Source organism: Pinus tabuliformis, chromosome 5_2 (assembly GCF_031772625.1).
Source record: "Pinus tabuliformis cultivar Carrire ecotype Pingquan chromosome 5_2, CPIR1, whole genome shotgun sequence".
Classification (NCBI taxonomy): Eukaryota; Viridiplantae; Streptophyta; class Pinopsida; order Pinales; family Pinaceae; genus Pinus; species Pinus tabuliformis.
In genome coordinates, this window is record NC_142306.1 from 385045767 (window position 1) to 385117855 (window position 72089).

At 36.2% G+C, this 72089-nt stretch overlaps 2 long non-coding RNA genes across 2 annotated transcripts; both read right to left on the minus strand.

Moving 5' to 3' along the window:
• Positions 1-24182: 24182 nt before the first annotated feature.
• On the minus strand, positions 24183-26593 carry LOC149159095 (uncharacterized). The gene is made up of 4 exons (XR_016261097.1): positions 25901-26593; positions 25725-25800; positions 25595-25637; positions 24183-25499 (listed from the first exon to the last, which is right to left on the minus strand). It is a non-coding gene; the product is annotated as an uncharacterized LOC149159095 (long non-coding RNA).
• Positions 26594-33940: 7347 nt separating this feature from the next.
• On the minus strand, positions 33941-35506 carry LOC149159096 (uncharacterized). The gene is made up of 4 exons (XR_016261098.1): positions 34786-35506; positions 34616-34692; positions 34488-34530; positions 33941-34385 (listed from the first exon to the last, which is right to left on the minus strand). It is a non-coding gene; the product is annotated as an uncharacterized LOC149159096 (long non-coding RNA).
• Between the last annotated feature and the right edge of the window lie 36583 nt (positions 35507-72089).

A 72089-nucleotide genomic window follows, 5' to 3' on the forward strand; every position in this document is an offset into this window, starting at 1 on the left:
CTAGTGTTATTGAAACCAACTGGTCTTAACCAAATCAAATTGGAGAGGTACTAAACAAAGGTACTAGACTAGTCCCACTAATATATTTATAATTTGGAATGGAATCCAAAAGGCTAATTCCACATATGAATTGTCATTCTAAAACAAAAATATAAACAAGATAGGAAACATTATGTGCACACTATATATTAGTTATGTTTGCATATTTGATGTCTAATGGTCGGGAGTTACATTGATGTATATTGAGACATTTTAAAATTTTCAATTTTCATGTCATATAAGGTTATTGTGTGAGAATTGTTTTGTAGATTGGATATTTTGTAATCCAACCAAGGGGATTGAACTAATACCATCTAAGTAAAAAACAACCTCAAATGGTAGGTTTAATCAAATTGTTAACTTTCTTCCATGTTTATTTTATTTTGTTTTCTTTAGATAATTTTCATCTAGTTTCTTCAAGTAGTAGTCACTAGATCTAGTGATAATTAGGCAAAAAAACACCTAGGTTTGATAATTAATACCTTTAGTGTCATTTCCTTGCAAAATTTTTAGTTTTAGTTTTCAACCATATAAAATTGTTATATCAATATCTAGGAAAACACCTTAGTCAATGAAAATATACAATGATAAGATCTTCTAATGAATAATAAATATCCTTGAAAATAGATTATGTTAAGCCCTCCTCAACAATCATATCTCATGAACTACTATAATCATGAAATAATTATGACAAGCCATGGTTAATGATGGTCTACCATGTTTTACAGAATCAAACATCGTCAACCATGGTTAATCGTGGTCAAACATGTTTGAATGTCACGTTGTGACAATAATTGTCTCGATATAAAAATCAACCATGGTCCAACATTACATTGTGACAAAGATTGTGTCGATATGAAAATTAACCATCGCCAACCATGGTCCAACATGCCATTATTATAAGGATTGTCTCAATATGAAAATCAACCATGGTCAATCATGTTTACTTTTGTGTTTATAATATTTATCTTAGGGTCATTGTCTTTATAATATTAGTCCCTTGGTTTTAATCTTATTCCCTTGGGTTCATAATCCCTTAGGGTTTTAGTATTAAGACCTTAGGTTTGTTATTCTCTTGGGTTTATAATATCAATCCATTAGGTTTATAATATTAATCATAGTAAACCATGGTCAATCATAGCCAAGCATGTTCAACCATGGTAAAACCATATGGATATGGAAATCAACCATGGTCAACCATGGTCCAATGTTTTGTTCTCACAAAGATTGTCTTGATATGAAAGTCAATCATGGTCAACCATGGTCCAATGTTTTGTTCTCACAAAGATTGTCTTGATATGAAAGTCAATCATGGTCAACAAAGGTTAACCATGGTCCAATGTTGCATTATGACAAGGATTGTCTCTATATGGAAATCAACCATGGTCAACCATGGTCAACCATGTTTATTTTAGGGTTTATAATATTCATGTTAGGGTTTATATACCTTGGGTTTATAATTTTTATACCTTAGGTTTATTATTCCCTTGGGTTTGTAATGTAACGAACCTAAATCATACCCAATGATTTTTTGTTTATTCCCATTCACATATGTGGTTTATTGCTATTTTTCAAGTCTTGGTAGTATACACTAGAGTTTTCCTTGGTTAATGGAAATGTGTAATAACAATGTTGACATGTTATATGTGGTGCGCAAGTTTAGAACCCTCGATTTGGTTGTAGGGTGTCTCTTATATATATATATATATATATATATATATATATATATATATATATATATATATATATATACACGCAACATGGGTAAAGTCATGGATCTTTGTTCTAACCCATACCCTTTGTGTTCACCCTTCCACCTGTTTGCCCTTCCCTTACATAATGGCACATGGTTATTAATTTTTATTATGGCATGTTTTCTTCCTCCCATCCTCTCTAAACGTTGGCCTGGACAGTACGCTAGTACCTTCTCTCTCGATAGGTGTGAAAATTTTTAATACGCCACAACTAGAATCATGCATCCGTTCGGTGGGTACGCATCTCGAGAGTTAGAGTTTCTATATGGGATTAAGTTTGGAGATCCCTTCCTGGCTAATCGACGGTTTAGAACTGTCTAGCTTAATCCTAGCTGCATTTTGGTTTCCCTCCTCTGTGATGTTTACCATTAGGTATTTCTGGGGAGCGGAATAGAGGAAGGTGTAAGGTTATCTCTTCGCTTCCGTAGGGTTACAACTACTTCCTCTGAGCAGAGTTTAGCATTTTAACCGATTTCTCCCCACCATTCGGCCCTTTGATGAAAGGTTTCTAGCTCTGGTGGTATTAGTTTCGGCTTGACTCTAATTGCATGTGAACTCTGGTACCTGTCTCCCCTCCTTTCAACAACCCTCTTTCTTCGATTTTATTTTGATGAACTATGGTACTTACTTCCCAATAACAAATTTGGGTGGTTTCGATGTAGAGAAAACTCCAGAGTTCCGTGGATGCCACTTTTCATGGGCACCAGAGTTGTCCCTGGGTCTTAGATAAGTTTCCTCACTGGATTCTATGTGGCTTTATGCAGTTCTAAATTGGGTTTTTGTTTTCTTGACATATTCCCCATCTCATGTTATTGGTCTTCTTTGCAGGAAATAGAATGTTGCTCTAGGTTGTGATGGATCAACAGCTAAACCTTTAGTTCTGTCTCCCTTGCGCTAGGGTTTCACCAAGTTACATGCATTTTACTTTGTTGAATGGTTATTTTTCAATGATGGCTCAGGTAAGCTCACTAGCGACTGGGTTTTGTTGCACCTTTACAGCGGAACTAGACATGCTTTATTTATCATTGTCATCTTCTTACAGGTTGGTGGCTTCTTGGGATCTCCCGTTATTTTCCTTGGGGTTTGTCGCTTTCATCTCCTCTCCACTCGCTCTCAATTCATTGAGTATGTATAACGATTTGTTTCAGATTCCCGAAAATGTTGAGATATACTTTCAACTTGATTGAGCATTCTGGGTCACCGACCTGTGGCATTTTGGCTTCTATTGACCCTTGTTGGGCGTAGATTTATATAATTGTTTTGTTGCTTTATTTGTTTCTTATGTTAATGCTTTAAATAGCATGTAGTTTTAATCTAACACTAATTTGTTGATCGGTAACTAGGTTTATATGTATGTTTATTTGGAGGTTACCCTTGCCGAGTTGGCCATGTTCTCTGTTTTTAAGTTTGTCAAGAACAAAATGGTGAAATCCTACTCATGTACTATGGATTTAGCTTTTTAATCTTCCTTAAATGGTAGTGAGTTTTGTTAAGTTAAAATGTAGTTTCGTATGGTTACTTATTTTCTCCAAGGTTGACATGCTTTCATCAATTTTATATATGTACTTTCTTATGGAGAATAATGACAGGAAGATTTACATTTACATTCTCATTTTCAGGCATGTGTTATTCAATACATATCTCAAATTTCTTTTCTATTTGATTTTCCAGTTAAGTCTTGTGTATGATAGAGTTTCCTCCTTTCTGTTGCAGTGGTTTGGGGCTTAGAAATCACTTTTACCCTTTCTTTTAACTTTTCATATCATATTAGTATTAATCTCTCCTACTAGTTTACCTTGTATGCATAGTGGGTGCGCTAGGTTTCCCCTCTCCTTCATCCCCTTCTGGTCAATACTTCCTCATGGCCATTACAGCGTTAGCTTGCCCAGTTCTGGTTATTGAAATATACCACCCTAATCCGTTCTGGTTCCCCACAAGCATGGTTCCCTAATATTTGATGGGGATTCCTATGAGACTGGTTGTACATATCCACTATCTTTTATTACTATGTTTTTGAGTGATTATATTCTATCATTACAACATAGAAGCTTTTCATAACTGGTGTCGATACATGCATCCAAAATGGTTAACATGGTTTCCTATTTAGGCGTAACCTTGCATGCACTTAGAATCATTGCTACTTCCAAGAAGTCGATACGACCACTCCATAGTTCTTGTAGAATGATAATCTTGCTTACTCATTTGTTTGTATTGTTAATCTATGTTCTGTCTCACCTAGAAATAAATGATTTTTCATACTCAATCCTATGATTCACCATAGTGTTGGCTGAAATTTATTTATTAACAAGTTCGCGTATATATATATATATATTTGATTGCCCTTGTGACAATTGATTTTCTATTTGTTCATCGGATCCTTACAATTGTGCATGCATCCTACTTGTGCTGATTTGATAGGGGTTTTTTCTTGTTTAACCCATCCGTGCTACTATGGATATACTATATTTATTTCCATGCATTTATTCTAATTGTACTGCTCGGCGTGGTGTTATTTATTTGATTTATCAATGCTACTAGGCACGCTCACTCTGTTGCATCGTAACAAAGTCTTCTTATTTTTTAAAAAGAAACATAAAGTATGAGATAATCGTCAGCTACATGCTTGCAACAAACTACTTAATATTACATGCATCAATTTTTTTTCAATTCTTTTGACTACTTTCCCTCCTGCAATAGTATGCTAGAATCGCTACATATGCTATACATGTTGTAAAGAATTTATAACTCAGTGAGATACATCACATTTTCTTAATTTATAATAACAATCATCTAATAAAAGCAACATATTTACTTCACCCAAACTTCAGTACTATTCCTTAACACAGTTGTTAATACAAGTTACGCACTTAAGGATGAGAACATAATTGAATTTACACTTATTCTAATCTATACCATAATTCCATTATACTTCATTAATATAAAACCATCGAATTTCTTAATAGGGTTCAAAATTTCTGGCCAGTACTCTTAGACAGGGAAAAAAATTGTTGATTGCACTAGATCTCCCAGCCTTGAATCACCTCTGATTCCCCCCATGATATGATAACTTTCCAGGCCTCAGTAACCACTACTAAGCCTTGATAATGTTTATTTAACATAATCGTGTTCACAAATTTTTCCTTGGCAACGTTGTGCCTTCAGGGGTTCTATTTCCCCTTAGCCTAGGTTTTTTCATTGTTTTTCCTAAGAGAAAAAGCTTGCCTTTCTCCTTGCAATGCTTTTATTCCCGGTCTTTATCTCCCACAAAGATATCATATATATCCATCTATATATTTTATTTTATTTTAGGTTAGGAAAAATCAAGATGAATCTGATTCCTCTCAGATTTTGGCAAGTTTCATCCTCTACTCTAGTGTCAGCTAATGTAATTCCCAAAATAAAATCAACAACCTTATTAATAAAAATTAAACATCCAACTATAATAACTTTGTTTCATCCTAGTATAGTCACAAGAATGGTAACCATTACACGACTATACAATGCGGGTGTTACATATAATATCAATCCCTTGGGTTTATCGATGTAAGCATTCATATTCTAGGGTTTAATATTATTCAACAATGGTGAACCATGGTCAACCATGGTCCAATTTCGCATTGTGACAAGGATTGTATCAATATGAAAACAAACCATGCTCAACCATGTTTATTTTAATATTTTTAATATTTATCTTAGGGTTTTTATACCTTGGGTTTATAATATTACTCCCTTGGGTTTAATATTATTCCTTAGGTTCATAATCCCTTGGGTTTCTTGTTCGTTTGGGTTTATAATATCAATCACTCAGGCTTACTATTACCCGGTCAACCATGGTTTATTATGATGTTAAACATGGTCAACCGTGGTCCAACATAGAATTGTGATAAGGATTGTCTCAATATGAAAATCAACGATGGTCAATCATTTTTATTTTAGTGTTTATAATATTTATCTTATGGTTTATATGCGTTGGGTTTATAATATTAGTTCCTTGCATTTAATATTATTCCCTTGCGTTCATAATCCCTTGGGGTTTTAGTATTAATCCCTTGGGTTTATAATATCAATCCATTGGGTATATAATATTAATCATTGTTAACCATGGGCAATCATAACCAACCATGGCCAAACAAGGTTGGATATGGAAATCATGCATGGTCAACCATGGCGTAACATTGCGTCCAACAAAGATTGTCGCAATATGAAAAAAACCATGGTCAACCATGGTTGACCATGGTCCAATGTTGCATTGTGACAAGGATTGTCTCTATATGGAAATCAACCATAGTCAACCATGGTTAACCATGTTTATTTTAGGGTTTATAATATTGATGTTAGGGATTATATACCTTGGGTTTATAATTGTTATCCCTTAGGTTTATTATTCCCTTGGGTTTATAATATAAATCCCTTGGGTTTATTGATCTAAGGGTTCAATTCATCGGGTTTAATATTATTCAACAATGGTTAACCATAATTAGTCATGGTCAACCATGGTCCAATGTCGCATTGTGACAAGGATTGTCCCAATATGAAAATCAACCATGCTCAACCATGTTTATTTTAGTATTTTTAATATTTATGTTAGGGTTTTTATACCTTGGATTTATAATATTAGTCCCTTGGGTTTAATATTATTCCCCCGGGTTCATAATCCCTTGGGGTTTCAGTATTAATCCCTTGGTTTTATTATTTCTTTCGGTTTATAATATCAATCTATTGGGTTTATTATTTCCTTAGGTTTATAATACCAATCATGGTTAACCATTGTCAACTATGGCCAATCATGGGGTTTTAGTATTAATTCCTTGGGTTTTTTTTTCCTTCAGTTCATAATATCAATCCCTTGGGTTTTTTTTTTCCTTCAGTTCATAATATCAATCCCTTGGGTTTATTTTAACTTGGGTTTATAATATCAATCATGGTCAGCCATGGACGACCATAACCAACCATGGTCAAGCATGGTGGGATGTCACATTGTGACAAAAAATGTCTCGATATAAAAATCATGGACAATCATTGTCAACTATGGTCAATCATGGTTGATCATTGCTAACCATGTTTTATAGAATGAAACATGGTCAATCTTTGTCAACCATGGTCAATGTTAGGTTTTTAGTATAAATCCCAATGGTTTGTTATTCCTTTGGGTCAAACATGGTGAATCATAGTCAACCATGCTCAACCATGCTCAAATGTCACTTCGTGAAAAAAGATTGTCTCAATATGAAAGTCAACCATGGCCAACCAAAGTCAACCATGGTCCAACATCACATTGTGACAAAGAATTAATTACTATTATTAATTATTGTTATGTAAAGATGAATTATTGTTATTATGATAACTATTATATTATTATAATAATAATATAATAATAATTATATTATTATACTATTATAATAATATAATATTCTTGTTATAATATTATTATCATTTATTATTATTATTAATTAATATTACTAATATTATTATCATTTAATATTATTATTATTATATTAATAATTTAATCATAAATATATAAATATATAAGAATATGGTTGTTATTATTTATATAGTTATTAATAATCATAAATTGTTGGTGTTTAAAAAAATACACATAAGAATTATTAATGTGGTTGATACAGTGCTATTGTATATCAACCACATTGGAAGATGTGGTTGTATATATGCCTCATATACCCCTATGGGCGTATATCAACCACATCCATAAATGTGGTTGTGCTAGTTGTAAACACTCATATCAAAATTTGAACACAAAATGTGGTTCCCCCACCATATCATTGTCCTATTTAAGGGAATATAGAAAATTTTCTCCCTCTCATGAGATTTTTGCTTGATATGGGGGCGTTTATTAAAATTTGAGATTTTTGCTTGATATGGGGGCATTTACTAAAATTTGAATGTAGTGTAAGCTACAAAGACTAAGTGGAGGTCTATAGGGGAATGAAGTAGATTTTTAATGTAGTACAAGCTACAAAGACTGAACTGAGACCTATAAATATAATATCTCCATTCACAGGCATTACTGCAAAGAACCCATCTGGCTTAAGAAAAATCACTTGCTTAGAGATGGACCTCAAGAGAAACCATGTATCTTTCTCATTGATATTTTTCACAACAATTTTCTCCTTTTTGCAAATATGAATGGTCGTGATATCGAAACCTTCTGAGTATTCCCCTTAAATAATTAGATCTTCATAAAAAGGGATTTAAACAATAGCACTAAAACAAAGTTAGTATTTTCATTCTTTTTTTTTCCTTAACAAATGCCTCACTTGATGAGGATGAATATGAAGTAGCAAACAAAGACTTTCAATCATGACTGTGGCAATAATGACCATTCGACTACACCGCAATCCATGTGCAATGAAATGATATACAGGCGTGTAAGATAAACAACACACGTAGTAACTACAAGATGACTATTAATATACATACAAAGCATCTTGAGCACTGTCAATAGATTATTTTACGATTCGAATATTCAACAGTATACACAAATTGTTGAAAAACACATTATATATTCTATTATAACATGATTTGAACAAACAATTAAGATACACCTATTGACTTATTAACAACAAAATGAAATTATATCAAGAATACCATTTTGAACAAACAATTAAGATACACCTATTGACTTATTAACAACAAAACGAAATTATATCAAGAATACCATTTTAAGATTGAGAAGGTACACATAAAAGGTGTCATCTCCCCAAGTCACGACCTCGTTTTTATTGGAAGAAAAGTATGAATATCCCATAGTAGTGTCGGATTTGATCCCAGTTCTTTAGTTTTAGGTTTCCCCACTACAATCAATCATATATGTAGTTCATCTAAATTTCCACAAAATTAACAACCTTCACAACTTAAAGACATTCCGTCACATAAAAACCTAAATTTTGTAAAGGGAAAAGAATGACTACCTGATATCTTAGTCAACTTAGGATATCTGGAATAGATGGCTAAGGTAGAACTACCTAAACAATTTTTTATCCCCTCATTCAAGCAAACACTTAATCTCCCTCCCTCCCTCAAAACTTGAAAATTAAAAGCTACCCATTGAATCTAATTCCATAAGCACGGTCCAATTTTCCTAAATCTAAATCATCTATACAAAAAAATTATACACACCAAAAACTAGTTGTTAAATCCACTGAATAACCCTAGATTTTGAATTCCCCATCCAAAAAAGAAGATTGACAAATCTAGGAAGAAAAATGTGCTTTAAAAATCTACAACTTTTACGACACTTTCTATCCCATTGGCTTGACATGAAATGCATGACTTGAGCAGTAAGTGAAGTATAGTTTTGAAAAACATATTTAAAAATTCCACAGGCAAGATAAGAAAAGAAAAACAACAGGGAGCTAGCATTCATACCACAGATGTTAATGCCCCCAAATTGAAATTTTTAACATGATCCACATTACATAACGTGGAAAAGTATAATGGGATGCCACAAATCTTGAATTTTTATAAAATTCCAGCTTTTGAGGAGAATAATATCATGAAACTACAGTGAGGCCCAACTACATCCCATTCTGTCAACAATTTAGAGGCCCTTTCGACTCCAAAGTACCCTAGCCAATCTGTCAACAATTTAGAGGCCCTTTCGACTCCAAATTACCCTAGCCAGGTTCAATGCCTACCCTTCTCTATCCCCAGCCAAAGAAAATGGTGGCTTGTATTCTCCACTAAGGATTTCTAGATGTACGAGCAGTCCATGCATTGTCAGCCCAAACTTGACCATAGATTTCTCATACACATTGCTTAAGACTTTAGGTTCAACATGCATAAAAAGGTGCAGAAGGTACAAGTTTGTAAAATGAAGGTCGAAAACTATTCGACATTCCTAAATCTTCTCAGCGATTCGTTCAACTCTAAAGTAATAGGCGATTACTTCAGGCCTCAAGTTCGAAAGTCCTAGCGTGATGGCGCTGTAGATGCCATTCCAAAGAAAACTCAAAATTCCAAATTAGACTAAGAAAATAGCCAAAACGAATTTCAAATTATTGTGTATGATTAAAACTAATACCGTAACGCTAATCATATGTGTGCGTGCAGAGCAGTGACATAATAATCACATAGTAAAATATAACTAGGTCTTTTATTAAGGTCATCCATTCAAATTATTATAGTGTAATTTTAATTTTATTAATAAAATTATTAATTTCTTTCCAAAAAATCATAATATATAAGAGATATAATCAAATTTAAATAAGGAGGATTAATATAATATGATGTTTCTAAATTTTATGTTTAAATTTAGTTAATAAATTTTTAATTAAAAATAGCAATTTTCTCATATACAAAGATGTAAAATATATAAAATATAAGTAGTGACTATAAATTTAACTATATATATTAAAATAATGATGACTTATAATTGTAGCCATAATTTTGAGAGCTTTATATATAAATTGAATAAGTAAACATATTAAAACGAAATACTTATGGTAAAATTTATATATAGAGAGAGAGACACACACACGCTCATAATACTCATGGTAAATTTTATATAGAGAGAGAGAGAGTCTAATTAATAAATGAAATGCCTCAAATTAATGTTGTTTAATATAGAATTTCTAGTGTCTCGAGGGATTTGTAGGGTTTTTGTTAATTTTAGTTAACAATGGTATGTTATATGCTTAACACAATTACTTCAATGTCCTTTAGCAACCCAATGACCATTTCCAATTTAGTTTCCCAATACCAATCACATTAACCATAAATCACATTGACACTAAGTGTAGATAGAACATGAATAATAAGATGCAAAAGACAAGTCAAGACAAGAGGACACCACATTTAGAGGATTCCATGGAAAAGCCCCAATATGGGCAAAACCCTTTGATAAATTCTTGTTATTATTATATTAAATGTTCAACACAGAGAGAGAGTACAAAAAGTCAAAATTGACTTTTCAAATCAAAGTCAAAACAACCATGTCAAATCTACTGTCAAGTGCAGTCAAATTCAGCCCTAACCAGAAAATCAAAGATGGCTAATGCTACAACAAAACATCCCTTTTGAATCTATGTCAAAGGATTCAAACTCAGTGTGAACAAGTGGTTAAAGTCAACCCAAAATAGTCCCAAAGATAGAGGTCAAACTTGGTCAAATTTTTCCCTCGAAATCCGCAATCAAGTTGCAATTTATCTCTACAGTCAAAATGCTCACATCACCTCTATTTCTATGCAAAATGGTACATCCTTCCCAAACATAAAAAAGCCCAAAATATCGAACTAAAATTATGCCTGGAAATTCAACATCAATGTAAGTCATTGTTAGCCAAACTGCAGGAAAATTCTGAAATTGTTTTCCCTGTAATTCTGCCCTAAAATTCGTCCTCCTTGCCACACATGTGAGAGAAAAGATTTGCCAATTGTTGTACAAACCAATGAGAGAAGGATGGAGAAGAATGTGTAAGTTAGTGAGGTGCCAAATGAAGTTGGAGGTCACTTATATTTATACAAGCCATTGAGGGTAAAGTGACATGTCCATTGGGCTTCATGAGCCTACATGATGATGTGGTCGACCTTGACAATTTGCAGATGTGTGGGCTTGACCTCAAAAACATATTTGGCCTTGTCCAAATTTGATGATCTTTAGGTCAATTTTGGTACTCTCAAAAAGAAGAATTTAATGCAATCATCATCTCCATCAAAAGAGTTATCCAAAGTGGAATTTGGCCCTAGTTTCCAATTTTAACACTCCCTCTCAACTAGGGAGAATTCCACCTGCCAATCATTCCATCATTATCAATCATATTGTCATACTATCATCATATACCATATATATATATATATATATATATATATATATATATATATACATTCTCAACTCTACTGAAAATTGATATAGATGATGAAGAAGAATCGACTAAGACTCAGTCACAAGACCTTACTACAATCCACTTACAAAAGTCAGTCCAGGGGTAGAACCCCAATCAGACGTGATCCCAAATCCAGTTTTGGAACACCATGCATCCTAGACATAGGGAGTACGACAGTATATTATGTGTCCATATGTAGTTATATTATCCCTATCCTCTTTTCCTAACTCATTATCCAAATGAGAGGTACTTCCCATGAGTCTGAGACTACATTGGTAGGATGTATGCTTGGGAATCCATAGGATAAGGTGAACCACTCACCCTACACACGTGTCATCAATCATAGGGGAAGGTGAACCACTCACCCTACACACATGTCAAAAATCATTGGTTATCATAGGGAAATGTGAACCACTAACCTTATACACAATGCACCTATAGAGGAAGTTGAACCACTCACCCTATGGTCGCTCACAACTCCAAGAATTACCCCAAAACCATAGGAGCTCCTAAAGCTGAATGTCCAATTCACGCAGGACCTTCATGGGAGGGTCCTTCCACGACCCCAAGTATCTCTTGGAAGGCTAAGAATTTGACCTTCTCCAAGGGTTTATTGAGGATTTCAGCGACCTATTCATCGGTCCTGATATTCTGGAGCCTTATTTCTCCCTTTTGTAGCATATCTTAGATAAACTGGTACCTGATATCAATGTGATTAGAGCCGTAGTGGAACATGGGATTCTATGAAAGGTGAATCCCACTTTGGTTGTTGAAATAGATCACGGTGTTATACATCACATGGTAAAATAGCTCACTAAGGAGATTCCTCAACCAAATAGCTTCATAATAGGCCATACTAGATGCAATGTATTCAGCCTCAGCGGTACTTAAAGGAACATATTTCTGCTTTTTACTCATCAACGGAATCAAAGCACACCCGAATGAGAAGGAACATCCTAAAATGCACTTTCGATCCATCACACTTCCATCCCATTCAACATCAGTATATCCATGAAGCCTCGAATTCCTCACAGTCTATCTCAGATCATAGTTGATTGCGCCACAAAGATATATTAAGATATTCTTAGTAGCAATCCAATGTATGTTATGAGGCTCAACCACAAATTGAGTTAACGTATTCACAACAAAGCATATGTATGGATAGGAGTTTACCAAGAACATGAGGGCCCCCACAAGTTGTAGATACTTGGAGGGGTTTATCAATTCTGGCCCAACAACACTTCCACATAGCTTCTTGAAGTTGAGCTCCATCAGAGTATAAATAGACTTGCAATCTACCATCCCACATCTCTTTAGCAGCTTCATAATGTTTTTTCCTTGAGAAAGGAAAATACCACCTTGATTTTTCAATACCTCTAGGCATAGGAAATAGTGCATTGGTCCTAGATCATTTATCTCGAGCTCGACAGTCAACTCCCTCTTCCATTGATATATGAGAGGGTCTACACTAGTCAGAAAGAGGTCATCAACATAAAGGACCAAAATGAGAAGCATGACATTTTCAACCTTGAAGTATAGGTTGGGATTAACATAGCTCCTCGTGAATCTAAACTTCATAAGATAGTTATCAATCTTCTCATACCAAGCCCTGGGGGCTTTCTTCAAGCCACAGAGGGCTTTCTTCAACGTGCATATATTTGTCCTTCGATCTTGTACTTCGAACCCATAAGGTTGTTCCAAGTAGACTTCCTCGTTAAGCGAGCTATGCAAGAAAGTATTCTTAATGTCAAATTGATGTAAGCTCCATCCTTTAGTGGCATCTATAGAAATAATAGATCAGATAGTGCTATATCAGGAAACTGGTGAAAATATCTCGTCATAGTCCACTCCTTCCTTTTGAGAGAAGCCTTGAGAAAAACATATGGCCTTATATTTTTTAGCACTCCCATGAGCTCTATGTTTAATTTTGTAAATCCATTTTGAAGTGACCACAAACTTTTCCTTGGGTCTACACACCACATCCCTCACATCATTCTTCATAATCAATTCGCATTCGTCATTCATCTCATACTTTCATACTTGGTTCTTTATGAATTCTTTGAACGTGCATGGTTCAGCTTGAACAATAGTACTCATAGTAGCCAAATATTCTTGGTAAATATTTGACTTCTTACTTTCACGAAATGTACCTCTTAGAGAAGGCATTTTTTTCAACATCTTCGAGAGCATGTTTGAGCCATAGGGATAACTTCCTTGAGGTATAGGTATCACTAAGAGGTGGATAAATAGGATCAATCAAACCATCAATATTGAGCATAGGCTCATCCCTCGAAGGTTCATCTTTCTTTTCCACAGCATCATCATTTTCCTTCCTTGGAATGGGGAGATTTCTGGCTTTCCGAATGGAAAAATATTCATCAAAGGTGACATCATGACATACTTTCACATCTCTTTGCCCAGGTACAGAGATTCTATATGATTCCAAATTTTCACTATTGCCGACGAATACACCCTTCCTCCCAAAAGCTTCCAACTTTTTCCTTTTCTCCTTAGGCACATGAAAATACATGGGACAACCAAATATTATAAAATGAAAAATATCAAGTTTCTTACGAGTGAGAAACTCCTCGGGTGTCTTGAAATCCAATCCTTGATATTAGCTCCTATTTTGAACATATACAGTAGTGTTGGAAACTTGTCTCCGTAAGAACTTTAGTAGGCCTTGATCATGGAGCATGGCATGGGTGGCTTCCATGATTGTTCGATTCTTCCTTTCAGCAACAAAATTTTTCTCGGGAGTGTACGAGACAATTCTCTGACTCTTAATTATAGCCTCTCTACAAAACTCATTGAATTCATTTTATTCATATTCAATTCCATTGTCAATGTTCAATATCTTGATCTTCTTCCCTCTTTGATTTTTAGTCAATTCTTTGAAAGAACGAAACCATTTGAAAACTTCATCCTTCTTCTTTAAGAAATAGATCCATGTATTGTGTGAGAATTCATCCACAAATATTTTATAATATAGGTATCTTCCCAACAATGTTACGGGAAACATACAAGATAGATCAGAATGGAGCAATCGAAAAATATTGAGAGTCTTTATTTCACTAGAAAGGAATGGTTCCTTTGTAATTTTCCCAATTGCACAACCCTTACAAACACCTTCATGGCTCATATTGAATTTGGGCATACATGTGACCATCTTCCTTACCCCATGTAAGGATTTGTATTGTAAGTGGGCAAGCCTCTAGTGCCATAGCTCAGATTGAAGAGAAGTATCACTTGCCAAAGCTCCCAATGGACTTCTTTCAACTTGATAGAGACGATCAACCCTAAATCCAAGAATAAATGCATCTATAGTGTTTCTTTTCCAAATACGTACCTTTCCATCAACGAACACTACTTCAAAGCCTTTATCTTCCATTACAGAAATAGACACTACATTCTTCTTGAAATCAGGCACATAACACACTTCTTGTATATAAATGGTTTGACTTGATTAAAGTGAAGAGTAACAATAGATATCTCTTTCAAGGGGTAGGCTGCATTATCCCTAATTATGATCTCCAAATTAGTATTATTTTCAACCAAATTTCAGAGGGCCTCCTTGTACCTAGTGAATTTCCTTGAGGATCCACTATCAACTAACCAATGATCCAAATTATCTAGAGGATAGGAAGTATATAGAGCAGAAATAAGATAAATCACATTTTGTTTTTTATACAATATTACTTTCATCATACCTAGTATTTATGGTCCTTTTGGGAGGTCAACCATTTCCATTTCGAGCAGCGGGAGGATTCCTCTTTCATATTTTGTTGAACTTGTTGTTCCTTTGATCATCATTTCCTTTGAAATTGTTGTTGTTGTTTTCATCATCCCTTTGAGTATTCTTCTTGTCAGGACACTCTCTAGCATAGTGGTTGAACCTGTTGCAATTGTAACAGATTCCTTTTATTACTTCCTTGAATCCTTGACCCTATCTCCTTGTACCAACCTTATTTTTACTCTTTGCATGATCAGAGAAAGAAGTATGTTCATTTCCATTTTATGGTTTGTCTCTCTCCATCATCCTCATCTCCTATTGAGTGCATCGAGCTAATAATTCATAAAAACTAGGTATCGTATCATTGTTGAGAATGGTCGTGTTAAACACATCCCATAATCTTGGAAGACCTGCCAATGCAATGAGAGGGAGCTCCCTGTTAGCAACAACCTTCTCCAATAGATAGTAGGTCATTATTGATTTGTGTTATTCTCATGAAGTAGGATTGGATAGACTCCCATTTATCCATTTTGATGTCGTTCAATTTGTTCTAGAGAAAGAAGATTTGATTTGAATTTTCTACTTTGAACATGCCAACCAACTTATCATACATATCCTTAGATGTTCCCGAATCATAAATATAGGAAACTAAATTCTTTTGGATGGAGTCTATGATAATTTTCTTAGCTTTGACCTCACCTTTTCTATACTTCGTCTTCGTAGTAGCAGGTGCATTTGAAGGAGGCTCCACCACTTTTCCCTGCACATATTCCATTGCATCATGCTATTCCAAATTCAAGTCCAAAGTCATCTTCCATACATCATAGTCATATTTTTCTTTAAGCTTATCCTCAATTTTGAAGTAATATGTAGAAGCCATTGAGGCTTGTCCAATAGTTTGTCCAACATTTCTCTCTTAGTCATTGAGTTTCTCTTTCTTTCTTTGGCTTCGTCTTCAACTAGGCTTTGATAACATCTTAATTTTAGTTAAAAATGGTATGTTATATGCTTAACATAATTACTTCAATGTCCTTCAATAGCCCAATGACAATTTCAAAATTAGTTTTCCAATATCAATCAAATTAAATCACATTGACAATAATTGTAGATAGAACATGAATAATAAGACGCTGAAGACGAGACAAGACAAGAGGACACTAGATTTGGCACATGCTAGCGAAAAACCCAAATATTGGGAAAACCTTTTGATCAATTATTCTTATTATTAAATCAAATGTTCATTAGATAGAGAGAGAGTACAAAAAGTCAAAATTGACTTGCCAAATAAAAGTCAAAACAACTCTGTCACATCTATAGTCAACTATGGTTGAATTCATCCCTAACGAGAGAGCTAAAGATGGTTAATGCAATAGAAAAACATCCTGTTTGAAGCTTGGTCAAAGGTAGTAAAAATAAATCTGAACAATTGGTCAAAGTCAGCCCAAAACAGTCACAAAATAAGAGGTCAAACATAGCCAAATTCTACCCTAGAAATCTGTGGTCAACCTGCAATTTGTCTCTACAGTCAAAGTGCTCAAATAACTTCACTTTCTGTGTCGAATGGTGTGTTCCACCCAAACAGAAGATCGAACTCAAATTATGCTTGGAAAGTCAAAGTGAACTCTAGTCAAACTACAAGAAAATTTTGAAATTTTCAGCCTTGTAATTTTATCCTGAAATTCGTCCTCCTTGATACATGTTTAAGAGAAAAGATCTGCCCAATAGATATATGAACGAATGAGAGAAGGAGGGAGAAGAAAGTGTGAGTGAGTGAGGTGCCAAATGAGGTTGGAGGTCACTTATATTTATACAAGTCATTGAGGGTAAAGTGACATGTCCATTGGGCTTTATGAGCCTACATGATGATGAGATCGTCCTTGACAATTTGTACATGGGCTAACTTGACCTCTTAAAAATATTTTCCCTTGTCCGAATTTGATGATCTTTAGGTCGATTTTAGTCCTTTCAAAAACAAAAATTCAATGAAATGATCATCTCCACAAAATTATCTTTCCAAAGTGGAACTCTCTCTCTCCCCCTTATATATATATATTATATATAATTTAATATATATATATATATATATATATATAATTGATGTTAGTATAAATAATTTTATTGAGAATTAGCATAGATCCAACTTAACTCTAAATCTACTAAACATAAAGAAAAATAAAATGCATTGAGGTGAAAATCTTTCTTTAAATTTTGTGCTCAATAAGAGGTTTGCATATTTAGAGATTTGATTCCTTTTGACACATGATAAGTCTAAAATTAAGATGGTTTTATGCTGGTTAATATATCATTACTAAAAAAATAAAAAGTAAAGATCTCTATTATATTAGTATTTTTTTGAAGATATAAAATAAGAGTTGTGTAGTTTAAATATTTATCATTTAATTAGTTGAGATATATGTTTATATATTTAATGGTGATGATGTATTTGAAGTTCCGAAAATTATTATGTTTCTTGACATGTTGTTTCCTCTTTCTTAACTTATTTATAATTGGCATTTTATAAATTAATTTTAAATGAAAGGCCAATTTTCGCTTTCTATTTTTAAAATAATTATTTTAAACTATGTACTGTGGAGTGTATATTCCATGGGTGAGATATCATCTAGGAGCCATGTGGTGGGGCTCATGACCACTATCCCACCAATCCTAGTGGAGGAGGATATGGTGATTCACACCTTAGAGACATTATATCACCATCATTTCATGAACTTGAGCCTAATGCTTGCACATAACAATACATTACAAGTGGGATTTCTTGGAAGATATGGTTTACTGTAACACGTTTTTGGAATAAGTGCTATAGTTATTATGGTACAAGTCTCAATCATGGCCCTCATCTCTCACAATCCATATATATTACAAATAATAGAAACACAAGGTTAAATTTTAGTTATTTCCTTGTTTGTTAGTTTTACCAAACAATTTGTTTTTGGGGAGAAATTTTCCCTCTAACCTTGAATTAAAAATTCATGTGGTAGAATACCTCATTTCCTGGCTCTGTATCTTATCATCCTTCCATTCCCAATTTTTTGTTGTTGGTCACTCCCTTTTGCTTGATCTTTCTAGTCCTCTTCCTTTTCTCTATGCTATGGGTCTTCTTTGGCCACAACTCTCATGACCCTACATCACTCTTCAAACATCCCCATATTTGTAAATCTAGCCTTTCCTTCCACTTACACTCCACATATGAACCCATTTCTTCTTACCTTTTCCAACTTTGATTTTGATTGTTGTAGTGCCAAGGAAATAGGCCATCAAGGAATGTGACATTGTCTCCTATTACAAGGATCATGGCCGCTGAAGCGCTGAATAGAGTGGGATCATACGTGAGGCTCTTCTATTCTCATATTCACCAAACTATCAAAGATTAAATTACAAAATTTGAAAGAGAAATTGCAAGTGAAGGAGGATACCCAACAAATATAAAGGTTGCAGTGGAATTGCTAATTGAATTCCTGATGATAGCCACATCCATAATTTATTCATTAAATATATATACATGGTTGATATCTAATGGAACTTACAAATGTTCTTGGGAGAGTCCTATTGGGCTATAATCACACTTTTTAGGTAAAATTGAGTCTGTAAAACAATCAATTTTGCTTGGCTACTATTGGGGGTTTTGGGAAAATGGCTTTGGTTTTGGGAAAATGGGTTTGGAAAAGACTCCATTGTAAGGGTGCAAGGATGTGAGAAATGGATGATCACTTAGTTGACTTGGCCGAGTTTTGAAAAAAGACATTAATATAATATTTTATTATCTAGTTTTTCATGAGATTGTATTTTCCCTAAATAAATATTGTGTGTTTATGACTTACATTTTGTTGTGGGTAAATTGATATTTTTCTTAAGTAAAAGTTATTAACAACCAGTATCAGAGCTGGCACATGATTTGAAGGAACTAGAGTGTGAGAGAGGCATACATGTGTGGGACCTTGAATGAAAGTAGTGGAAACTCAAGGAATACAGGTTAATGAGATAAACAAAACTTCATATTACAATCTATGGAATGTGCACAATAGGGAGAGTACTAGTTGCATTGAATACAACAAAAGGAATCATAGATATATGTAAGGAGGAATACAACAAATCCTATCGAAGATCACCTGATGAGGCTATATTTATGTATAATATGCACATAATGTGTTTGATGGAATATCTCAATGAGATGATTTATCATGGTTTGACTACTTATGATTGTAGAATTTCAAAGGTGAAATAATTGTTGTGGAAGAAAGATATGTTGGTTATGTATTATAAACAATAATAAATTATTATAATGGACTTGAAATTTTTTGACACATAAATGGGAATATGGTTGTAAGATTTGGTAACACATACACACCCCTAGGAAATAACAAGTAAATTCTAAAGTTAGACCTAGGTGACAAGGGGCATGTTGAATTATCAAACACCATAGATATAAAATTTCAGTAGGGTAGGGCCTAGAGGTTAGCAATGTTGGCACACTTGGTAGAAATGGAAAATTTTGGTCAAGGGAAATGAAATTAAGTTTTAACGAGGGATTTTAAAGTATAATTAACTAGATAAAATAGACAAAGTTACTTAGTCAACAATGGTGGTTTTGGGAACACGATTTTGATGTATCATGGTTCTTTTCCTATATAGTCACTGTAATGAAGTCTTCAAAAAGCATTAAAAGATGCATTTGAAAGGGTGTGGGGGATGTGAGTAGTTTTTGCCAATTGGAATTAATAGAATATTCAATTAGCTAGTTTTTCCTCAGAATAGTTTACCAGATAAAGTTTTTGTTTATGCGTTTTTTTCTTGTTAGTAAATTTATATTTCTCTTATGTAAATTTTTCAAGGTAAAGGCTAAGAAGGAGATCCTTCTTATGCTTGATGAACTTCAACTCTCTATGGGTGGATTAAATAAATGTTTACAACATACCTAGGCTCAATTGGTCCTCCCTATAGGCCTAGGTTTCTCCTTGAGAACACAAAGAGGCAATTACATTAGAATAGTCAAACTATCACAACACTAGATGATGGTTTCAATTTTCTTCCATTTTACTTATTTTCCATGTTGGTATCCTAGCGTTCAATTTATAGTGGTAATAGAAAGTTATGGGCCTTCACACAAACTTTTTGTTTGTTTATGCGTTTTTTTCTTGTTAGTAAATTTATATTTCTCTTATGTAAATTTTTCAAGGTAAAGGCTAAGAAGATCCTTCTTATGCTTGATGAACTTCAACTCTCTATGGGTGGATTAAATAAATGTTTACAACATACCTAGGCTCAATTGGTCCTCCCTATAGGCCTAGGTTTCTCCTCGAGAACACAAAGAGGCAATTACATTTGAATAGTCAAACTATCACAACACTAGATGATGGTTTCAATTTTCTTCCATTTTACTTATTTTCCATGTTGGTATCCTAGCGTTCAATTTATAGTGGTAATAGAAAGTTATGGGCCTTCACACAAACTTTTTGTTATTTTGATATTTATAAAATTTTTCAATTCTTGAATGTTGAAACACCTTTGGGTTTCCCCATAGCTCATGCCTCTATTGACCAACCAAGGAAAACAAAATTGTGTTTTGTTTATCACAATTAAGAAATGAAAAATATTTTATTCAAAAAAGGAATGTAAAAAGGGTATATAATGAATAAAGAATTAATGTTCATTGCAATAAAAATTTTACTACTTTAATATATAAGGGAAATGCATAGATTATTGTGATCCATATGTAGTTTACAAAATAGCCTTTAAAAAGATATTAATACCAATAGAGTATTTCAACCTCCACTTTCATTTTCTCATGTTTTTTATATAAAGAAAAAAGTAAGTCAGAACTAATGAAACCTTTTTATGAGAATTAATTCAAACTATGTTTCACATTAGTTGAAGGATATATATATTTTTGAATATTAATAGAAAAAATAATCTTTACCCTAGAAAAAGATTAAGAATCTCAACTAAAATAATTGTTGAGTTATATACATACACTACCCTATATAGACTTAACCATTAAGCCAAAACACACAAACACGTTAAATTATAACTGTATTTTAAATCATCACTATTATTATATTGAAAGGTAAAAATGTTATTTATTCAAGATAAATAAATGCATACATGTCCCTATCTCTGTAATCATACTTTGGAGAATCTATCATCCTCCTATCTATACAACCGAACTCTAAAGACACTATGAAATTTCAGCCTATACATTCAACAAGCTCATCATGGTCACAAATGATTCAGCCATCTGAGTGATCCCATCTCCAAAAAAATAACCTTTGAATTTATTATAGAAGAGATTCCATGGCCTCAACTTCCTCTAGATCAATTAACTCATAAAGGAATAATGCACCAACACGTAGGGTCATAATTTCTTTAGGAAAAAGAATTTGATTTTTTAGTCAATTCATGAAGGATGTGATTAAAAAAAAGCAACTCAAAAGAAATAAGAGCATGCTCGATGCCTCTAAGGATTGGTAAATTTTACCATCAACCACTTAAGCCTTTTTGGTTGCCCAATGTATCACAAGTTTAGAATCAGCGAAGGCCTATAGTTAGTTTGTTTTTCTTTTTTTTTCCTTACCATTTCCAACAGAAGCTAGAGCTCAATAAACTCAATTTTAGTATTTAAACATCTCTTGAAACATATATGATAGAAAAATAGTGATTGTGATTGAAGAAAAAGATTACCCCAACTTCATAAAAATTATTATTATTATTTACTTTTGTAAGTTGATCATTGTATTTCCTTCAAAAATCACAACGTTGTCATACATCACGTAAAGCCAAAGAAAGTGTCCTCAAACTTTTACAAGGGAAACCAAATTTGTTGGCCACGTTTTGAATTATAGTCATAACAATACAACAATTCCTAAAAGTCTACCACATTAAGAACATAAAACTGAAAATAGAAGCCTTTTGAAGCACCTCAACGCTTCAACTCAAGAATCTGATGAAGACACACATGCACGATATTTAGTGTTAGAACCTGATAGACTAGGTGGCTTAAGCTCACATTGGAGGTGTCCCTCTAAGTGTGTCAGCCAAGCATGAAGACTTTCCAACTTGCACACTAAAGTCTTTGATCATGTTTGAGATCATTCAATATAGAGAAAATGTTGTATTATTCCTCTTGTTTTTCCTTTAATACTCTATGGTAAATGAATTGGGATTTAAGGTCTGCCCAAGGTTAGGAACCAACGAGGAAACCTCTACAATATTATCAGAATTCGAGGGAACATGACAATCATCCACAAGTTAGGTTTCAAGGCGATGAAATTTAACTTTGACTTTAGGTGGGTAAACAACATAGTAAATGTTTAGAGCCGCACTAGCCTAAGGCTAGGCTCTACTTGTGGAGTGGACTCCCCGATGACCCTCATCCCCATGGTTACCCCAGTGTCCTATGTATTTGTGCATGCACTATCGAGGATGAAAACTCATTTTGAGTTCATGAAAACCTACGCACTCATGACCATGGATATAGGGGCATACACCTAGGAATGAGAACTCCTTTAGCCAAGGAAGGATATAAAACATGTTGCAGGGGGAGGCTAATGGATAACACAGTGCGAGAAATATTAAGACCATAAACTCGAAACTTTGGCATCATAGAAAACTAGGATTGACCACACATAATATTTCAATTTCCATAACAAAGGAACCAACAAATGAATAAGAAAGATAGAGGAATCCGCCCAGGTAAATGAAATTCCCACCACCAAACTCAAATTGGAACATGTACCAAAGGATGTTGTCTCAGACGTCGAGAAACATGAATCAGTTCCAACCACACCAATAGTATTCTAGAAGTATTTTGTGCATCTCAGCGTTAGACACCTCTAACTCAAAAGAAAAATCAACCTCAGGATACCAATGTTGCAGCTATGGTTGTATCTCTTCTCAGAGACACTAACAATTTCCCAACAAAGCTTCCTTACAATCCTTAGGCCTGTAACAAAAGACAAATCCCTTTTGCAAAAAGTAGTGTATCTCAGGATGTTAACAAGGAAACTATCTGGTGTAATGTCCCTCTTTTTCAGAAACTATCATAGTTAAGACATTATATTTAGCATCACTTTAGTAGTTGATCTAGCTACTGTAGCATTTGTTCAACTATACTGATTATATCAGAGGTGGATAAACAAAAAAATGTTATTGGAATGCTAGGAGATAGGCATGAATGTAGGTACTCTAAACATAGGAGTGGGAGAGTTGGGTACAAAAGAGTATACCCAACCCCGTATGGTTGTAAGTGTTACTGATGATAAAACATGTTAAAGAACAGGTCGAAACTAGTGAAACTAGAAGATTCTCAATGAAAAAAACAAAATCTGGTAATTTTATTCACCAATGCCCTTAAAAGGAAAAATTCTAAATCTCAGTTAGCAATAGATGTAATAAATGAACCAATAATATACTAAATAGATCAAATAGCTGAAGCTAACACTCCAAATGATGTCACATGGGAGAAACTATCTGGAAATCCTGAACATACAGGAAATCCCCGGTAAACCACATCAACTACGAGAATGATCTATGCTAGAGATTGAGTAAGAAGAACTAATAGAATTCAATTTTCCTTTCCATCCTAGAAATTTACATTCATTCACCATGGGAAATGCTGAGACAAATATTTTAATTAAAAAACTAATTGAAGAGATAACACCACATATAGAACCTTACAGAAATATAACGAACATACAGTTACTCTGAACACATGCGTGAATTAGAAAAGATGGTCAAAGCAAGTAAAAAAAAAATATATATATATATATATATATATATATTCTGAATTCATGCATGGTTTAGAAGGACAGTCAATTACAAATCACAGCCTCAGGCATTCAGTTCTCGAGTTAACATGGTTGCATTAAAATCTTATTACAATGGAAAAACCTCAACTTAAATACCCAGAAAAAAAAAGTATAGCGGTATAACTTGGCCATTGCCTTAGATGACCTGAAATAGCTTGCGTGGTGGTGAGAAATGGTAACCAAAAAACAATACACATGAAATTACAATGTTTATCTTCAATCATACGAAAAGCAACGAGCATAACAAACAAATTCTATGTTTTCGAGCTCGGCCGAATGTGGAAGAAGGGAATAGTAATACCATTAACCACTGTACATATACGATTTAAAATTCTTATGAAACGCCTCAAAATAGTGGGCAGAGGAATATACTCATCAGCAGTGTGCATATGTATGAAATTACAAATAAATGCACTACAAACATACATTGTCATAGAACAATTTTTTCAATAAAAGCATAGAAACTACATGAACATTATAATCGCAGAAAAATGAGCAGTTTAGGACTAAAATATATTCATACAAAATAAAGGGGAAAACCCCAATTACATCTAAAGAGTAAATTAAGAAAATATGCTTGAAAATAATACAGTCCAAGTCTATGATTCCATGGTAAATAACAGTCAGTGGGCAAGGCCACCACAGGAAAGTTGGAAGAAGAACATGGAAGAGGCATATAGGTGTCTGCAACTAAGCCTTGTGGAAAAGTAAAACCCTCAATCTTACACATGGTGGAAAATAAATAAGAAAAGTACGAAAATATTCAACTATTCCGGGGTACACCCCGAAGAAAAGTAAAAGTTTCAAATCGATGTACACGATTCGACAACCCATGGAGTACTTCAGATGTGAAGAGGAATTGATGTGCAATGCCTGTAGGAATAGGGGAGGTTCGTGGACCAAAACCAACCTGGATAAGGGTCGAGCCTCGTGTTAGCAGTCAAAAATGTTTGTTTGTTTGTTTGGTTTTTTTTTTTTAATCTAGGATAATCCGTAAGTGGTGAGAGTTATCCTGAACAGACCCAGGATCAAATCTAATTGGCTGCCACTATAAACCTAGGCTACCTTCAACCGCCTGCAAGCCGCACAATAGCAGGAAACTTATGCCTCAACAAGAGCTGACATGTTCGCTATAGGGTGGCCTAGTCTTCTAGCCAAGACACAACAGGTCACATATATACTCAATGAGATTTGAACCCTCATCTCGTGGGTTTCACCCGGCGAAACTTACTGTTAAACCCCATATTACTATATTAACAATCAAAAATGTTAAACCAAAGGCCACATTTAAAGGGAAGGACTTTGGAAGACACCTGCGGAGCATACCCATAAAAACGAGGTGAGGTAGAAACAATACATTTCAGATTCAAATGAAATAGTTTCTTAAAAAACGAAACCACTCCCTTACCTTTCCCAATAATATCACCATAAAGCACGAGCGTTACCGAAACCTGCGCATAGAATTCACAAACGAATTTAGAAAACAAGGAATTCTGCAATTCGGAAATAACCCAGAACTCGAACTAGGGAAAACCCACCTTAATCTCTTGAGGCATGAGAGCGAGTGGCCAGTTTAAGTATCCACCAGACTATCCATTATATCCTCAACCAAGCCTTGAAACAAAATAGAACACCTATTTACTCCAATGTATAGAGCGAATAGTAGTTCTTAAAAGAAAACATAATGAATTCATATTTAGGGTCATATTGTCACCTGAAGGAGCGAAGATCCATGAGCACATGTGAGCTGAGACACGAGTTCCTTATTCCGTGAGCTAAAATCCACATAGTGCCAGGCAAACAATTGCAACAAAGGGACAATGGAATTTTCGAGATTGAGAACGAGAAAAACAAAGGAGGGATAATACGCAGGGAAAGAACAAAACCCTGAAAAGTGAGGTTAGGATATGAAAACCCTGAAAAGTGAGGTTAGGATATGAGTCGCAGGGTAATTCTCGTAGATCTGCAACCCCTCGATCCCAACCATTGGAGTCCAATCACAAGGAAAAGGGGCAATGCCAAATCTATCCCACATGTATGGGACGAGACTACGTGACTGGAGAGGCATGGCACACCTTGAATGGATGAGGGTGAAGTGGGTCGTACCACTGTGGTGAGTGGAACGGTGGTGGAGAGTAATGACCCTGGAAGGCATAGGAAGCGTGCCCAGGAAGTTAAAATACCGTAGGCATAGGTTGAAATGCGCGCCAACAAATTGTTTCATCCACCCTTTACACTATTAAGTAGTTGGGATTCTTAGTATGGGAACATGAAATAAAAACAAGATGTTACAAGGCTAACTCATAGTAATATAGTGTTAGTGGTCCCATAGGGTTATACCATTGGTGGTTTAGCAAGGAAGCAAAGTAGTTCCTATGACCTATTCATGTTTCTTTTCCACAAGTATTAATAGGGAACTAAACCCTTAGGAAATAAATTTGGTAATTCCTACTAAACGAGAATGAAGGAGGAAGTGTGGGGAACATAGGTGGTAGCGTGGGGTACAAATTATTAGGAATAGGGAAAGAAAGATTGTTTGAAATACTTGGAAATTTAATAAGTAGTTGAATGTATTATTAATAAACAATGTTCTTCTACTCTCATAAACAAATATAAAAGCAACAAATTGTAAGAAAAATAAAATAAAATTTGTCGATGATATTAAATTGAATGGGTACATTACAAATGGTATAAGAGCCTAGATTTCTACATTGGGCTTGTATAATCGCTCCATTACTAGTTAGTGTTGCAAGAGATTATCATCAAAATGAAATTCTCTGATGTTGTTAAATTTCTTTGTTTGAGAGATAAATTACTTATTCGAAGGATGGAGGAGACAACCACAACTATTACTCGAGGGGATGATTTATATGTAGAACTTGGGGAAGGTGGTACATCAACACAGACTTAGTTTGCAGAAATAATTACGAATTTGCAAGAGGAATTGACACAACTCTGGAATAGTAATGAGCGAATATTAAAAGTTAGTTAAGAACATGAGAAATTGATTAGAGAATGGACTAATAAATCTTTTCATAATAATGTTGAGCCGGAAGGGTCAAAACGGAAACCGACACGATCAACACCACACAAACAAGGAAGTGGAGAAGAATATGATAAAACAGACTCTAAGACACATAAGGATAAAAGGAAGAAGGAACTACACGGAGAGTTCCAAAAGATAAAACCCCCTACCTTTGATGGGAAAAAAGAGGAGGACACAGAAGCTTGGCTCCTGAATATGGTCAAGTATTTTCAGGTGTACGAATATGAAAGCAACCTGAAAGCAAGATTGATGGTTTATTAGTTGCAGGTAAAAGTCACTCTATGGTGGGAGGAAACAAAAATGATACATATGTTGGATGAGAAAACTGTTTCGTGGGAGGAAATTCAGGTGAAATTTTAGGCTCGCTATTTGAGCGAGAGGTATTATGAAGAATGGGGAAAAGAATATCATGAATTTAAATTTGGACAAGTTATCATGGATGAGTTTTTGACCAAATTCACCAACTTACTTAGGTATGTGCCCTACAATAGAGAAGAAAAGGCTAAGGTACAAATATTTTTGAATTGTTTACCAGCTATATATAAAGAAAAAATTGAATTTGACAACCCAAGAACTGTGGATGAAGCAGTCATGAAGGCAAGACTTTGTTATCACCAGTTCAAAAATTGAGGTGAAGGCTCTTCACCGTGGCATAACAAGGGTAAAAACAATATGGGGATGAACGTGAAGAGGCAGAAGCCGACCCATTTAAAGAAATTTGGTAAGGACCACGAGCGAAAAAAAAATTAACAGAGGCAAGCAAAACCAGCGAGGACAATCTTACACTAGCTCAAAACCTGTAGAGTTAGGCAGTAAAAAGAATGCAGAGGGCAAAGAGCGGGACCCATTAAAGTGTTGGGGTTGCGATGAACCAAATTTGCTACGAGATTGTCCCCATAACCCCAAGTCCATTCAAAATGTACAGGTGGCACATGAAGCTTCTACGGTAAACGATGTAGCTAGAAACATTCCTAGAATCAACGTGGCATTGGGAGACCGACTGGGAGAGAACATGAATCTACCATGATTGATATTGAAGGTATTATTCAGAACCAAACTATGTCTTTGTTAATAGATCCAGGGTTAGCCTAAGTTATATCAATCATCAGATGGTGGAAAAGTGTAATTTAAAATCAGAAAAATTTCAAAGTTCCTAGTTGGTACAGTTAGCTACCGGTACTAAACGGAAAGTGAACCATGTGGTAAAACAATGTGTAGTGAATTTGAATGGATATCTCACTAAAATCAACTGAAACATCCTTCCCTTATGATGATATGACCTTTTAATTGGGATGGATTGGTTGGAACAATAAAAAGACGTTGTGAATTATCTGGAAAAGGCTGTGAGTTGCATTGATTCACAAGGGAATTCCTTACTGATGAAAGGAAAACAAAAAACGGTTTTGGTTAGACAAATAACAACCTTACATATGAAAATAAAAACAAGGAAAGTCTGTCAAGTTTATATGCTGCAGGTGGAAGAAAACGAACATCAAACAGAAGTTGAAAGATTAGATTAGTTACCTGTGATAAGAGAGTTCCAGGATGTGTTTCTTGAAGAAATTCCAAAACTTTCCCTCGGAGAAACATAGATATCTCAATTGATTTAATGTCAGGCGCTACATCGGTGTCTAGATGCCCTTATCGAATGAGTGCCCTAGAGTTGTTAGAACTAAAAATGAAGCTACAAGAGATACTAGACAAAGGCTATATCAGACCAAGTGTATCACCATGGGGAGCCCCCACACTATTTGTTAAGAAAAAATACGGTACATTTAGAATGTGTATTGACTATAGACAACTCAATAAATTAACCATTAAAAATAGATATCCCCTACCTCGAATCGATGATCTGTTTGATCAAGTGAGGGGTCAACGACTTTTTCAAAGATTTATCTGTGAACTGGATATCATCAGTTACTCATAGAGGATGAAGATATACATAAGACAAATTTTTGGACAAGGTATGTTTATTAGGAGCTCATTGTATTTCCTTTCAGACTCACTAATGCATCTGTGACCTTCATGTGTCTCATGAATAGTGTGCTCTATAAGTACCTTGACTAGTTTATGTTAGTGTTCATTTATGACATGCTAGTGTACTCTAAAAATGAGAAGGAACACCAAGAGTATCTTTGATTCGTGTTGCAAACACTTAGGGAGCACCAGCGTTATGCAAAGAGCAATAAGTGCAATTTTTATAAACCCAAAATCCAATATTTAGGACACAGCATCTCCAGAGAGGGATTGGCGATGGACCTGGAAAAAGTTCAAGACATTAAAACTTGGCCAATACTAAAAGATTTATCAGATGTTCGTTCCTTCATGGGGATTATTGGGTACTACCGTAGATTTGTGCTAGGGTTTTCAAAGTTGGCCTACCCCATTACCTCTCTACAAAAGAAGCGGATGAAGTCTGAATGGATAGAAAAATTACAAGAGAGTTTTAATAAATTAAAACAAATGTTGACAACAACCCATGTTTTAAATATATCAGAACCAAATAGGGAGTTTACCGTGTGCACTGATGCATGTCTAGAAGGTTTGGGGGGTGTGCTGCTACAATACAATGCAGTTATATCCTATGTGTCAAGGGGATTGAAAAAAAAAAAACATAAAAACATAAAAAACAAACATGAACATAATTATGTTTTTTACTACATGGAGCTAGTTGCAGTAGTTCATGCCTTAAAAATGTGGAGGCATTATTTGCTGGGAAAGAAGTTCGTGTTTGTAACTGATCATATCATCTTAAAGTATTTCTTTAGTCAACCTGATTTGAATGCCAGACATGCAAGATGATTAGCTTTCCTTATCCAATTTGACATGGAAACCAAACACATTAAGGGAAAAGAAAACATAATTGCCGATGAACTAAATAGATATTCTCATTCACCGATTTCGAGTGAAAAAAGCATTATAAACACATATTTCAAATAATAGATACACTTGGCAGTGCAACAAGACCAGAATTGTCAAGAAATGCAGAAATGCAGTTGAAGGTACAATAGGGGGGGATCTGGGGATATGTTTTAAACCCAAAAGGTTTAATTACATGCTAGAATAAACTATATATTATGGGGGTAGCAGCATTAAAAAAAATGATACTAGATGAATGCCATAAGAGACCATATGCCGGTCATCCGGGGTATCAAAAAATGATAACAACCTTAAGAAAATAATATTTTTGGCCAGGTATGAAGGAAGAAGTCGCAGACTATTTAGCCAAATGTCTGGAGTGTCAACAAGTGAAAATGGAATACCAACATCCCACAGGGTTGCTGAATACACTGCCCATACTCGAGTGGAAGTGGGAAGTGATCTCCATGGATTTTATAACCAGATTACCAAGGACCACACATGAGCACGACTCCATTATGGTGGTAGTTGATACATTGACCAAAGTAACACATTTTATCCCAGTACAGTCCAATTTTGGCACTGCACAAATTGCTAATGTTTTCATGCGGGATATCTTCAAGCTACATGGGATTTCAAAGATGATAGTATCGGATAGGGATGAAAAATTTACCTCCAACTACTAGAAGTATTTGTTTGGGGGTTTGGGAAACAAATTGAACTTCAGTACTACATACCATCCACAAACATAGCGACAAACTGAAAGAATGAACCAAATTTTGGAGGACATGCCCCGAATATATGTGATGGATAGGCCCACTAAGTGGGAATATTTTCTACATTTAGTTGATTTTTCTTATAATAAAAGCTACCAAACTACTATAAATATAAGCCCTTCAAAGCCTTGTATGGTAGGAAATGCCATAACCCACTGACTTGGATCCAACTCCAGGATAGATTGATTCTTGGACTTGACGTTCTACAGGAAATCGAATGGACATAGCGGAAAATTCAATAAAATATTAAAAGAGTCCAAGACTGACAAAACAATTATGCAGATAGGAAAAGGGCCCATAAGGAGTTCAAAGTGGGAGAGCATGTGTATCTGAGGGTTAAGCCTCATAAAAGTACTCTCAAAACGGGAGAGTGTGCTAAATTAACACCCCAATTATGTGGGCCATTTGAAATTATCGATTGTGTGGGTCTAGTAGCATACCAGTTGGCTCTACCTAGTCATGTTAAAGTTCATAATGTATTTCATGTGTCGTTACTAAAAAAATATGTTCATGATCCTTCTCATACAGTTGTCTGGAATGTGTTACAGGTGGAGCCCGAAGCTGACTTTCTACTAGAGCCACTTTGTATCTTAAAGCGGAAAGAAACCGTGCTCTGTAATCGGTCATGGCCCAGGTTAAAGTGCAGTGGAGTCACTTTACTCTCGAAGAGGCCACTTGGGAACTGGAAGGAAACATGAAAAGAAATTATCGAGCTTGGTTTGGCAAAGAAATGTTTGAAAAATGAACACCGAAGACAATGTTCTTTGATTTTTAGGGGGGAGGATGCAATGCCCCTCATTTTCAAAAATTATAATAGTTAAGACATTATATTTAGTAGCCGAAATATTGATAATAAGGGCATGATGGCCAAGTTTTCTTTTAGAAAAGAAACTATGATAATGTAATTAGTTAAGTTGAAATAATTAAAGGTGATATTGGAAGGAATTAGCTAGAAAGAACAAAAGAAGGAATGAGATCATTATCCTAATCCATAATCTAGGATGGATAGATTGGATAAAGGTAAATTTGAAAAAAAAATATTAAACTTTCCCAAATCACTCCAAAGAAAAACCCCTTGGAGTAAAATCAGGTGATTTACTAGATGAGTAGAGAAAAATATGGAAAATCACCAAGTGCGGGGGAAACAACACCATAATGGGTGGAAATGCGTCGTAGTAGAAAAATAAGGGCTTTAAAGGATGAAAAAAATCCTTTTCAAGAAAATAAAAACTAGAAAAGCCTAGGCTATGGGGATTGGTAGAACCCAGAAGAACACGACACTGGTCGGGGGAACTGGAGGTGTCGGTTCAAGTTTGGGTGGAAATTTGTTCTTTCCAAGCTAATTTTGTTGCTGGTAAACCAAGTAATTCAAATTTTCGGGTAACAGAGTATTTATTTTCGTATGACTATTCTACTGTAATTAAGTTGATACGATTGTTTCTCTGTTCATTTCGTTAACTATAATTACTCTTAGATTTATTCATACAATGAAAATTGGATAAATTAATTTTGGATGTTTTAGGACTCGATAAGCCTGTAGGAAATTGTGGTCTTGGGGCTCAAACAATTGCATATTTTTCTTTAGGAGATAAAGTACAGAGCTCTGAAATCTTGTCACGTAAGTGTATTTAAGTTTGATTTTACACAGGACTGTAATAGTCATTTAGTAGTTGGCTCCAACAACACTTTAATATTTGATCCAACTGTTGTAGCTTGTGTTTAACTATATTTCTTATATCAGAAGTGAATAAAAAAATATGTTATTGGGATGCTAGGAGATAGGCATGCATGCAGGTACTCTAAACATAGGAGTGGGGCGGTTGGGTACAGAAAAGTATACTCAAACTCCGTGTATGGTTGTAAGGGTTATTGATGATAACAACATATTAAAGAACAGGTACTCTAAACATAGGAGTGGGATGGTTGGGTACAGAAAAGTATACCCAACTGCGTGTATGGTTGTAAGGGTTATTGATGATAACAACATATTAACGAACAGGTCAAAACTAGTGAAACTAGAAGATTCTCAACCAAAGAAACATAATCTGGTAATTTTATTCATCAATACCACCAAAAGGAAAAAATCTCAATCAAATTAACAATAGATGTAATAATTGAACTAATAATATTATAAATAGATCAAGTAGTTGAAGCTAACACTGCAAATGAAGTTGCACGGGAGAAACTATATGGAAATCCTTAACATACAGGAAATCCCCAGTAAACCACATCGACTACAAGAAAGCTCTATGCTAGAGATTGAGTAAGCATAACTATTAGAATTTAGTTTTACTTTCCATCCTAGAAATTTAAATTCATTCACCATGGGACATGTTGAGACAACTATTTTAATAAAAAGATTAATTGAAGTGATAACACCACATATAGAACTTTACGAAAATATAACAAACAAATAGATACTCTAAACACGTGTGAATTAGAAAAGGTGGTCAAAGCAAGTAAAAGAAAAGTATATATATTCTGAATTCATGCATGGTTTATAAGGACATTCAATTGCAAATCACAACCTCAGGTATTTAGTTCCAGAGCTAACACGGTTGCATCGAAATCTTATTACAATAGCAAAACCACAACTTAAATACCTAGAAAAATAGACTATAGTGTGATAACTTAGACATGGCTTTAGCTGAATTGAAATAGCTTGCGTGCTAGTGAGAAATGGTAACCAAGAAAGAATACACATGAAATCACAGTGTTTATGTTCAATCATACGACACCCAATGAGCATAATAGACAAATTATGTCTTTTTGAGCTCAGACGAAGGTGGCAAAAGGGAATACCATTAACCACTATACATATATGATTTAAAATTGATATGAAACACCTTAACACAGTGGGAAAAGGCATATCCTCATTATCAATGTACATATGTATGAAATTACAAATAAATTCACTACATATAGACATTGTCATAGAACAGTTTTATCAATAAAAACACAGTAACAACAGGAACATTATCATTGCAAAAATATGAGCAGTTCAAGACTGAAATAGCTTCTTGCAAAAGAAAGCGGAAAACTCCAATTAGATATGAAAGAGTACATTACGCAATTATCCTTCAAAACATTATAGTTCGAGTCTGTCATTCCAAGATAAATAACAGTTAGTGGGAAAGGGCAACACATGAAAGTTGGAAGCAGAACATGGAGGTGGCATATAGGTGCCTGCAAATAAACCTTGGTGCAAAGTAAACCCCTCAGTATTATACATGGCGGAAAATAAATAAAAAAAGTAAGAAAATTTGTCACAGGAATCTGACTACTGCACTATTCAATTGTTCAGGCGACCCCGAAGAAAAGTAAAAGCTTCAAATAGCTATACACGAATCGACAACACAGAGAGTACTTCAGATGCGAAGAGGAATTGATGTGCAATGCCTGTAATAATAGGGGAGGCTCATTAACTGAAACCAACCTGGATAAGGGCCGAGCCTCATGTTAGAAGTTGGAACGTTAAACCAAAGGCCACATTCACAAGCAAGGACTTTGGAGGTTACCTGCAGAGCATACCCATAAAAAAGAAGTGAAATAGCAACAATACAAATTGAAATTTCAGAGTCAAATGAAATAGTTCCTAAAAAATGAAACTAGTCCCTTACCTTTTCTGAGAATGGTACCATTAAGCTCGGGAATTGCCAAACCCTGGGCAAAGAATTCATACGAATTCAGACAACAAGGATTTCTGCAATTCAGAAATAACCAAGAACTCAAACCAAGGAAAAATCACCTTAATCTCTCGAGGCATGAGAGCGAACGACCAGTTTGAGTATCCACCGGACAATCCATTATAACCTAAACTGAGCACTAAAACAAAATATAACACTGATTTACTCCAACGTATATAGAGAATAGTTGTTCTTAAAAGAAAACATAATGAATTCAAATTTAGGGTCATACCTTAAGGAGTGAAGACCAATGAGCACGAGCGAGATGAGACACAGGTTCCTTATTCCATTACCTAGACTGGAAACAGTTCCAGGAAAACAATTGCAATAAAGCAGCCATGGAATTTTCGAGCGAATACCTCCATTGTCAGGACATAAGGAAGCTAGGGTTTTGCATGAATAGTATGAACCAAAAACAAGATAAGGAAAGGAGGAATAATACGCAGGGCAAGCACAAAACCTTGAAAAGTGAGGTTAGCATTTGAGTCGGTGGGTAATCGTCATCGATCTACAACGCCTCGATCCCAACCGCCAAATTCCAATTGCAAGGAAAAGTGACAATGTCAAGTATATGCCACTAGTATGGTATGAGACCACGTGATTGGAGAGGTGTGGCACACATTGAATGGCCGAGGGTGACGTGGGTCGTGCCACAGTGGTAAGCAGAACAATGTTACAGAGTAATGACCCTTGAAGGCATATGAAGCATGCCCAAGAAGTTAGAATAGGGTAGGCATAGGTTGAAATGTCGACCAACAAATTATTTCAACCACCCTTTACACTATTAAGTAGGTGATATTATTAGTATACGAACATGAAATAAAAACAAGATGTTATACCATAAGGTTAAATCATAGTAATATAGTGTTAGTGGTCCCATAGGGTTATACCATTGGTTTAGCAAGGAAACAAAGTAGTTCCTATGGCCTATTCATGTATCATTAATTTGAGCAGAAAATAATTTCCTCACATTTATTTTTAGGGGACTAAACCCATAGGAAATAAAGTTGGTACTTACTACTAAACCAAAATGCAAGACTATTATGAATTATATGGAAACTCAATAAGAAGTTGAATGTATTATTAATAAATAATGTTCTTCTGATGTCACAAACAACCATCAAAGCAACAAACTGGAAGAAAATAAATAAATTTGTTGATGATATTAAATTGATTGGGTACATTCCATCTGGACACAAAACCTTCTATTACAGAGAGCACAATGTCACTTTGACTACCACCTCCAACCTCGGCCATTTGGAGACCAAATCCACAAGAAATATAGTAGTTTTCATCTATCTTGTTTTAAAAAATGGGTGCATGTAGAATCTATGTGGGGAGGGGGGCTGGATCCCATGTCACCCACCTCTTAATTACCGATTGGGGTGTTCTCCCCAAAAACCTATCCATCACCATTAACTACCCTAATATGGGATTATTATTAATAATTATAAAGATTCTTAACTTGTTAATAGGCTTGGTTATAACACTGTAGGCCAATTCCATGACTTATTATTTATTTCATAGTCAAAATATTTTGTATATATTTTAATTTAAGTTAAGTTAACGACATTTTGTAATTAAGTACATAAGTGCATCTATTTTTAAATAGAAGAATTATAATTTATTTATCATAATTATTAGGTACATGGAGGGATTTAACCTCCATGGAATATTTTAGAACATTCTTAGTAGTAGTGACATATCAAAGGTTGAGATTATCGAGTTGTTATGTGGTTTTTTCCATTTTAATTAAATTTATTAATTAAAAAAATGTCATGTGACATGATGTATGGTTTTTTGGGCGTGTGTTGTTAGTAATCTATAGCACACATGAAATCTACAATATAATTTTATTATTATTATCTATTACTCATTCTATATATAATATGCACACACTTAATAATCCAGTTGTGGATGTTAGTTAACCCATATTGCACATTACATAGTTACTAAAGTTCTACATAATTTAATATTTGTAATTGATGCTTAATAAGATGTACATGCTTTTAAATATTCTAAGCGCTCGTCATTAATGTTAGTGCGATGGCCGAGGTGGTGTATTCACGTCCTGGGTTCAAAAGACAGGTTGCCAAGGAGTGACCCCTTACCCTTAGCTCTACCCACTTATACATTAATATTTTAGGTCCTGTCGTAAATACTCCTCTCAGCTAACGTGCAATCGTAACGCTACCAACTGCCCGGTCCAGGCTCTTCTGTCTGCTAGATGGTGCTCATTTGTGCCTGGAGAATGGGAGAAGATCCTGGAGCACGTCCTCACGCCTGCAGTAAAGGTTATCCTCCCAATGTTCGAGCTTTATGCCTGGATTGTGGACTAGAGCTTGACTTTGGCATTTGATCCCGCAAACTACTAAATGGAAATGGAAACAAACCAGCGTCTTGACCTCCTACAGGTGTGCTCAGAACCTCCGTTGAACTCCTCAGGAGACAGGAACTACCCCGTTCAACACCCAATTCACTACCTTTGGTGATAGGCATATTCTCTATTACAGAGGTTAATTGTAATGTTCCTATTTCTCACGCTTTTCGTTCCTTTTTTTTCATCCACAACTGACTGTAACTCTTGTCCATCTACGCAGGTGAAAACACAGTAACCCCTTCATGTTTCTCTCCGATATCGGCAGAAGGAAAACCCTCTCCATCCTTGCACAGGTGAGGCATAACTCCTCATTTCGTTTAGTTTTATTCGTGAAAGGTCTCTTATCATTTGGCGCTAAGATTCTTATTGCTCTTGCTTGCAGGTTGTAGAGATCTGTGATGATGGGGTTTTGCATCGAGCTGTTATGCTCCTGCTGCGAGCAGCAGATGAACCTATATGGCCAAGAGCTATGGTATGGGAATGCCTCGGCATGCTAGCTTGAAGTTTCATGCTTCTACTTTCTAACTATAACTGGACTAAGTAGTGTTTTCTTTTAAAGAACGATTCCCATTGCTAATGTAATGCTTTGAATGACTTCTTCTCTGGACGATATCCTTAGTAATTAACGCAAAGGACTTTGTAGGGTTTATTTATGTTTTAAAATTGGTTCTAAAGACCTCTTTCCGAATTTGGTTTTCTTTGTAAAAGAATGTCATATCAACTCATGAAATATATATATACATCTTTATTTCCTTAATTTCGGAATTGTCCAACTGACTTCATCAATGTGTTTTAGGGTTCACTGTTAAACTAGTATTTTACAGTCTTTATTACATTGTTCCAATCATGGTTCTAGGGTTGATTGAGGCTCTTTTCAAACTAAATCTTCGAATTAGAGTGGTTAATTTTTTTCCTTTAGCAGCAAAATGGCCTCCTGGGTGTCCCTCTTGGGACTAGCCGAGGAGTAAATCTGCTAGGGTTAGAGATTCATGTATAATTGTTTAAATAGAGTTTTCATTGTTCTTTGCAAGATCGAGGATCAGAACACTCTATTCGCTTGCCTCCTTTTTTGGTGCAGAGGAATCGTAACCTTCTTCGTGCTATAATTAATTATAAAGGGAACCAACGTTGTGTTAACAATTACAATGCATAACTCTTTTCTTTTGCGTTTAGCACCCACCATCCCTAACCAGGGGTGCTATCTTGTTGGAAAGGTTGGGGCCTACGGCCAACTACCTTGACTTATGTTACACAGGATTATCTTTACCCTTTGTATCATTTATAATTTTCTTTTAACCAAACCGTATCAATCACTATCACAATTTTCTTACTCATTCGCTTCTAAGCGTCTCCGAGATGGTCTTTCTGTTTGCTTCAAGGCTTTGCTCTCCTCATAGTTTCCTTGTTTTAATTAAAGGTCTCGGGCTTCAGAATCCTTTAAAATATTAATGCAACTATCCACAACGTAGAAAACATGGAGTATATGTTTACTAATAATAACAATAACTTATACAATATATTTCTCACTGCAATCATACCAACACGCTAGGAATGCCTTAAAGTCTATTCTACAATCATTGTATAGCAAAGTAGAGTTACCTTCTTATCTCATTAAAATCTATCTCAGTTATTTCATAACAGTCATTTCACAATAGATTTGTCCTGCATGGTAATTGATTCTACAAACATTGTATAGTAGAATAAAGTTGCATTCTTATCTGACTAAAATCTACTCCATAGTTATTTCATAGCAGTGATTTCACAACAAATTAGACCTGCATGGTAATTGATTCTATAGACATTATATAGCAGAATAAAGTTTCTGTACTTATCTGATGATGAAGAGTGGTTTCTTACAGATGAAACCTCTCCACCCTATTGTTATAGGGGAAACCCAACACCCCCCATTTTTGTCTTATTGACTCAAATAATGGGGATCCTTTCTATAAATTTTTGGCTAAGCATCATTTATGATTTCCATTTAAGTTAATTGTCTTACAATTTTATCATTTTTTATTTTCATCGGATTTATGTTTTGATTGTTTCACTGAATCCGACTTTTCACAAGCTTTCCATCGATACTTGTTTTGACTCATTTGTTCAACCGGTTTCTAAATGGCACTCCTTTGAAATTTGATCATTTTCTCGCCTAGACTAAAATTTTAAATAAATGTATAATATTTCAATTTTTATAATTAATTAAGTTCATCAGTCATTCATTGTAAATATTGACTTTTAGATAACTTTTATTAACTTTTTGTTTTCTCACTGACGATCCTACAAAATGACCCAACTAAATCACACAAAGGATGAAAATGCATTTTAGGATCTTGGTAATTTACTCCAATTTATTATTTTAAAATAAATTGCTAAGACCGGATTCTCAAAATTGCAAAGTGGCTATAGTTCAATTTGTAGTTTTTAACCCCATACAGAAATTACCTGCATACGAATTCTAAAACATAGAAAATAAACAATGCGAAAGCATAACACATAAAACACATATACACAGAGATTTTCCCGTGGATCCCAAAACCGGGACTACCAGCTTGATTTTTCATTATGTTCCTTTCAATGTTACAATACATATTTATACATGCTGAAGCATCCAATACCATGAACCGAAAACCATCGCGTCCAAAACCATGTGCGAAAAACATGCACAAAACCATAGGTAGGTCCACCCAACCTAATATAGGGTCCAAAAAACAAAATTTTCTGGGGCGCTACCTCAGACCCCATAGAGGGGGCTTACCTGCACCCCTCACACCCCCTGTGACCCCCCCGCTACGCAATCGACACAACGAAGGGGGGGCTCCGCCCCACCTCTAACCCCCGGTTAACTATGTGGGCTAGTCGTGGAAAGAATATAACACAACCCAACATTCTCCCACTTGTTGTTTTCTTTCCATGGGGGCCACAAGAGAGCTTAGTCATTTATCCATCCCTGCAACGCCCATTGTTTCTCTACACCAAGAGAACTTATCAAAGCTCACAAATTTTGTCTATACATCTACAATATTCTTCAAAGTGTCCACCTTTACCAGCAATACCTTTTTATCTTCTATCATATCCCTCACAAAGTGATACTGAACATCAATGTGTTTTGTCTTTGAATGATATGCAGGGTTCTTTGCCAAGAAAATTGCACTTTGGCTGTCAGAGTCTATCCTTATAGCTCCCTGTACTAACCCCATACTTGAACACAATCTTTGCAACGAAACTGCTTCCTTGCTTGCATGAGTGGATGCCAGGTATTCTGCCTCTGTAGTTGATAGTGCCACTACAAATTGTTTCTTACTCATCCAACTGAGTGCACCTCCAAATATGTTAAACACATACCCACTTGTAGATCTTCTCTGATCCAAATCTCCAACCCAGTCTGCATCAACAAAGCCATGAATATCCAACACTCTATCCAATCTTGGTCTTCCTTGGTAGTACAAACCATAATCACTAGTGCCACACAAATACCTAAAAACCCGCTTCACTGTTGCCTAGTTCTCCTTCCTTGGTTTTGACATAAACCTGCTCAATACTCCAACTACATGTGCAATGTCTGGTCTAGTACAGACCATTGCATACATCAGGCTACCGACTGCACTTGCATATGGAAGATGGGACATGTCCTCTTCCTCTTCTTGTGTCTTGGGACATTGTTCAGCAGATAACCTCACACCTACAGGAATATGAACCTTCACCGGTTTACTATCCTGCATATTAAACCTCTGTAGTATTGTCTTGACATACTTCCTCTGGTTTAACTAGAGCTTCCTCTTTTCCCAGTCTCTTTTAATTTCCATGCCCAAAATATAGTTTGCAACACCAAGATCTTTCATGTCGAATTTGGAGGAAAATTGGGTCTTCAAATCCTCAATAATTTCTTTGTCATTTCCAACCAGCAACATATCATCCACATACAAGACAGATAAATAACACAGTCACCAATTAATTTAAAATACACACAGTGAACTGCTTTGCTTCTGGTGAAGCCAAGTCCCCATATAAATGTATCAAATTTCTGATACCACATCCTTAGTGTTTGTTTTAACCTATACAGAGACTTCTTTAACTTGCATACCACTTCTTTCTTACCCTTCACTGCAAAACCTTCAAGTTGCTTCATGTAGATCTCATGTTCCAGATCCCTGTGAAGAAATGTTATCTTCACATCCATCTGTTCTACCTCAAAATCAAAAGCAACAACAACAGATAAAAGTAATCTAATAGAAGCTACCTTGGCAACAGGAGAAAAAATATCACCAAAATCAATTCTTGGCACCTGGGAATAACCTTTTGCTACCAACTGAGCTTTGTATTTCTCCACCTTTCCTTCTGCATTTGTCTTCTTCTTGAACACCCATTTGTTGCCAATGGGTTTCCTTCCAGCCGGTAACTCCACCAGATCCCAAGCCTCATTTTTGTGCAAAGATGCCATTTCATCAACCATGGCCTCTTTCCAGAGTTTGTCATCCTTTGAATCTACTGCTTCCTTCATAGTTCTGGGATCATAATCAGTAACAGATAAAGAAAAATTTGAACAAAAAGCAGATGGACTATACCTTTCCAGCTTCCTTCTTTCTCGAACTGATCTTCTCACACCCGAAGTTTGTGGCTTTTCATCTTCTAATTCCTCCTCTACTGTAGAGTCTGATTCTTCCTCCTTAAGCTCAAACTCTATCTTCTTAGGTTCCTTTGGTTGGACTTCATGTTTAATAACATCTTTCACCTCTCTGAACACCACATCTCGGTTGTACACAACCTTCCTTGTTATTGGGTTCCAAAGCGTATAACCCTTTAAACCATCCTTATACTAAATAAAGATTCACTTTTCATATTTACTATCCAACTTGGTTCTTTTCTCCTTTGGAACATGTACATATGCATCACATCTAAATACCTTCAGATGTGGAAGAGAAGGTTTCTTACTAGTCCATACCTCTTGTGGAGTCTTATCCTCCAACACTGATGAAGGTGATTTGTTGACCCGGTAACATGCTATGCCTCTGCCCAGAATTCTTGTCCTAACCCGGCACCACTGAACATGCTTCTTGCCCTTTCCATCAACGTCTTGTTCATTCTTTCTACAACTCCATTTTTCTCAGGTGTGTATGGAGTAGTCTTCTACTGCGCTATACCACACGTTTTACAGAATTCTTCAAATTCCTTACTGCAAAACTCTCCACCGTTATCTTTCCTCAACACCTTTATCTTCTTCTCTGTCTGGTTTTCCACCAGAGCCTTAAATTCTTTAAACCTGTCAAAGTCTTCATATTTCTTCTTAAGGAAATATATCCATGTATTCCTTGAGAAGTCATCTATAAATGATACATAGTACATAGACTTACGATGTGATGGAACCTTCACAGGTCCAAACACATCACTGTGCACAAGATCTAATATCTGTTTCGCCCTCTTACCACCAGAGGGGAAACTCACCCGATTCTGCTTCCCATATACACAATTTTCACAGAAATCAAAATACAGAGAGCTATTACTCATACCTTCTACCATACCTTTACCATGAAGTATTTGAAGGCCCTTCTCTCCAATATGTCCAAGCCTTTGATGCCATAGCATGGTATTTTCTCGAGAGACCACTAGATTTTCTGCTCCACTCTCAGGAACCATAGAACTATTGCACCCATCAACAACAGTGCTACCTTGCAGCTTGTACAGAGTTCCAATTCGAACTCACTGCATCAATACCAGTGCCCCCGAACCATCTTGCAGGTATCTTTCTCGAACATTGTTTTTACACCTCCATCATCCAGCTTGCTTACAAAAATCAGATTTCTGGCTAATGTAGGAATATGCAAAACACCCGGAAGTGTTCTAACCCTTCCACCTTGCAACTTCAACTTTACTTTTCCACAACCAACAATTCTAGCCTTCGTGTCATCCCCTAAGAAGACATCACCACCATCATATTTCTCATACTCGCAGAACCACTCTATATGGAGAGTGAAGTGAAAGGATGCACCTGAGTCAATCAACCATGCCTCATGATATACATGTGTACTTGAAGAAGCCAAGTACACATCCCCACCTTCATGTAAGGTGGTTTTCGCCTCTGCAGAAGGAGCATCATCAGATCCCTTTCCTTTATAAGGAGCTTTAGATTTACAGTCCCTTTTGTAGTGCCCTTCCTTTTCGCATTTCCAGCACACCACCTTTACATGTTTTCCTAGAGATTTAGATCTCCCTCGAGATTTAGACCTCCCACTCGATGACTTATTTTTGTTTTTGTTCTGGGACCGTCCTCGTACAGACAAAGCATCACCATTATGGCTTTCCATATTTTTCTGTCTCATTTCCTCCGTGAGCAAGGATGAGACTATTTCATCAAACTACAAGGCAGCTGCATTGCTACCTATTGCAATAACCATATTATCCCACGAATCTGGTAGAGAACACAAAAAACTGATGCACTTATCTTCATTTGAAATTTTAATATAAATAGATAATAACTGACTTACCACAGTATTAAATGCGTTCAGATGCTCTGTCACCGAATCTCCATCTTTCATCCTCAGGTTATACAACCTTTTCGTAGGAACAATTTATTCACGAGAGACTTAGATTGGCACAAAGTCCCTAACTTGTCCCACAAAGCCTTCGCCGTAGCTTCCCCTGATACATTCAGCAATACTGAATCTGAGACAGATAATCATATTGTGCTCTTTTCCTTTCGATCCAACTTCTTCCATTCTTCATCGGATACTCCTATTGGTTTAGTACCCGGATCTACCACAATCCAATGATCTTTATCCACCAACAGATCCTCCATCTTGAGTTTCCATAACTCAAAACTATAACCATTAAATTTCTCGATCTTGATCTTTCCATTGCTCGCCATCTTCTTTCCCCACCAGAATCGGTCCGGAAGATCTCCCACTGAACAGGGTCTACCACAGGCCCAAGTGAAACCCCTCAGCAACAAAGGAGTCCCCTTGAAGCCAAAATAACTCTGATACCAAATGTAGTTTTTAACCCCGTATAGAAATTCCTGCATATGAATTCTAAAACATAGAAAATGAACAATGTGAGAGCATAACACATAAAACACATATTCACAAAGATTTTCCCCTGGATCCCAAAACCGGGACTACCAGCTTGATTTTTCATTATGTTCCTGTCAATGTTAAAATAAATATTTATACATGCCGAAGCATCCAATACCATGGACCGGAAACCATCGCATCTAAAACCATGGACCGAAAGCCATCGCGTCCAAAACCATGTGCGAAAAACATGCACAAAAACATAGGTAGGTCCGGACACCATAGAGGGGGTTACCTACACCCCTCAAACCCCCTGTGACCCCCCTGCTATGCAATCGGCGCAACGAAGGGGGGGCTCCCCCCCCCCCCCCCCCCCCCCCCCCCCCCCCCCCCCCCCCCCAACCCCTCAGTTAACTACATGGGCTAGTCGTGGAAAGAATATAACACAACCCAACACAATTTGTAGCATTAATAATTCACACGGGCCCCACCCATCTTCATTAATTTAATAGCCCCCGACACCAAAATCACAAAAAACTTATAAAAAAGAAAAAAATCTTATCACGAAAAATTTCTCACAAAAACTTATCGCATTAATTTTAAAAGCCTTAACATTTCAAAACATAAAAGTGGGATAAGTCGTTGTGAGAAATACTAAGACCTTCATTTTATTTCCAATTCGTTTGGAAGAAGTTAACATATACATTGATATGCTAAACTAACCCATATATATTAAATGTTAATAATTTAATATTATTAATTTAATTTAATACAATTAATTTTTTTTTGCTTAAGCAAGAGACAGTCCTTCTATTAACTTAGGTAAAAAAATATTTTACACATGTTACAACAAATGCCTAGAGGCACAAACTCCTACAAAGGGGAGTGAAAATACCCTAAGTGCCCGAAAAAAAACCTCGAGAAAAACAGACCGAGACAAGGTCTAGATTGCCCAAAACCAACCGGAGAGCTATCATCTAATAGACCGACGATCAAGAATCAACCCGTGCAGGGGTGCAGTTCTCAAAAAAACCTAAAGTTTCCCAATCGACGTTGACCGTTGATCTTCTCCTTCTAATCGAATGGTTGTAGTCCATATCACGCGGCTTAAAAAGCCTGCTGAATACCGTGCAATGAAGGCGGTTTTCTTTTTCGGTCCTCCGCCACGTGTTGCTTCCTGAGTGGAATCCCTGGCTTTTCCTTAATACTGTCTTTGGTTTGGAAGGCGCCTAATGAAGGTGGTAAACCATTAGTGGTTTTATCCTTTTGGCCCCACCAACATGCACACCAAAAGGTGACCGTTGATCTCCCCTCTCCATATTTGACGGCCACAGATCAAATCGGCCCACACAACTGCACGCGGAAAACCCTAAAGTTGCACGATCAACGCTGGCCATTGATCCTTTCCTTTTGATCCAACAACTAGAGTTCATATCGCGCGGCTTAAAAAGCCCACTGAATACCTCACGATGAAGGTGGTTTTCTTTATCGGTCCTCCGCCACGTGTTGCTTCCTGAGTGGAATTGTTGGCTTTTCATTAAAACTGTCTTTGGTCTAGAAGGCGCCCGATGAGGGTTGTAAACCAAAAGTGGTTTTGTCCATACAGCCCCACCAACTTGCACACCAAAAGGTGGCCTGTGATCGTCCCTCTCTAGATCTAATGGCCACAGACTAAATCGGACCTCACAATTGCACACAAGATACCCAGCGATGAAGGCAGTAATCATTGTCCATTTACCTCCACACGTCTCCTGCTGAATGTCATCGCTTGTCTTCCAGGAAAACTTCTCTCGGGACAGAGGTTGCCCGAAGCGGGTGGTATGTCTTGGGAAGTTTTTGACCCCAGTAATCTCTTCCTTTAACTCCTTCGTCTTCCATGGAATCATACCTCCTGTGAATAGATATATGCCTCTGTTTCTGGAAGCTCCCTTAGAAAACCGACAGTGCATCTCTGCTGATGGGTCATCTGAAGTGTACTTATCCATCGTTTTCATAAAGTAAAATTCTTTCTCTTGAATTTTCCTGATATTGATGTCTGTCGCTGAGGGCCTGGGATGAGAGTTCCTCCAACCTGTCATCCATAACGTCCTCCCACTAGCAGCACAAGTCGATATGCTTGTTTCGAACCCCCTCATTAGCAAGCCAATCCACAACTTTGTTGGCTTCCCTGCGGACATGCACCAACCTAAGAGTTCTCAGCATTCTTAAGTGCGCTTGGATTCTTTGGTAGACTTGCAGAAGCCGCCAATGTCCTAAGATTTTCTCTAGTGCAGCACCGACATTTATTCTCTTCACTGAGTTAATGACTAATTCTGAGTCAGCCTTAATGATGACATTGTGAATGTTGTACTTGAGCAGTATTTCCAGGCATAATTCCATCACCATGAGCTCAGCCATATTATTGGTGGCTTTTCCTAGATAATTGTGGAAGATGATTTGTATGTTTCCTTCCTCATCCCTCATGACCCCTCCATATCCCGCTTCTCCCGGATTCCCTTTTGATGCCCCATCAATGTTAAATTTTAAAAATCCATGTGAAGGGGGTTGCCATGAAGCCTTTTCTGCTGAGGTATTCTTGTTGATCTGCATAGAACCTTGAGGGGGATGAACCTTGAGCTCTAACTTCTTCAGTATTCTGGCCTCTCTTTGTCTGGTAGGTTTGCCAGTGGCTACACCTCCCAGGATGTGAACAGTCTCTTTGAGTTGTTTAAGGATTAGCTTAAGGATGCTGCTCACCAGGATCGCTTTATCCTTGAAAATCCTGTTGTTGTGCTCCTTCCAAACATTCCAGATTATGAAACCTGGGACCAACATCCAGGCGGAGTTAATGATCTCATCATTTGAAAAAAAATTCCGCCATTTTTTCAAAGTAGTAATGATGTCATTTACATTTCTGTCTGTATGCTCGAAGACTTCTCCCACCCAATTCCAAAGTATTGTAGTGAAAGTGCATCTATTCAAGAGATGATTTGTAGTTTCTTCCTGTTGTCTACATAAGTGACATCTTGAGGGGCCAACAAAGCCTCTTTTCCTTAGGTTATCCCATGTCAGAATCTTGCCCTATTGAACCAGCCACTTGAACAGTTTGAATTTCATCCAGTGAGGATTATCCCAGAGTTCTTTCCACATCTTATCAATGTTTGGAAGATTAAGCCCTGAATCTATCCTTTTGGCCTCCTTAAGGTTGAAAAGACCTATCTTGTTCTTTCCCCACCTTAGTTGATCATCCAAGGTTGAGGTCAAGATTTGCCTTTTGCCTAAAAGACCTTTAAGGGTTGTAGCTTGAGTGTGCAACATGCCCATTCCACTGTAGTCTGGAAGTTTCCATGTTCTCCATTTCTCATTGTTCCTTGATTGGTCCCAATAGTCACTTACCCACCTTAATCCTTTGTTGATGGTATCGATGTGAATGTCTGCTAATTCTTCACTTCGGAGATTGTCCTCCTACTGCCAATTATCCTCCCAGAACTAGGCCAGATTTCCATTTCTTATCTCCCAGAAACTGTGATTTTGGACTAGGGCCCTGTTCTCCCATGCCCTATTCCATATTGCAGAACCTTTAACTTGTCCTGTCATTCTGATGAGGTTCTTCTCCTGCCACCCTCTTGCATATTTTTGCTTCCATAGTTTTGCCCAGGGGGCTTGTATTTCCTTTAGCCCTCTCCAATAGATTTTGGCTCCAAGAACTCTGTTAAGAATTCCTAGGTCATGAAGACCCAAACCACCATGGGACTTAGGTTTGCATACCCTGTCTGATCTGATAATCACCCTATGAGTGACATCAGTTAAGATTTATTAAAACAAAAGGTATTACAAACTCATGTACTAGTGTGTGTTCTGTGTTGTTTAAGCAATGGATCGATCAGATTACCAATACACAGACATTTAAATGGAAAGACAACAAAGAAATATAGTAAGCAACACAAAGACACAAACAATTTTAATAAGGACTTCACCCTATTTTTTAGGGCTACATCTCTGGTCCAGCTTCAATGGTGGCCTTGTTTTATTGTGTCTTTAAGCAGAGAATTACAATTACAGGGACTCAATGCGAGTTCTCTTGAAACAGGTTTGCTTGGCAGGGTGGTTCTTGGATTCCTCAAACCACTAAGAGTACACAGACTCTTGTTCTTCCTACCAGCTCTGTGACACTCAGTCTACAGTGGAAAGAGCCAACTGTGATGCTCAATCTGGACAGATTCCTCTATGGGAAGGCTTGAATCTTCAAGCTCTCTGGTGCTCGATGCTGCCTGTGGTCAGCTTGGCCCTCTGTCTCCTCTGCTCGACTTTACTGCTCTCTATGTTCAGTCCTCCTCTCAGGGTTCACTATTCACCGTCTCTATTCATGGCTTTATCCATTCGATCCTCATGCTGGTTCGGTTCCTCTCCCGCCTGCACTGATTCTCCTTCTGCTTGCATGCTGTGAGTTCCCTGTTCGACGTCAGCATGAATGCTCGGGAAGTAGCCACGTGTCCCCATTGGAACAACGCCAGCCTGCTCGTCGATTCATTTCTTCTGTTACGTCGTGTATGCATTATTTCTCCACCGTGGTGGTTAAACGGATTCCAAATCCCTTTAGAACACGGCTTAATTTCCTGTCAATTCTGCTTCTTTCCGTCGGGCGCAATCTCAACCGTCCGATCTGGGCTCCTCCAGATCCAACGTCATACGCACGTCGAGCGCGGTTGACTTGCTCGACCGATAATGCACGATCACGGCAGTTTTTCTCTCACCTCCGCTACCACGCGTCGATCGCTGAGTGTGATCGCTCCGCTTCCTCCAAAACCTCTTACCATTCAAGGGCACCCCGATCAAAACCGTCAGTTTCCAGGGCGCGGGTCCCGCCTTCGTACATTAGCCCTTTTTCCTTTTTCCGCCCGCAGTCCTCTAGCTCCCAACGTGACCAAGGGCTTAAGGCCCCTCCATTTCGACCCTGTTTTCCCAGCGAAGCGCATCAAAATCGCCTCCTTTTCCCGATCCGGGGCTCCCAGGGGCTGTTTTGGCCTCCTGCGCAGTCTCCATGGGCCTCGGTCAGTGTGCTTTGACAGAGGTCCTTGTCGTTCCAAGCTGCTGCCATGGCCACTGGTTCAGGGTGTTTTCGATCACTGCTTTGGAATTTTCAAAGATTTGTTCGACCTGATTTAGTCATGGTTCTTTGACAGTCATTTATGGATCCGATTCGGATCACGACCTCCCTACTGAAAAGCTTTTGGACCACCAAATGTTGGTTTTCTTCAAGCATCGACTAAGTGAGGAAACTATTGTCTCACTTGTCCAATCTCAATCCACTTCGCCCTGCTCGACTTCGAACCTTTAAGCCCAATCCTGAGGTATTCCACTTGTCCACTACGCATCGTCCTTACCTTCCTATCCAGCACTGTATCTTCCTATAACTCATTAATATATTCAGGTAGTAGGTCGTCAACAGAAGGTAATTGACTATGCTCTTCAGGGTCCTCAATTATTGAAGGTTCAAACAACCTTAAGCAATCTGCGTTCACGACAGAGTAGATGTGCATGTAAGCTGGTAGATCAAGGCGAAAAGCATTTTCACCAATCTTCTCAAGTATCCTCAAGGGTCCATACCTGATAGGTTTTAGCTTTTTACCTTCACCTTGCATCCTATGCTTGCTGATATACAGCCAGACTTGGTCTCCAACTTGAAAACTATGCTCCATCCGATGCTTATCATGCTTAGCCTTGTACTTGGCCTGGCTCCTTTCTAGCTGTTCCTGTACTGCCTGGTGGATCTCCTGGATCTGTTCAATGAACCTAGTTGCCTTGTCCACATCATTATGTCTATCAACCATGGTATCTTTACCAAAGACAAAATCCAAAGGAGACCTTGGTATGAAACCAAAACAGGTCTCAAAAGGAGATCTCTGTGTAGAAGAGTGTTTGGCTCTATTGTAAGCATGCTGCACATAGCACAAGTGCTCATCCCAAAGCTTAGGATGTTTGCTGCAATATCCTCTCAGTAATTGGATCACCGTCCTATTAACTACTTCTGTCTGGCCATCTGTTTGTGGATAAAAAGTTGTTCTTTTCTCCAATTTGGTGTCCATTAGTTCCCACAGACTTGACCAAAACTTCCCCACAAATCGGGTGTTTCGATCAGATACAATAGAAGTGGGTAATCCAAAATGAACCCATACATGTTCAAATAACAATTTTGCAGTTTGTTCAGCTGTAATCTGTTTACTATAGGGTATTAAAATACACATTTTGCTAAACCTATCCACAACAACATATAGATAATCATGACCTTTCCTAGATTTAGGCAGTCCTCCAACAAAATCCATGGAAATGCTTTCCCAAGGGTGAGAAGGAACTGGTAATGGAGTGTATAAGCCTAGTTTTCTGTTATTGGGCTTGCTTTTAGCACACATAACACATCCCTTTACATATCTAGAAACTGTCTCATTCATTTTCGGCCAATAGCAAAACCTTTGCAAATGTGCAACTGTTTTACTTACCCCAAAGTGACCTGATATCAGAGAAGTATGTGCTTCCCTAATTATCTTTACTCTCTCAGTTTGTGGAATGCAGAGTTTCCCACAATGATATAAGAGCTGGTCCTTCACATGATAGTCCAATTCTTCTACTCTTTTTCCTTGACTCAAAGTTGCATATACATATTTAAAGTCCATGTCCTGAGTATAATGTTCTATGTAGTTTTCATGCAGCACAGAATTATGCTTAAGTATGGTAGATGCATTTATAATGGGTCTAGATAACATGTTTGCAACCTTGTTATGTATTCCCTTTTTGTATCTGATAACTAAATGAAATTGTTGTAGAAAACCCATCCATCTGTAATGTCTTGGCTGTTGCAACTTAGTTTGGGAGTGTAGATATTGAAGTGGCTGATGATCAGTGTGTATTACTGTTTCTTTTCCCATTAAGTAATGTTTCCACTTTTTTGCACTCTGAACTAATGCATACAATTCTTTATCATAGGTAGGATAGTTAACTACTGAAGGATTAAAGTCTCATAATGATAACATATGGGTTTACTGTGTTGTGTCAACACTGCTCCCATGGCATAGTCACTGACATCAGTTTGGATCTCAAATGATCTTTGTAGATCTTGCAGTGCTAGTACAGGTGTTGTACTAATCTTTTCTTTCAAGGTGTCGAAGGCTTTCTGTTGTTTGCCTCCCCACTGAAACACCTTGTTCAATCTTGTCAAAGCATGTAAGGGAGCTGTGATTGAGGAAAAATTTGAAATGAACTTCCTCCAATATTGTGCTGCTCCTAAGAATCTTCTCACTTCTATAGCAGACTTGGGTTTAGGCCAGTTTACAATGACTGCCACTTTAGAGGGTTCTATTTTCAATTCACCCCCCCTACTATATGACCCAAATAATTTAGAGAGGTTTTGCCAAATTCACATTTGGAGAGTTTAACATAAAGTTTTTCTCTTTTGAAAACATCTAATGTCTGCCTAACATGCTTTAAATGTTCTTCCCACGTTTTACTAAAAATCAGAATGTCATTCAGATACACAATAACGAAATCATCAAGAAAAGGTCTGAGTACATCATTCATTAATCTCATGAAAGTAGCAGGAGCATTAGTTAGGCCAAAAGGCATAACCAGCCATTCATACAATCCCTGCTTTGTTTTGAAAGCAGTCTTCCATGCATCTTGCTCTGCAACTCTGACCTGATGGTATCCACTGTGCAAATCCAGCTTGGTGAAATAAACAACTTCCTTCAATTGATCTAAAAGATCATCTATGCGAGGAAGAGGATAACGATTTTTGATTGTTATCTTATTCAGTGCTCGGTAATCAATGCACATTCTCCACGAGTCATCTTTCTTTCTCACCAAAACGATTGGTGACCCACATGGTGACGTGCTAGGCCTGATGAACCCTTTCTCGAAAAACTCTTGCACCTGCTTCTTGATTTCAGCATTCTCTAAAGCAGACAACCTTTTATACCTGTGGCTACAATGATTGTTTCATCTCTCGAGTCTGACCCAAAATCTTTCTGAATAGCTGCAACAGCTTTCTTCTTTTTGCGCTCAGACTTCTTAGGTCTCAGCTCTGGATGAAGAATCAAACAGTGCTCATCATCATGCCCCTCCTTTTTACAGTGGGTGCATGAAGCTTTTCCTTTTTGTGCAGTGTTAGCCTTCCTTGCTTTCCACTTCTGCTTCCTTTTCTCCTTGCTCTTGCTTACAGTGGGTTGGGATGGTCCCCCAACTTCTGGATTTCCATTCTTTCCTCTAGCTTCTAGATGAGTAGCTTGTATAGATACCTCATCTATACTAGTGGGATTAAACATGAGGATGGTATGCCTCATGTAGCTGTTTAGACCACCAATGTACTTCAAAAGAGTCTCTGGTGAGTCTAATGAGATACCTAACATCAATGCTCTTTTTCTGAACTCTTGAGTATACCCTTGCACACTTTGCCCCTTCTACTGCTGAAGAGTTTTCCAACTCATCATGGCTTGTTGCATGTAGACCAATGGATAGAACTGCTTTTGGATTGCAGTAACAAATTCACTCCAGACAGAGATGGTCTTACCATGTCTTTTCATATCAGCTTGGGTTCTGCCTTCCCACCAAACCAAGGTAGTGCCTCCTAGGCATAGGCTTGCAAACTAAATCTTACTCTTTTCTGAGTCTATGTTATGTACTTTGCAATACACATCAATTTGTCTAATCCAATTGTCCAACTTTTCAGCATTTAGCTCTCCACAATATATAGGCAAATGAAATTTAACATCTAGTTTAATCAAAGACGCTTTCTTATTATGCATAGGGCTATTAGGAGGTGTGAGAAAGCTTTCTTCTTTCCCCTTTCCTTTGGAGTGGTCATGGGAATGAGATTCATCTTCTTCTTTATCTTGTTTAGAGCCTGATGAATCTTCACCCTTATGCTTTCTAAAGTCCCTATACATTTCTTCTACCATAGACTTTATAGCTAGGAAACTTTCTATAAATTGAGGGTCTGGCCCTATAGAACCTTCCTCTGACATTGTCTTTCGAGAATAGACTCTACCAATTTCAGGATTAGTTTCCACCAGCTCTCCTTCTCCTAATTTGAGCATTGATCTAGTGAGCATTCACAGCTAAACCAACACAAGCTTGTCTAACCTTACAACCTAGAGCTCTGATACCACTTGATCTGATAATCACCCTATGAGTGACATCAGTTAAGATTGATTAAAACAAAAGGTATTACAGACTCATGTGCTGGTGTGTGTTCTGTGTTATTTAAGCAACGGATCAATCAGATTGCCAATACACAGACATTTAAATTGAAAGACAGTAGAGAAATACAGTAAGCAACACAAAGACACAAACAATTTTTAATAAGGACTTCACCCTATTCTCCAGGGCTACATCTCCGATCTAGCTTCAGTGGTGGCCTTGTTTTATTGTGTCTTTAAGTAGAGAATTACAATTACAGGGACTCAATGCGAGTTCTCCTGAAACAGGTTTGCTGGCAGGGTGGTTCTTGGATTCCCCAAACCACTCAGAGTACACAGACTCTTGTTCTTCCTACCAGCTCTGTGACCCTCGGTCTATAGTGGAAAGAGCCAACTGTGATGCTCAATCTGGACAGATTCCTCTATGGGAAGGCTTGAATCTTCAAGCTCTTTGGTGCTCAATGCTGCCTGTGGTCAGCTCGGCCCTCTATCTCCTCTGCTCGGCTTTACTGCTCTCTGTGTTCAGTCCTCCTCTCAGGGTTCACTGTTCACTGTCTCTCTTTGTCTCTTCCTTCTTCATTCGACTGTCTCTGTTCATGGCTTTAGCCATTCGATCCTCATGCCGGTTTGGTTCCTCTCCCACCTGCGTCAATTCTCCTTCCACCTGTGTGCTGGGAGTTCCCTTTTCCGTGTCAGCGTGAACACTCGGGAAGTAGCGATGTGTCCCCATTGGAACAGTGCCAGCCTGCTCATCGATTCATTTCTTCCGTTACGTCGTGTATGCGTTCTTTCTCCACCGTGGTGGTCAAACGGATTCCAAATCCCTTTAGAACACAGCTTAATTTCCTGTCGATTCCGCTTCTTTCCATCGAGCGCAATCTCAGCCGTCCGATCTGGGCTCCTCCAGATCCAACGTCATACGCACGTCGAGCGCGGTTGACTTGCTCGACTGATAACACGCGATCACGGTGGTTTTTCTCTCACCTCCGCTGCCACGTGTCGATCGCTAAGTGTGATCGCTCCACTTCCTCCAAAACCTCTTACCGTTCAAGGGCACCCCGCTCAAAACCACCTGCTTCCAGGGTGTGGGTCCCGCCTTCGTACATTAGCCCTTTTTCCTTTTTCCACTCGCGGTCCTCTGGATCCCAACGTGACCAAGGGCTTAAGGCCCCTCCATTTTGGCTCTGTTTGCCCAGCGATGCGCGATTAGAACTAAAAATTGCCTCCTTTTCCCGATCTGAAGCTCCCAGGGGCTGTTTTGGCCTCCTGCGCAGTCTCCATGGGCCTCGGTCAGCGTGCTTTGACCAAGGTCCTCGTCGTTCCATACTGGCTGCCATGGCCACTGGTTCAGGGTGTTTTCGATCATTTCTTTGGAATTTTCAAAGATTTGTTCAACCTGATTTAGTCATGGTTCTTTGACAGTCATTTATGGATCCGATTCAGATCACTGTCCCATGCCACAAGGGCCCATTTCTTCTTTTCTTCACCTTACCCCCAGAGAAAGTCTCTTTGAATATTTCTTATATTAGTAATTACACCAGTTGGTGCCATAATGGCTGAAAGCATATAGATAGGGATACTTTGGAGGATAGCCTTAGTTAGAATCAGTCTCCCTATTTGATTCAGTGCTCTATTTGTCCATTTTCTAATCTTATCTTTTAGCTTGTTAAGAATAGGCTCCCAGATATCCTTGAGTAGGGGTTTGTCAATGAGGGGAACTCCCAGGTACTTCGTAGGCAGTGACTCCCTTTGAAAGCCCAAAATTCTGGAAATATTTCTTTGTATTGAAATATCTGTATTGAAAAAAAAAATCTTTGATTTAGTAAGACTTACGTTTGTGTCTGCTGCCCTGGAAAACTCACTTAGAATCTGCTTGAATGCTTTGGCTTCCTTGACAGTGGATGTGCCTTGAAGCATAGTATCATCCACAAATTGCTGATGTGTCGTTGTGTCCCCACCTTGAGTGAGTCTCAGACCCTGAATTCTTCCTTCCTCAGCAGCTTTGATTGCTCTCCCTAACCCTTCCATCATTAGAATGAAAAGGAAAGGAGAAAGAGGATCACCTTGCCTGAGACCTCTAGAAGGCTTGAAGGTTACAAAGGGAGAGCCATTGAGAAGAATTGAACACCTGGCAGTGGTGACTAGCACCATAACCCATTTAATCCAATTGTAATCAAAGCCATAGGCTTTTAATATTGCTCTCATGTACGACAAACTAAGTTTGTCATAGGCCTTTGCTGTGTCCAGCTGAATTATCATTCCTGCCTGTTTGTTGGCGTTGAGTGAATGAACCATTTCATGTGCTTGAAATATGTTATCTAGAATTTGTCTCCCTTCCACATAACCCATTTGCTCCTCTGACACTAGGGATGGGAGGAGTGGTTTAAGACGGTTGGCAATTACTTTGGATATTATTTTGTATACCACATTGCATAGTGCTATAGGTCTAAATCTGTCTAAGAGGTGGCCTTTTCCTGTTTGGGGATTAAGGCTATGAAAGATTCATTGAGCGCCTTTAAGACTGTCTTAAAATGACGAGAGTCTTCCACTACCTCCAGGATATCCAGTTTAACTATCTTCCAACAAGCTTTGAAAAAGTCCACATTGAAGCCATCCGGGCCTGGTGCTTTCCCATTGTGCATCTCTTTAACGACTTCCTCAATTTCTTCCTCTGTAACTGATTTGTTGAGATTGTAATTTTCTTCTCTAGTAACCAATTTAGGGATGTACTGAGAAAATTTTTCCGTAAACTGGATTCTGTCTTCCGAGGTTTCCTCAACAATTTTCTAAAAATGCTAGACTAGAACCTTCTCCATCTCTTCATGAGTGTTTCTTTCTATTCCATGGCGATCTTTAAGTTTCACAATTCTATTGTTGTTTCTATGAGCTATGGTGGATCTGTGAAAGAATTTGGTGTTTCTCTCCCCTTTTTTAATCCATTGAACTCTAGATTTCTATCTCCAGAATATTTCCTCTTGAAGACATCTGTTATCCCATTCCTGCTGGAGTGACTCTGCCATCTCTTTCTTCTCATCTGGATAGCCTTCTGTGGTAGGAATATGGTTTATTTCCTTTAGTTTCTTTTCCACATCTCCTTTAGCTTTGAAGATATTACCAAATTCCTTTTTATTCCACTCTTTGAGTCCGCCTTTGATGTGTTTGAGCCTGCAGTGTAGGGGGAACATTTTTGTGCCTTGAAGGTGAAGCTCTTCCTTCCACCATTTTTCAATGTTTGTGAGGAAATCTGAGTGAGTGAGCCAAGAATTCTCAAATCTAAAGGGGGAGTTCCTTGGTTTACCAAGGAATGAAGCTTCCAATTGGATAGGCTAGTGATCTGAACCTCCAAAAGGCAGTATGTGCGTAGTAATGTTGTTCCCCATGAGAAGAAGTTCCTCTGAAACAATGAATCTGTCCAATTTTGAGGCTACTTGGGTATGGCCCCCTCTTTTGTTATTCCAAGTGTAGATTACATTGCTTGTTTCCATATCAACCAATTTCATATTTGTGATGAAGTTCTGGAAGGCAACTGAACCTCTACGAAGTGTTCTAGTTCCTCCTTTCTTCTCCATGAGTGATTTTATCATGTTAAAATCCCCTCCAAGAATCCAGGGTAGAGCTGGGTATCTCTTCTTCAAATCCTCCAGTGTTGTGAGGAGTCGAAGTTTGTCCTCCATTGGCTGTGGACCATAGACATTGGTGATCATGTAACATTTTCTGTCACCCACCAGTTGGAGAATCAGAGAAAGGTGATGTCTGGATGCCTCCGCATCAAGCACACCAAATTTTTGTGGATCCCATAGAGTGAGAATGCCACCAATAGATTTATTTGCCTTAACTTCAAGGTATTCATATCTATTTAACCATTTGCTATGTCTCTTGCGGATCTTCTCCACTGAGCATTTTGTTTCCTGTATGAATACTATGTCAGGCTTTTCCTCTCTGATCCTGTTACCTAGGTTTCTTTGTTTTCTTCTGCTCCCTAGTCCTCTAATGTTCCAGGTTGTGATTTTCATTGAGGTGGGGTTTTAAATGAGTAATTGGAAAGACCAGCAGTAGTTATTTCTGTCTTTTTCTTCCCCTCCTTTTACCTGGATTTTTTGTCAGTTTTCCTGTGATTAATCCTATTGAGGAATTTCCTTTATTTTCCTAGTTATCATGTCCTCTTTTGACTCCTACAGCTGTTTGATGTGACTTGTTAAGGAATATCAATTGTACCTTGTCCACATCCTCCTAAGGGATGGAGTTTATTCCCAGGTTTCCTCCTTGTTCTAGGAACTTTTCTAGCTCTAGGTTCTCCCTTTCTAGGATCTCCTGTAAGTCTTGGTCCTCTGTACCACTTTCACTTTCAGTCATTTCCTGGTCTTTTTCTATTTCCATGGTACTCAAAGGGTTCTTTGTGTGTTCATTATGTTCCTGTGTGAACTCCATAATGGTCTCTTTTCCTTTCCCCCTTGCTGACTAATTCTCTGTACTCTCTTGATCACCTCCATCTACTTCTTTTTCTCCTAAGATCTCAAAACTATTGTGACTCCTTGTTTTGTTATCATTTGCAATAGGGTTCTTTTGTGTCTTCCTTCCCCCTCCTTTTCCTTTTCCTCCTACTTTGGTGAAACCTGTCTGGTCTTTCGCTTTGCTAGTGTTTAGGTTTTCCTCTCTTCTATTAAGAGGACAATCTCTAGATAGGTGCCCATGCTCATGACATTTGTGACATCTGAACGGGATATGTTCATAGTCAACTGTTTGAACCCATTCCTCTTCATAGACTTCTAGAATGACCTCATCTAGAAGGGCTCCCGATAGGTCCATCTCCACACATATACGGGCATAGGAGGTGTATTTTCCCGGTAGAGTTGCCTCTGATATTTTTAAGAAATGACCTAATTTATTGCCTATAGCTTTTAAAGACTCTGGCATCCAGTAATCTAAAGGTAAGGAGTAGAGTCTAATCCATACAGGTACCGAAGTGAAGGTTTCTCGTTTTGGCACAAAGTTCATCGTCCATGGCCGCATATAGAGACTAGCAGCTGCAAAGAAGTATGGTCCTCCTTCAAAAATCCTGTCTCTATCTTCCATGTTCGTGAACACCACTGTAAAAAAACCTTTGGATCCAAGATGTATATTTAACTCCCCCTTTGGTTTCCAGTTGTATTTTATCCAGGTGTACAACGCTCTCTCTGACGGCCAGATTCCCATAAATTTTCAAATGATGGCATAATTTGCCATGTGATCCCTGTGCGCTTGCAAAGCTGGATCATTTAGAATAACCGGAGGTTTAGTTGTGGTCTTGGGTTTACAAGGCCCCATCTTGGCTTTGTTCTATATTCCCTGACCTCTGTCTTCCACTTTCTCCTCCTGTCGGTCTTCTTCATGGGCCCCTTGTTCTGCTTGGGTTTTGCTGCCTTCCGCCTTTTGAGTTTCAGAATTTTTTGTCTTGACCTCCAAGGGTTGTGGAGGTTTGTTCTTATTCCCTCCTCTTCCTCTGTTTGAAACCACATTACTGTAGGAGGGAGTAGAGCTCTCTCCTCCCTGGGCCTCCATGGGTCCCTGTTGCCCTCTGTCACTCTCTTAGATAAACCCTAGAACCCTCTGTGGCACCAGTTCATCGCAGCCCTTGAATCACAACTCAGAACCGAAGGTTCTACCGACATCATATCTTCCAAAAAAAAAATCAATTTAATACAATTAATTAATATTTAATATATAATCCATTTAATTAAATAAAAATTAATTATATATTAATTAGATTATCATTAATTAAAATTAATTGTATATATTAGTTAACTAATAATTAAGCTAGAATTAATTATTAAATAATTAAAATCTAATTTAGGATTAGAATTTAATTAATAAATTCTGATTTTTGGGCCTAGGTAACAAAATTTCCAGAATTCTACCATTTTTGACTCATCAACTTTAGACACTCATAGATTGAGTTTTACTTGGCCAAATGAGGCTCATGATGGCTCATTAGAAAGATAAAATCATGGAAAACATTTTTGAGGAGCTTTCACTAATAGAATTGATCATGTATTAGGTCTAAAATCTAGCAGAAGATCAAGCTACGAATTTTGAATAAAAATAATTTTCCTGAGTTTTATTTTCTACATTTTCATTTGCCCAAGCCCCTTCTAAATGAAAATCTATTCATCAATGATATTCTTGGCCAACTAAATCATCACATGCATTAATAGAAAGATTAGATTTCTTTTTCACTCATTTATTTATATGAATTTCATTGGATTTGCTTTAAATACAGATTTGGCATTTTGATTTTATTTTTATATTTTAAGTTTGTTTTGATTTGATTTTGTAGGAAAATAGTTGAAGAGATGAAGAGAAAAGAATCTCAATCAATGATAAGGGTCCAGTAATAAAAGAATGTAATTTGGAGCCAATGAAAATTGATTAAACAAATTTATTCTTCAACAAACATTCCTATTCCAAATTCTTTTGTAAATATTATAAATACTAGATTGTAGAATGTAAAAAGGGTTGCTCTCCTCTGCAATTGTGGAATACTAAAAGAACTTATGTATTGGTAATTTAGAGTTCTATGTGGGAGGAGACAAAATCTCAGATGTGGGGATTATTGAGGATTTTTCTTTTGCACTTCTGAATTATGTATGGAGAACAGAGCTAGCACTTCTGCAGTTTTTGTTTTGATTGCAAAATTTCAAGTATTGTAAAAGACTGTTGGGGAGTAGAGTGAGGGAAACTGATTCAATAAATTGGTATTTATAATATATTATTTTAAATGCTGGTTTCATTTTATGATGGTAGGAATGTGTCAATTTATTCATATTTGTGTACTTTTTTCAATATGGGTAATTTGCCTCAATACTATGTTATTATTTATCTCTACTCTTATGGATTGAATTCTGATTTTTGAGTAACCATTTACTCAGAAGTCTGTTTTATAAAACTGATTTATTAAATAGTGATATGTTGTGAACTATTTCCGCATATTATTGTTTAATTATTGGAATTACTGATTTGACAATCAATATCATTTTGTGAACTTCTTCCTAAATGTTGTTAGTTTATTATTTTAGTTAAGAAGTCACTGAATATAATATGTTTTGGTATATCTAACGTCAAGTTAATTGAACTACTTCGTTAGCTTGATATTCATTATAAGCCAGACATATTTAAATCACAATCATTTAAATAGCTTGGTCTTAGTTGGGTTAGATTTATATTTGCTAAATTGAGATAGGATTAAGATTTAGTTCCTTTTGCTTGCATTATAGAATAAGTTTGCATCTAGATTAATTTGTACATTCCTTTAAGTCCTATTCCCAAAAAGACAAATTTTAGTTGTGGCTTGGTTGAACCCTAAATCAGCTTAAGGATCATTTTCTTGCCTGATGAGAAAGAAGGATGATCTGATGTATCTTCTCTATTGTTGGATGAAAGTCATATTTTAAGTCATTAGAGACTAAGAGAAGGTAACTGGACCTAGTTGAACCAGTTGGAACCATCATTCCAAATGGAAAAGAAGCTGCTTTAAGTTCTGCACCGGGTGGTCATCCCCCAATGTTGAGGCAGACTTTTTTGGCCTTCAACATTTTTGGCACTAGAAGGAGGGTCTGAAACTTGTTGTCTATTGATGTCTTTGTATTCTAACATCATATTTTTATTACAATGGTTCATCTTAAACTTCCAATTTGGATTTGTATCCATGGACGTGCATCTTCCAATACTCCACCGGAAGTGGTAAGACTCTTGTCTCATGTAAAGTTTAATGGTAAGAGAAATTCTTCTGCTTTTAATCATGCCTTTCAATTTATTCAAAATTTTTCAAATTTTACTCCTCAAGGAATTGGTGATGGTAATTTATGCAGAATTTTTACTCTTACATTCTTGGTAAAAGCCAGAAGCTGGTGTCAATCGCTTCTAGTTTCCTTAATTCATAGCTGGGATCAATTTGTAGCAATGTGCCTTTGTAAATTTGATGGCTATAACTACGAACATGTATGTGATGATTTTGAATATTTACAAAGATTCGAAAATGAATCTTTGATTGATTTTACAATCACGTTTCGTTTAAATTGTTTGAAATTTAAAATTGAAGAAAAACATACGGATGAGTAATTATTAGATTGCTATGAACATATTTTCTCTCTTCCTCCCATTCATAATCCATGCGAAACTATTTCAATATTTTCTCAAACTGCTTCCAATTACATTAAGACAATTGAGAATTCCAATATGAAGATGCAAACAAATGATGAAGAAGTGGCCTCTATTATGTACTATCAATTTCTTCATTTAGTGTGCACTTCTTACAGTATTGATAGTGATCAAGATGGACCTTCACATGTCAGCGAATATCAATCACAAAGCTTGGAGAATTTTACTATTCAAGTGCAAGAAGATACTAGAAATAATCTTGAAGAAGATACCACTTTGAAATCTGAAAATCAATATGCGTTAAATTCAGAAAATCAAAACATAAATCAGCAAGTACAAGCAGCAATCGAAGTTTCCAATAGCGTGAAATCTGTTGTACACATTTCTGAACTTTTTGATGATGAGAAAATGCCAAATTCAGGACAAAAAAGCAACATTCTTCAAGTAAGCACAAGTATACAAATGAATGATCTCAAATCTGAAATTTACAATGAGTAGAATGCAGAAGAGTTCCTAAAAAGAGACATTTTTATAAATATTTCTTATGATTCTCATTTTTCCATATATCCTGATATTTTCGCTAATAGCAATTTATCCCCTCTTAACAGTAATGATATATCAGAAAAAAGAGAGGTTGATCTTAATGAATTGACAATTAGTTTTTATCGAGATAGAGAATTAATTATTGATCATTCTTCTGGCATTAATGAACATGTCCTTTATATTTCTTCTTGTTTTGATACATTGTATAAGATCGAAGGGAATTCTAATGAATGTTGTGAGGTCATTTACAATAGTTACTTTGACATAGAGGACATTGATTTGTCTACTTCACTATTGAATCCTTATGAGCAAAGTCTAATCAAATGTGAAAATGAAGAACACCTTAATTTAGAAATTGTTTCAAGTAGTTCTCATTTTCAAATAATTAATCATTCTAATGATTTCAGCATTCGAGAAAACATTCCAATCTATGATTTATATGAAGATCAAGATCTCATTCCTATTCATAGTTATGATTCTCTTTCTAATTCACAAATTGGTATTAGGAATCATTCGAATTGTATTATTCTGACCAAGTCTTGTGAAAAGGAAATTGTTTTAAGTCGGTCCCAATCGCACTGTAAAAATAATTGTAACACTAGTGTAAACTATGATCTGATTTTGTTTTGTTTAAATTCATATTTATTTTCTGTTTTTAATTTTAAATTTTTAGATAATTTGTGCTGACAGATTGAGAAGTTCAGTATTAAACACTTAATTGATGTAGAAGTTTCAGGTTTTAATTGTGAACATAAAGAGCTATTTCTCTTCTAATTTCAACTCATGTTCATTTCTTATCGATTACTTCTACCTTCTCAAAGGCACTGTCAACAAGAGAGTGTATTTTCACAATATGGCCAACAATCTGATTTAATTAACAATCTTCCATTGTATTTAACAAATTTCCATCCATATTTCATAGACCCCTTTGAAAAATATTTGGAAAGTTTTCCTTCATGGAAGATTGTTAATAGTTTAACACTTGTACATAAGACTAACAAATTTATGTAGGACATTGTATCTAAAAACTCATTTCCATGATCTGGCATGTCATCCCCTCTTTTGAATCCCTTTCAATCATTAATAGAAATCCATCCACATTTCTATGATCCAATTGAAATTCAATTGGAAAGGGAATTTCAAGAGAAGGTAATTATAAATAAACTGCTAGCAGTAACTATACATTTTAAACTCAGATTTATTTTCTTTAGTTTAATTTTATATGTGTTTTTGTTACTAATGATTAATTTGTACATACATGCAGGAATTAAAGTGAGAAAGTGGTTACATTGGAATTATGACTATACCTAGTCATGTTTCTTTAATTAAGTTAGAAGTAGGAATACACTAATTTAGAATACAATTCTTTTCTGTTAGCACTTATTTCATTATTTCTAATTTCAATAAAGAAAATAATGAATCTCACTTCTTATGGGAATTCCCTTTAACTTTTGGAAAAACAACTTAGAATATTTTATAAGCTCTTAGATCATACACATTTATTGTGTTATTTTGCAAAAAAAATCATCATGATGATCACAAATGAAGAAATTCCATGAATTTCCTACAACTTAACAATCCTTGATTCATAAGTATGTCTGAAAAAGAGCTCAGTTTCACCACTCTTGTCTTCCAATGTAAATTGGAGGTGGATGTAATATGAAAATTCATTAATTAGCATTTTAGATTAAATAAATAGATGATCTTGAACATATGGGAATTTTGAAAAATACATGGGAGAAATTGAAGATTCATGAGGTAAACTTACGATCAAAATTCTTCCAGGTATGCATTTTAAAGGTTCGTCTTTGTATATTGTTTGATTTTCATTTTCATAAATTATTGCCTACTTACGTTCGGTTTATTTTTGCAGGTTTTCATTCATTTAAGAGATTTGAAACAAGCAGGAAGCTATTTTAAATTTGTAGGATGCTCAGGGAGGTATTAGTTTTTTTTCCAAAGAAAAAAATCAAACTTGTTATTAAAAAAAATAAAAAGTTACATAGTATATGCATTAAGCATTCAATTTGGCTGTATGAAAGTAGATCCTGCAGCCCACAGGATACAGTCCTGCCTAATAGCAGAAAAAGAAAGTGCAGCTTCTATCATCTGGTGTGCAGCCCACAAAAAAAACCCACTGGCCTAAGTCTTTCTGCCCTTCTTCTTCTCCACTTTTCGCCAACCATCCATGTTGGGAGTGGAGTCAATAATGGCAAGCTGGTTTTCCATTGTGTTCAATTTTTGCTCCTTATCTGAATCCGATCCTTCAGGATTGTGACTTCGTTTGTTACCACTTATTTCCAGCTGGAGTTCTTGTTCCTTTTCCTCATTAATCTCCTTATCCTTATTGTCCTGATCTTTATCCTTTGCTGTATTTAGTTCTTCTTTCTTTGCTGTAGTTGCCTTCTTAAATGCAACATCTATGTTCTGCCATCCTTTCGGCTTCCTTTGTTGTTGCTTTCTCTTGTTGAGGTTTGGACATGCATTGTACAGATGACCTGTTTGTTGACATCCCCGGCATCTGAAAGCTGTATTCTCATAGTCCAAAGGTTGTTTCCACTGTGTATTATTGAAATTCAGGATGATGCTTTTAGGTAGTCCTCAATTGAGATCTACCTCGACACATATTCTGGCAAAGGTAAATATTCCTTTTAGATGTCTCTCTCCATCTATCTTTAACATTCTCCCCAAGGTATTTCCAATTGCTATTAGAGCCTTGGAATGCCAAAAATGTAAAGGAAGATTATGCATCCTAACCCATACTGGCATCCTTGATACCACCATGGTGTTGGCATCAAAATCAGGGAACCAAGGGGTAATAAAAAGTCCAGCACTGCCCCAGAACCATGGCCCTTGGTTGAGAACTGTTTCCTTTTCTTCTTCTGTGTGAAAACATACTATAAAAAACCCTTTAGGGTATAGGTAGATTTGGCAATTTTTTGTCCAAACCGAGTGGATCCATTGATACAATGCATCAGTTCTAGGCCAAAAGCCATTGAATCTACAAATAACTACATTTTTTTTGTAGATCTGAATATAAATTATTTACCTCTGGTATTTCGATGGAGATAGATGGGCTCTCTGGCATTTGATCTACAATGTACTGCCCCGGAGGTTCAGTGACAGCTATGGGGTTTTCCCCTTTGCCCTTCACTACTTCCTTAAAAGACCCTTTGCTTTGCGAGCTATTTCCAGCACTTTCAGCTCCTCCTCGTAATCTCATATTGAGAATGATTGTAGAGCCTAGCTTGATGTTGTATTCTTGCATGGTTCTGCTTTCCTGCAGCGATCTGCCCTCATTTAATAGGTGTTGTTTCTCAGTCAGATAGCCAATATGATCGACGATATTGTTCTTCAAATCTGAAACCCTGTCGCTGTCATAAGTCCATATCACAATTGTGTTTCATTTTGGGGTCTTTACAAAAATTTGGAAACCGGACCTGACAATCTGGGGTGGCTCGATTCTTGTTAGATCCGAGCCATCCAACTCTGTATCCGATCTATTTAAAAGCTTCATTTCCTGAGCATAGCTTTGGATCTCACTTGCCTTACGGAGATCCTCTACGCCTGAAAATGGATTCGTGGTAAAATAATTTGATTTGTTCCCAGATCCATACTTTGGTTCTACTCGGATCCCAAAACAAACCTGCATCAACTTCTGAAAATCCAAAATACCGGCGACTTCATCTCCGTTTGCTACTGGCGCTGAGGAGGCATTCAATCGCCCGATCCGCAAATCCTTCTTTTGTCGAACCGCTTCATTAACTCCAATCGATGCTCGTCCATTGCAGGGTTCCAATTGAGGAAGATCGGCACGCAGAGGAATCGTCCAGGTTCCCAGATCTGGTCGTTTTTGCAGCTCCAAATTCAGCAATCGGTTCGGCAACCCCACTCTTGACGGTGCATCTGGGCTTCGTGCGAGATTAGGCATGGATTCACCGAGGTTTTGAGAGACGCAGGGAGCCATTGCATCTGGTTCCCTCAGGGAGGTATTAGTTGTTTTTTTTCAGAATTTGAAGATTCATTAATTTTCCTTATATATTTCATTAAAATTCCATTTATACTTTTAAATATATTCTCGGAAAATTCATGTTGGATCATTGTAATATCGCAACTCTTCTCATGAGAAAGTTGCGATAACATCTTCCTCTGATGGAATGCTTCGATGGTCAATCAAATTATTAAGTGGAGTTTTTATAGAAAGGAAAAATTGAATTGAGCACTTCTATTTTCGATACTTTAAAACATCCCAATCTTGTCATATTGTCGTATATCATTATCAGAGCATCCTAATGTTGGGACATTTCATATAAAGCATTAATCGAAGTATTGTGATATCCACCAAATTCTGGACTCGATACCACATTTCATTCTAGTTCTAAAATATATCGCATCCATTTATAAATCACAATTTCAATTATGACGTACGTTTAAAAGTTCTGATGTCCTGTACTCGATATGTCATTTAATTTCAGTTTTAAAAGATATCGCACCCGCTCTTAAAATCACAATTTTGATTAGGGCATACATTTAAAATTTTTGATATTCTGGATCCGATGAGATTGAATCTATTTAATAAAATTATCGCATCCATTCTTCATCGCAAATCGGCGTATCAATGATATTACATCCTGTATTTAAAATCTTCTGTTTGCTAATTTCTTATAAACTTCAAAGTCGATCCCACAAATATGCCACGTCTCATATCGCATTTCGCATATTAGAAGTTTTCAATTGAGCATATCTCCAATATCTTGAATCACTGATCTCCGATAGTTGATTTTGCCAATATTTCGATGACCATATAATCTCACATCCAATATGACATTTAAATCAAATTTTAAAATATATCACGTCCATCGCAATTCCAGTTGGGGCATATGTTTAGAAGTTCAGGTGTCCTGAATCCGATATGAAGTTAAATACATATCATTAAAAGAGTCGGGTTCCTTCCATATCGCATATCAGCGTATCAATGATATTACATCCCGTATTCGAAATCTTTTGATTGTCAATTTCTTATAAAATTCAAATCCAATCTGAGCAGTGAGCCACATCATCTATCACAATCCTATTATCGCAAGAATCATATTGACATTTCATTTTGTTAACAACTCTGATCGTCGATATGACTATTCTCCGATATAGCAATCACTCCATCACAATTTCTCATTGCATATGCTCATATCGCAACACTTATATCGTATATTCTCTTGACATCCTCTGATGTGATAAAATCTAATATATGCCTCTCTTCCAATTAATTTTAACTATTACATAACATTCAATCACATATCGGCAAAGGTGAATCTCGTAGTTTGAAGTTATGCATGGAAGAGAAACTTGCGATGCAAAAAATTCGATAAGACTTTGTGTTGTATAAAATATTTTAAACCACTCTTATTCAACCACTATGGTAATGAACCACTTGGTAACAAAATTGCAACATGGTTAAATTATTTTTATTTCTCTTATATTTGAGTTTTAGATATATCACTCTATATTTAATATATGAAATTCAAGACCTCCCCATCTACACATCTGTATTTCAGTATCTTGGATTTGGTCTTAATTCTGAAATATTTATGAAAGTCATGGACTCGATATGAAACTTATAATATTATGAGAACATTCATCGTTGCAATTCGTTAAAAAACATCCTTTCATTTCTGATGAATTCAGTTTACTTTAGATTCCTAGAACATGAACATTGTTTTCTTCTAGTTTATTGTTTGTTTTAGTATAGATTTAATAATGATGATTTTGGGTTAATAATATTTCAGTTAGTTCAACTTCTTCATGCTTTTAATTCTAATTAAAGTAAGAAGTTAGCTAGTATTGGAGAAAATCATATCTTTCAGGTAAGATTAAACGCAATTCTCCAATGGTAAGTTTCATGTACCCATTCTCATTACTTTACTTTTTTTTTTTTTATCTCGAACTTTGTTTTTGTAGGTCTTCATGAATCTATTGCACCTCTACCAGATTAGTGTTGAATTTCATTCTCTTTTGTTTAGTTTGATTTGAGATTCTTGAATGAAGCAGTAATGATCCTTAGTAAATAAGCTAAACTGGGGATTTTCATAACCCTTATCTGTTTCCTTAAGCATTTCTTTTATTCGAAAATGATTAAGATTATTTTTGCATTTTTTCTTCGAAACAAGAAAGTTTGCAGTAGAAAAAGACTTCTCATTTAGTATATTATTTATCATCACTGCTATCGGAAGCCAAAATGCTTATAACTCTACAAGATAAAATTTATCTAAATCTCAAAAAAAGAAGGAATAGTCACATGATTATTTCTTTTATCTCTTTTGTTGAGACATTTGTATGAGTAGTCTTGATGGAGTTTATCTTTTAAATTTGGATTTTTCTTTCTTCAATTTTATTTTGGTTTGATGATTTCTTTGTTTACTTTAGTTTAAGAATTATTTTCCTTTTTCTTTCAGTTTTGATTTCATTTTGGTGACTCTGCCATGATTTATATGAAAGGCTTTTTTCCTCGCCTTACAACATTTGCATACATGAGAAATCTCTTAACTCTACCCATTTCAGTGAATTTCATTTATCATTAAAGGCATATCCTTATGGAACCATAAGATCATCTGACTTTAAATATTTTTCATGGAGGAACACACATCCTTTCTAGGTGATTGAGTTTACTTTTTCAAGGAAACAATTGATTTGAGTTTAACAAAATGAATCCCTACCACCCCTCCACATAAAATCCTCTGATTGATAGCTACAGGGAAATAGTTCGGAGCAAACATTATAAAAGTATTATGTCCATTAAACATAAATCTCTATTACCATCCAACCTCTTTTAGTCAAATATATCATAAACTACAAGCTTGCAAATATGCTTGTCAAAAGATTGATTAAGGAGGAAGCATGAGAAATACAAGTAAACTTGTCGGGGCTATGAACGCTCATTGGTAGCGGGACTAGGCTTGTATGGCATAAAAGACAACTTTGTCAGGGTACTGTTCAGGCTCGTTGGCAGCGAAGCGATGTCAACGAAAATCATAAAATGGATATATGCTTTATCAAAAACTCTTATCTCTACCTTCTTCTATTATTATATGAGGTGGTTTTAAAACAAATTTTCCCAAATTTAGTCCATTTTGAGTACTCATCTTTACAAACTCATATTACATAATCTATTTAAGTGGGACCTATGAAAATCTTTTACTGTTAGATGGTTTCCTGAACTCCATTATTTTTAACCTTTGGATAAATTAAAGTTCATTAATATTAACTAGAGATAATTGGTTCTTCCTAGTGTGTCGCCATTGTTATAGGGAAAACCCAACACCCCCCATTTTTGACTTATTGACTGAAATAGTGGGGACTCTTTCTGAAATTTTTGGCTAAGCCTAATTTATGATTTTCATTTAAGTTAATTGTCTTACAATTTTATCATTTTTTTATTTTCGTTGGATTTATGTTTTGATTATTTCATTGAATCCAACTTTTCACAAGCTTTCCATCGATACTTGTTTCAACTCATTTGGTCAACCAGTTTGTAAATGGCACTCCTTTGAACTTTGATCATTTTCTCGCCTAGACTACAATTGTAAATAAATGTATAATATTTCAATTTTTGTAATTAATTAAGTTCATTAGTCATTCATTGTAAATATTGACTTTTAGATAACTTTTATTAATTTTTAGTTTTCTCACTAACGATTCTACAAAATGACCCAGCTAAATCATACAACGGATGAAAACGCATTTTACGATCTTGGTAATTTACTCGAATTTATTATTTTGAAATCAATTGCCAAGATCAGATTCTCAAAATTGCAAAGTAGCTATAGTTCAATTTGTAAGATTAATAATTCAAGCAAGCCTCACTCATCTTCATTAATTTAATAGCCCCCGAAACCAAAATCACAAAAAACTTATAAAGAAAAAATCATTAAATAATAAATCCATATAGGTGAGGAGAAATTTAGATAGAGGAGGAATGACCTATTATAGAGATTTATGAACCCAATGTTTTGGACTACCAAGTGAGTCCATCATCGGGGGATGCGTCAATAGATTTAAGAATATTTTAGCTCCTCGATACATCATTAATATCTTCTTAAATCTATTGACGCATATCATGATGATGGACTCACTTGGTAGTCTAAAACGTTGGGTTCATAAAACTCTATAACAGGTCACTCCTCCTCTATCTTAAAAAAAAATCATATCGAGAAAATTGTCGCAAAAACTTATTGCATTAATTTTAAAAGCCTTAACAATTCAAAACATAAAAGTGCGATAAGTCGATGCAAGAAATACTAAGACCTTCGTTTTATTTCCAATTCATTTGGAAGAAGTTAACATATACGTTGATATGCTAAACTAACCCATATATATTAAATGTTAATAATTTAATATTATTAAATTAATTTAATATAATTAATTAATATTTAGTATGTAATTAATTAAATTAAATTAAAATTAATTATATGTTAATTAGATTAGAATTAATTGTATATATTAGTTTACCAATAATTAAGCTAGAATTAATTATTAAATAATTAAAATCTTATTTAGGATTAAAATTTAATTAATAAATTCTGATTTTTGGGCCTAGGCAACAAAATTTCCAGAATTCTGTCATATTTCACTCATCAATTTTGGAGACTCATAGAATGAGTTTTACTTGGCCAAATGAGGCCCACGACGGCTCATTGGAAAGATAAAATCATGAAGAACATTTCTGATGAGGTTTAGTTAACAGATTTGATCATTTATTGAATATAAATGCTAGTAGAAGGTCAAGCTCCAAATTTTGAATAAAAATAATTTTCCTGAGTTTTATTTTTGCATTTTCAGTTGCCCAAGCCTCTTCTGAATGAAAATCCATTCATCAATGATATCCTTGGCCAATTAAATCATCATAGGCATCAATGGAAAGATTATATTTGCTTTTCAATTATTTATTTAATTCAATTTGATTATATTTTTTTAAATCCAGATTTGGCATTTTGATTTTATTTTTACATTTTAATTTTGTTTTGATTTGATTTTGCAGGAAAACAGTTGAACAAATGAGGAGAAAAGAATCTCAATCAATGAGAAGGCTCCAGCAATAGAAGAATGAAAATTTGAGCCAATGAAAATTGATTAAACAAATTTATTCTTCAACAAACTTTCATATTCTAAATTGTTTTGTAAATATTATAAATACCAGATTGTAGAATGTAAAAAGGGTTACTCTCCTCTGCAATTCTGGAATTCTAAAAGCACTTTTGTAATTATGTATGGAGAAGAGAGCTAGCACTTCTGCAGTTCTTGTTTTAACAACAGAAGTTCAAGCATTGTAAAAGATCATTGGATATCAAAGCCAGGGAAACAGATTCAATAAATTGGTATTTATAATACTATTATTTTAAATGTTGGTTTCATTTTATGATGGCAGGAATGTGTCAATTTATTCATATTTGTGCACTTTTATCGATATGGGTAATTTGCCTCAATACTATGTTATTATTTATCTCTTCTCTTATGGATTGAATTCCGATTTCTGAGTAACTATTTACTCAGAAGTTTCTCTTATAAAACTAATTTATTAAATAGTGATATGTTGTGAACTAATGATGCATATTATTGTTTAATTATTAGAATTATTTATTTGACAATCAATATCATTTTGTGAACTTCTTCCTAAATGTTGTTGGTTTATTATTTCAGTTAAGAAGTCACTGAATATAATATGTTTTGGTACATAACATCAAGTTAATTGAACTACTTCATTAGCTTGATATTCATTAAAAGCCATACATATTTAACTCCCAATCATTTAAATATCTTGCCCTTAGTTTGGTTAGACCTATATCTTCGTAATTAAGATAGGATAAGGATTTAGTTCCTTTTGATTGCATTAAAGAATAAGTTTGCATCTATATTAATTTCTACATTCCTTTAAGTCCTCTTCCCAAAAAAGAAAATTTTAGTTGTGGCTTGGCTGAACCCAAAATCAGGTTAAGGATCATTTTCTTGCCTGATCAGCAAGAAGGTTGATATGATGTCTCTTCTCTATTGGTGGATGAAAGTCATATTTTAAGTCATTAGAGACTGAGAGAAGGTAACTTGACCTATTTGAACTGGTTGGAGCCATCATTCCAAACAGGAAAGGAGTTACTTTAAGGTCTGGACCGGGTGGTCATCCCCCAATGTTGAGGCATACATTTTTGGCCTTCAACACTTACCAAGGATAAATTGGCAATTACGTCCAATGTTCTCTTGCCAAGCTTAATTTATTCCAAACAGATTGTTAAGGCAGCAATTTAATGGTTTCGGCCTCAAGACC